This window comes from Halichoeres trimaculatus, unplaced genomic scaffold (assembly GCF_033239565.1).
Source record: "Halichoeres trimaculatus isolate MK-OKI-2021-1 unplaced genomic scaffold, fHalTri1.1 fHalTri1_scaffold_20, whole genome shotgun sequence".
Taxonomy (NCBI): Eukaryota; Metazoa; Chordata; class Actinopteri; order Labriformes; family Labridae; genus Halichoeres; species Halichoeres trimaculatus.
The window spans coordinates 9,787,551-9,838,809 of NW_027437198.1; the positions used below are offsets into that span (position 1 = coordinate 9,787,551).

The 51,259-nt window shown below is 40.6% G+C and overlaps 2 protein-coding genes across 2 annotated transcripts; one reads left to right on the top strand and one right to left on the bottom strand.

The window, feature by feature from the left end:
• Nucleotides 1-3,826: 3,826 nt before the first annotated feature.
• LOC141809748 (uncharacterized) lies at nt 3,827-30,979 on the bottom strand. The gene is made up of 5 exons (XM_074696925.1): nt 30,347-30,979; nt 11,983-12,276; nt 10,985-11,290; nt 9,612-9,829; nt 3,827-7,480 (listed from the first exon to the last, which is right to left on the bottom strand). The coding sequence occupies exons 1-5, from the start codon at nt 30,738-30,740 to the stop codon at nt 7,235-7,237; spliced, it is 1,458 nt and encodes a 485-aa protein (XP_074553026.1). The 5' UTR covers nt 30,741-30,979; the 3' UTR covers nt 3,827-7,234.
• A 2,316-nt stretch (nt 30,980-33,295) lies between these two features.
• On the top strand, nt 33,296-47,691 carry prf1.3 (perforin 1.3). Its single transcript, XM_074696335.1, has 11 exons — nt 33,296-33,355; nt 34,811-34,953; nt 38,200-38,268; nt 44,793-45,057; nt 45,187-45,228; nt 45,330-45,422; nt 45,609-45,745; nt 45,852-46,350; nt 46,920-47,290; nt 47,406-47,468; nt 47,562-47,691. Exons 1-11 carry the CDS (start codon nt 33,296-33,298, stop codon nt 47,689-47,691), a joined length of 1,872 nt encoding a protein of 623 aa, XP_074552436.1.
• The last annotated feature ends 3,568 nt before the right edge of the window (nt 47,692-51,259 follow it).

Below are 51,259 nucleotides of genomic sequence, written 5' to 3' on the forward strand. Positions count from 1 at the left end.
TAATTATAATGTTTTTTCTACATGTCAGCCTCTTTATATTAATATATTTCACCTAAACAGCACTCCCTGTCATAATTAATAATAATATTGATTGATAGGACTGATATAATGCTCAAAAATGTTTGACATGTTGTGCAAGACAGGTAATGGAGGGAGTCAAGGTAAAAGTGGTAGGTTTTGAGTTGGTTTTTAAACAAAGTAAGTGAGCCAGGATTATGGATGTTAGGAGGGAGAAAATTCAAGCGGGTTGGAGATGTGATGGCAAAAGCTCTGTCCACTTGCGTGGTTTCAGTGGCAGGGGTCAGGAGATTGGCATCTGATCTAAGTGGTGTGGGGAGTGGTGTTTCAGAAGGTTAGTCAGGTATGAGAGGGTAGGAGCCATTGAGAGCTTTTTAGGTGATGAGGAGGATGTTGAAGTTGGATATTTAAATTCTGATGTAAAACCTGAAATTGATTCTAATATTTAATTGATTCTTGTGCAAAAAATGTGTAATATTTTCAAATTGTTTACCCATAACAGGCAGACATGGCAGATAAGTGGAATCTTGACTTTGATTTTTTTTGCCCCTTTGAAACTCGCCCATTTCTGCACAAAAAATCTCTTTAATGGTTTGTATAATACACATATAAAAAAATGTAACCCCTCCAAAAGTGAAGCCAAAAACACTTGAGGTCTACTGACTTGATTTACCATATTTCACAAAGCCTGTCCTTTATGCTACTGGGGGGCACTTGGGTCAAAGTGTAGTCAAAAAAATCAAAGTATTTCATTTGTTTTCGAATATAGTTCTTGTCAGTAGAGGTCGTTGGCATAATATCAAGTAATGTCCCAAACATTTTTGTCAAGACCCAGTCTCCTGCAAAGACCCAGACTTCATGTTTGTCTTTATATTTGATGGTCACCACATGAATGTCGCTGCAATAAGACTCCTCAGGCCCAACTAGTAGATGTGAACATTTATTGGTTTTATTTGAGTTTCAACACTAAAAAGTACCCGGTCTTTTAGACTTAAACAGGTAATAAAAAAAAAAAAAAAAAAACATCATCCCCATGGCCTTCATCATAACCATAACAACATGGCAGACAGCTGTAACTTGGCGTTTAGACATTCAAACAGTGCTGTGATCAACAAGCAAGGTAACATCCAATCACAACAGTTAACATTTCACCACTTTCAGGTGGGAAAAGTCGACATTGGTCACAGAAGGGTCAAAGGTCATATCAATTCTGAGTTCATCTTAGTTTCCATTTCTGAGCTGAGGGTGAAAACTGTCCCAACTTTTCCCATTGCTCACCTCCAGCATTTTAAAATTTAAGCATTAAATAGGAAACTGTCAGATTTGGTTTCAATAGACTACTGATTTACAAAATAAGGGCACATTTTATCAAAAGTATTGCATCAAATCCAAGCACTGAGATGAATTTTCTTTGACAAACAAGAATATGTATGTGTTCAGAGGTTATACAGGGAGTAGAAATACAGATTAAAAATAAGGGTCTTGTTTCCCTGTCTGTATTAGCACAGTCAGCATAAAATAAAACAAGTTCATCAAAACATCAAAACTTTTAAAAACACTTAAACATCCCTTTCGTCCCATCTTTCCCATGTTTGCATCAAAAAACTGGAGGACCTCAGATTGTTCCCTGAGGAACTCCTGTGTTACTTTATGTTAAGTTTTTACCAGCTGTACTTCAAATCAACCCTCTAAAATTAACGTTTTTATCAAAGATGTCGGTCCCTCTGGGCTCCAAGTGTTACTCGTTTTTTTATTCCCTTCTTTTTCTCTGTTCTGTCTTTCACAGCCTGCAGCTGAACTGAAACATCGTCTTCTCAACAATAACGCCGCTTTTCAGAAAACTGCCAACAAATAAATCACAGGAGTCCAGATGTGATCTGATATGTACACATGAACATTGTCTGAATGCGTCTCAGTCTTTTAAATATCAATGACCTAAAACTGTTATTACATGCCCTCCTTTAAAAACAAAATTTGAAGAGAAATGTATCTGGTAGAGCTTTATTAATGTACAATCTTCAATCAATACTGGTATTTTAAAGTTAAGGCAAAGTTTTATAAGCTTTGGAGTACCACTGTGAAAAGTAATAACAATAAAAAAGGATCTCAGACTTGGGTTTTATTGAAGGGTTGGAGCATTTTTTTCACTTTTTAAGGACTTTCATGAGTCCCTGAAATTAGTAAATATCATTTCTTTTTGTTTACATTGTTTGTGAAAGGCCTCTTCTTCATTTTAAGTCACAGTTTTCCCTTTTCATGTCTCCACTCAGATACATTTCTCTCATCTATGGCTTTGTAAACAAGGTCAGGAAGGGCTGTGGTTTGTCAACAGGTCACATGACTCTGTATGATATTAGCAGAAAACCTCGTAACCACCACATAATGCCAGACTTACACACCTACTTTGGTGCTGATTTCACTTGAGGTGGCGTTACAGGTTGGTATGTGGAGATACAAGGTTGTCTGAGGGATTCATTATGGTACACAGTGCAGTGAGGCAGCCGCTGTCTGGTAAAAACCACGTAAGTGGTGCATTTCAAATCAAGGCTAGAAGAGAGGTTAAAGTCTTATTAATATCAAATCCTTTTCTCAGCTATTTTGTATGAATTTTGCAAATTTGCCACATTTCAGCTTCATATGGCATGAAAAGGCATCTGTATTTCTGGGTGCCCTGACAGGCTGTTCAAAAAACGTTCATACTAGCTCCCAAAAAATGTTCCCCGAACAAAAACATAAAATCAAAACACTTCTGTTGGTTGAAAAGGAAACCAGATATTCTTCAAATATTTTTTTTTGTCTTTAAACCTGAGAAGTTTGTGCGCTCTAAATTTTGTGGTTTTTACTCGACAGCTTTAGGCTCTGAGACGCATCCAAAATAAATCAGAAAAAAGTAAAAAACAATTTATTGTAGTCATATGTCACTGCCGTACATCTACTGAGGTAATGAGGTCTGTGTGGGAAAAAAAAAACATCAGAAATGTTTTACGAGGAAAATGAGGTATGTGACCACGTTTGGAGGCTGAAAGTGCAACAAGTTGGAAAGATGAAGACGCTCAGCGTTTGAAGAGAAGCAGTTATAGTTATTCAGATGATAGCAAAGCAAGAAAGCAAGCTCAAGTTCTTCAAGTAGAGGCGAAACCGAGAACAGTAAATTATCAATCTTAATCATTATGTATTTAGTATTTTACTGAGGAGACCTGGTTTGGGAAATTATACCCACCCCAGCATTTTCTGTTTTTTTTCCCCCCTATTTTTACTTTTTACTTTTTTTTGTTTGTTTTTGTTTGTTTTGTTTTGTTTTTTTTTCTGCCATGGAACATTCACCAGCAGCTGCAAACAGGTTTATACTACCATTTTTCTACATTTAACCAAAGTCTGCCTGTTCAGCAGAGTTTTAGCTTCATATTGCTTAACATTTTTGTTCAAACAGGTAAAAACAGATTCGGCATCCAGCTAGAAAAAAGTTGCTTATTTACAAAGCTTAAAAACAATTGATGGTGCTGAAGCATGGCAGAGCTGAGACTACATCAGTACATTTAAGTCATCAGGATACATCAGTGATATATTTATATATTTACCTGATCCTTCACCATCCATCCATCCCTCCATCCATCGCACACTGTCGTACTAAGTGCTACGGATGACATGTTGTACTACAGAGACATTAAACAGAAACAGATGGATGAAGAGGAATGATTCAAATAAAGAGCAGAGTCTGGTTGGTATCAGGAGGTTTGATTGATAATATTTCCTCTTAGATTTATAACTTAAAGAGGAGTCATCCCTCTTCAATCTTCCTTTAAATTCACGTGTTTCAAATTTCATCAATAACGGACGTGCATTTGTATTGACACTCCAGTTTATCTTTGGCATCCCTGACACTAACAATGAATTAACAAGCTCTATGATCAGAAAAAAAAACTGATTAAAAAAATAAATGTTTTAATTTTTATACGGGGTGGCTCAAGGTGCATTTTTTTGTTTAAGGGCTCGGTGTATTGGCAATGGGAAAGTAATTTATACCATAAATCACTTTCGGGCCTAGGCTGATTGACTTGTCAAAAAAGTTGGATAGGCATTTTTTTTCTCAAAATTAGGGCTTTATAAGAGCAATAATCTGGACTTCCTCTTAAGTTATTTTTTCAACCTGAGGCTTTCAAGAACCATGAGACATCCAATAAAATTCCAGTTTAAGCCATGAAGTTTGACTACATGTTTGGTTTATCATTTGGTGTTTTTATTTATTTTGAAAGAATTCATTACCTCTTTGTTTCGCAGCTTTACTCAGAAAGTCTGCCACATAGAAGGTTTTAAGGGGTAAAAAAGTACGATATTTAGTTGCATAATAGTCCAAAAAATATTTTTTTTAAACCTATAGAAAAATTATTTCTTTTCCCTTTACAATAAACTAAACTTTTAATTTATTTTGCAGAAATTTGACCTACAAAGACAATTCTATAACTCTCATTTTTAAATTGGTTAAAAATAGTTTCCACAAAGCATAGATTATATGAACAAGAAAATTAACCACTTCTTTGTTTCCTTGAAAGTTTTTTGCTTGTTAGTTTTCTGCACTTTTCTGCATTTATAAACTCAATCCTTGGTGTTTTTGGACAAAATGTAAAAGAAATTATAAGTTTTTTACAATTTCATTTATGAGTTCAATCAGTTGCTCAATGAAAAACAACTGCCAGGAAAGGAGGGAACCGTTTATGTTTTTCTTGAAAGTAAATCTTTTTTTTTTATTTCAGAAATATATGAATCAAAAATAATAACAATAATAATAAGAAGAAAGTTGGTTTAAAGACTGGGATATTGAGCTTGATATGAATCTCTATGGACAGACTTTTTTTTCATTTTTGAAAGTTTGATAACACTTTAACTGAGTTTCGTGTAATTTCTTTTAGCAAAGAGTGTAGCTGAAAGTGTTTTTTCTTTAAATAAAGAAAAAAAACAAATGGTTCTATAATAAAACTCAAACTAACCTTCTCACAAATTTATATTTTACTCTATGATCTTTATTTTTATTTTGTCCGATTACGACTTAAAACATCTATTTTTTTAATTACAAAATGTTTTTGCTAAAAATTTTCTATGTTGGTTTTTATCAGTTAAAACGCTTTTGAGAGTTGCGTGTAGGACAATTTGTATTTTTTTGCAGTTTTGTATTTTATGAGTTTTTGTACATACTTTCATTGAATGAAAAAAACTTTTCATTTAAGTTCTTTGAGATAATTATGGTTAGTGTTTGCTTCACGTGTATATCTTGTTTATGGAGTCACATTTCTGCCAGGAAAAGGAGAAAAGGTTACAAATATTAACACACCAACTACAATGGTGAGTAAGTTTCCCTTCAAATATTAAAATGTTTAATTTATTTTTTTCATTACTTCTGTCAAGTTGGTCAATATTTTTTATTTGGTTAATAAATGTTATAAAATTATTTTATTTGTAATTATGAATTCATATTTTTTATTTTCCTGGCAGTAATAGGCATCCATACAGATCTGAATAACCACTGTAAACAAGAGAGGATAATTAGCTAAAGCCAGAGAGCAGTGTTTCTAGAAAAATGTAACAAATAAAAATCATTTCCAGCTTGTTTGTTGTCAGGAGGTATATGTGTTTTAACAGGAACCGAACTGGATCAAAGAATGAGGCGCAAATGAAGGAAGGAAGGAAGGTAGGAAGGGAGGAAGGAAGGAAGGAAGGAAGGGTGTAGGGAAAGACAGCAGGAGGCAGAGGAGTAAACCGTTGCAGATTTAACATCTTCCTCCTTCTTCCTTTTTCTCATTTTCATCATCAGTTCAGTCCGAAAAAGTAAAAACTGTACAGCAAAATAAGGATAAAAACTGCAGAGATTCACATTCACTGAGTCCAAACAATCAACGATTTATCTTCTGTTTGTTTGTACAAGAAGTGACACAAAAAATCCTTGAAAAACATTTTCAAAAATCTAAAACATGACGACAAAAATCCACCTGACGATAATCCAAAACTGTTTGATAAAGAAAAAAGTCAGTCGAGAAAAAAAGAGCACTTTAAAAACAAACAAGTAGAAAAATCAAAGGTCACTTTTTGTCCTGTGTGAGCCACCGTACACACTGTACAGATCCACAAAATCATCACCACACACGACAACCAGGAAACGAGGCTCTGACTGTCCTGCTGTTGCTGCGGGGACGAACTTATTGCAAACATTTCTCACCTGCCCAGCTGAAACTCACCTGCAACAGCTGGAGCTCGTTTCCTGTGGGTGGGGACGATTCAACGTATTTTACAGGAGCAGAAGAGGTGGAGGTGGATGTACAGTAGGTTTTATGAGTTCTTTCCCTTCGTCGCATCTGAGCTGACCCCTCTTCACTGAGTGCTGTCAGTTTTCCCGTTATGTGTCAGATTCTCGAATCTTCTTTCCCTGTGACGTCTGAGAGGTCGTCTGGTCCAGATACAGCTTTGAGTATTTCCTAATATCTGAGTGCTTTAAAGCACCCATCCAGGAGCTGAGTGCAGCAGCTGAGCGTGCTGCGTGTAAAGTTACCACAAGCTCAAACTTACGCTCTGTGCCCCATTTCAACTTGAGCTCTGTTTCATCTTTAACTCTTTAGATGGAGCAGGTGGAGGTTGGGAAAGCCAGACAAGCCTCCAAACTCAGCTCAGCTGGTGCACTCGGCTCCTGACTGGTGCAGGAATCTCAGGTGTTCTCGCGCTCTGCTTGACTCGTCTCTTTTGCGTGAAACAAAACACTGACAAAGATCAATGTTTTGCAGAGCCTTCATGATTTAGTGACTTCTGGATTTTAATGTAAGAAAATTAATGTTTCTAATTTTCAAAAATTAAAAAGAACTTCAATAAGAGATTTCTCAGCATCTGCACTACATGGATTTCAATATTCTACATAGTTAAAGAATCTTTGCATGTTGTAAGTTTCCTGTCCTGCTACAAAATAAAAGCCCCTCTCTCTGTTCATAATCAACCTCCATGTTTCAGAGTAAAAGCTTCTATGTGTGTTAGAGTTTTAACTGTTCTATCTTTGTGAGTCGTTTCTGTGTACCGTTTGGTGTTCATCAGATCTTCAGGTGTCAGTAAACTGGGCTCAGAACCAGACAGGTTTCCCTTTCTTGGTTTCTGGTTTCTGGATCCTCTTTGATTCTTCTTAGTGATTTGTTTTTTGTTCTGGACTCTTGAAGCTTCAATGACTTCCTCCTTCCTGTCAGGCTCAGGACCGGTGTCCGGGGTGTTGGGTTCGGATGTGGCTGTGGAGCCGGGTCGCTGAGGAGAACCTCTTACCACAGTCTGAGCAGCGCAGGGCGGAGGTGGAGCCACTGGGAGGAGACGACGGGGAGGAGGTGTCAGCAGCAGCGTTCTCTGCTATGTGGGTCTGACGGTGAGCCTTCAGGAGGGACATCCGGCTGAACCTCCGACCGCACTCTTCACACTCAGACCAAACCCTCCGCCTCTTCTTCTGCAGACAAATAACGCAGGAAGAAAAAACAAATGACATATGAGCACAAGATCACTGCATAACAACATAACGGCACACTATCTTCACTTAACATTTTTTTAAATTCCTTTTTACTTTCCTTCTTCTTCCTCTAATGCATGCAACTTTTTTTGTCTTGCCAAAAAAGAAACAAAAACCAAGAATGCTTTAAATAGACTTCATACAAAAATAAAACTTCTTACAAAATGAAAACATGTATTATTACATTTAAACTTTAAAGAACTATGAAAAGGTCTTCTTAAAGAGTGAAATAAGCCCATTTCTTAAACATTAGTGATTCCATAAAACGCCAGGTGTCTATGATTTCTCAGGGCTGTCCATTCTTAATGTCTTGTTTTTAGGGCTTGGTTTTGCCACTGATTGTCTGAATCAATTCTATTCAGATCCACAAGGTCCCAACTGGATTCGATTTAAGATCTGATTTGATTGGACATCAATTTTTTTAGGAATAATGAAGTTTCAAAACTTGTTATAATTTTCTCAGGGCTTGAAGTGAAAAAAAATTAGTGTCTGAAATCCATCCTTTTTTCAATAACTATGCAAAATTTGCTTTCTCGTGGTTGTTGTTGCTTTTTTTCTCACCCCTGCCACCAGGTTTGTGTTTAACAACACATTTGCTCACAATATCACAGAGAAGATTCACATTTACAAAAAAACTGTTTTTTTCCTGTTGTTTGTCTTATTACTTCTTTAAAGGATAAGTTTGGTTAATACAGCTTTTACATTGTTTATATAATGAAGAAGAACAAAATACTCACCAAGAAGGCTTACCTGATCCAAGCAGTGCTTCGGGAGATATTTAGATCCAAAATCGTGCAGCGGACGTCCGTATAATGGGATCCATCAGGGCATACACAGCGCCGCTCCTAAAACTACATTAATCGTCCAAAAACTCGTGATTTTCATCAATATTCCATCATGGTCTGCTCCAGGTAAGTCCTCTGTTGCAGTCTTTGTCACTTCAGACAGACTACTGTGCATGCGCAGTACTCTCTGGAGAGCTGACTCATTTTTGAGGGGCAAACGTAAACAAAGTCTTCGTCAGTTCAGAGGTCAGTACAGCTACATAGCGCTGTCTGAAGTGACACTACTGCAACAGAGGACTTACCTGGAGCAGACCATGATGGAATATTGATGAAAATCACAAGTTTTTGGACGATTAATGCAGTTTTAGGAGCGGCGCTGTCCATGCCCTGATGGATCCCATTATACGGACGTCCGCTGCACGATTTTGGATCTAAATATCTCCCGAAGCACTGCATGGATCAGGAAAGCCTTCTGGGTGAGTATTTTGTTCTACTTCATTCTGTAATCAATGTAAAAGCTGTATAAAACGAACTTATCCTTTAAAGAACTGATTCTTATGACTTGCTGACAAAACTGGTATCACTTTCTTTAAAACTAAGAGTCAAAAAGCAGCCGTCAGCTCTCAGTGGATCAGTCGGAAGACAGACAGAGAAGTCAAATCTCCTGTTCAGACCTTCAGAATTAAACTGAACACCTTGTAACAAACAACCACCCATCAAAAAACACCAGTGTTTAACACGATGAAGCTTATCGTTTGGCACGAGCACATTAGCTGTAGATCACACGAGCATCAGCTGATGAGGAGGATGATTGACAGCGTGTTCTCATACTCAGACGCCATGTAATCAGGACAAAAACACTGAAACAGGTGGTTTGATGCTGCCTTTCTGTAGTTCTGATCAAATGTAACTAATGTTAAAAAAGTATGTTATGCTAAGCCGGCTGTATACCAAAGTTATGATCTCTTACTGAACTAAAGTCTGCGGTGCCCCGACATAGCAGGGGAGAACGTGAGGGGACGCACTGATCCAGATGCATCTTGGGCTGATCTGTACTTCATAAAGTCTTCAAAAACGAAGGGAATGTTTTCTTTTTAATTCAAAGATCGATCCTTGGACTGAATGAACTGATATCAAATTCTGAAAATGAGAATCAATTTTTTTTTTTTAACCCAGCCCTACTTGTGTTCATACTACCCTAGAATGTAAAAAAAAACGCCCAGGTATAAAAAATTAATAGAGTTACCCTTTTGAGATAAAAATTTGACTCTCAATTCCCCTCTCACCTTCCTCCCTTTGTCTCCTTCCTCCCCCTCTTCTTCCTCTTCCTCCTCTTCTTCCTCCCTGGGCGGTGACGGGCAGATGGGAATAGGTGGTTCTTCCCCGTTGGCCGCTAAAGCAGCCAGCGTTTCCCTGGCAGCTGCGGCGTCTTCGTCATCTTCCTCCAGCAGCTGAGACGGCAGAGTGAGGAGACGATGGAGCATTGAGGCCGAGGAGCGACGGCCTGAAGGGAAAAAATAACGTTAGCGCAGTAAAATTACATTACCAGCTTTAAATCCTTATTTCTAGCATTGAAGCCGCAGGAGAGAGTCTATAACAAAGTCCCATGAGGGGGCACTGAGGTGAACCACATCTAATTTCAACTCAACATATTTTGTCTTATTTAAGGCTTGATTTTTGATTTTTTGTTCAAAGTTATCTGCTTATGCTGTTATAGAATGAAATGAAGTCAATGATGAGGCCTTAGATTTGGGATCATTCAGACTTTAAAATAGTTTTTACAATGTAATCTTGTCCAATCTTTTCACAATTCAAATCTAATAAATAATACACTTTTGAGTTTGTAGTGTTTTATTCGTGACACATTCTGAATGCTCTTATCAGTTATTCATCGATTTAAAAGCTTCATTGACCCTAAAACCTTTAAGATTATAGGGTAGAGTTTAAAGGCAGGTGAGGCGTTCAATGACCCTCTGAGAATGAAAATGAATGAAAATAAATACAACAACTCATTGGTTGTAGACAGAGATGTGTTTTCTTGTTCACAGTGTCCAACAGAGGGCAGCGAAGAGTCTCACACGCTCACACACTCATACACTCATATACACACACACACACACAGGTCAGAGCGTGTGTTTACTAAAGGAACAGAGCTGGTACAGTATATCTGTGTATACACTGAGAGTCTCCCTGTGTGCACTGCACTGCAGCAGGAGTCATTAAGGGCGTGGCTAATGTGGTTAATGTATGTGTGGGTGTGTGTGCAGAAATGTGTGTGTGTGTATGAGCAGTTTGCAGGAACTGAACCCTGTAGTTAAAAAGTAGTGACATAAGGAAAGATTTTTTTTTCATTTCTTAGTGATTTTTAACTTTTTTTAAACACTCAAAAATCCAAAGTGAATTTAAAGCTCTTTGTTCAACATTGTATGTGCACATTTTTATTATTTTTTGTGTAGCTTTCCCTTTTTTGATCTGGATTATCATTTTATTGTTTAATGTATTTATTTGGTAGGTATGAGGTTTCACCGTTTTCAGTATGGTTTATATAAATTTAGCAAAAATAAAATAAAGAAACTTGTCTGTGTTAGGTTATTTGGGGGTTCAGCAGTAGAGCTGAGTCTGGGCTGCACCCATGAAAATTTCTGTTTCTGCCTGTCACCTGTAGGGCTGCGTGGGGGTCCAGGTGAGGGTCCAGGTGACACTGCTCCTCCCCCGCTGTTCTTCTGACCCTCCTCCTCATCAGGTGAGAACACCTCCATGTCCTCCAGAGGTGTCCAGCGTGGATCCTGCTGAGGGGAGGAAGGGGAGGGCTCCAGGGTCACAGTAGGGGCTGGGAGAGGCTGTGGCTGCTGAGCTTCACTTAGACTCCGCCCACTTTCATCGCTGCACCACTTCTGACCAAAGACTTTGTCCAGGATGGGAACCCAGTCCTGTGAGGAGGAGAGGACAGGGGGAGGGTCTGGGTCTAAGGGAGGTGAGAGGAAAGGGAGGAGGATAGAAAAGAAGTAAAGAATAGATATGGAGGATGAAGAGAAAGAGAGGAAAGAACGAGAGGAGGGGAAAAGGGGACGAGAAAGAGGAGGAGATAGTAAATGGGTAGAGGGGGATAGAAAAGACGTTAAAGAAGACAAGAAATAGGAGACATTAGGAAAACAGAAAGGATGGGAAGAAGAAAAGTGAAGCCGTAGAAGGAGATAGGACACAAAGGAGAGTAAGGACAGAGAAACAAGGGGATAGGAGACAAAGGAAAAAGGAGGCAGAAAGTAAACAGAGAAGGAAGGAAGAGAGAAAAGAAGGAAGAGGTAGAAATGGGGGGACACCAAGGATACAAGGAAAGAAAAAGGGAAGAGGAGACAGACAAAAAAATGAAGAAAAGAGGGGAAAAAAGGGGGAAGACACGAGAAAAGAAATAAAAGATGGATGGGAGGAAGGAAGCAGGAGGAAGCCCAGAAAGGGAAAATGATGAGGACGGAGAGAAAAAGGATACAAAGAATGAAGAAATGATTTATGTATAAGAAGGTAAAAAGTAGAGGAAAGGAAGAACAAAGAAAGAAGAAGTAGAAGAAGAGAAGAAATGGGTAGTGAAAAAATAGTTTAACTTTAACTTCACTGTGATGTCACAGCAGGGGGAGGGGCTAAATCATCTTTGTTCCTTACCATCTGTCCTGGTCGTCTTTTTGGACGAAGCGACGTCGGCGAGCTCCTCCCGGGCGTCTTCAGAGTCGCTTGGTGAGATGGAGTCGTTCTCAGAGCCCCTCCTCCTCCCCCCACCAGCTCCCCCTCCTCTCCCCTTCTCCCCCGCCCCTCTATCGAGCCGCTCCTCCAGCACCTGCTGCTCGCACTCCATCTTTGTGATCTCCAGCAGCAGGTCGTCGAAGGAGGCCTCCACGATCTTTGTCAGCTCCCGCACCGCAAAGTCCAAGACCTGTTCCATGACTGACTTCAGCTGGTCTGCAAGGGGGAAGGAAAGACCATCCTCATCATCATCACCACCATCATCATTATCAATCTTAAAGACCATGGCTGTTCTCCAAACCCCCTACCACATACTACATGTGAATGTAGTATGTAGTAGGCACTACATACTACCTACTGCTTTTGCATATAGTATGTAGTAAAACGGTTCTGTTGGGTCTGTTTTGTACTATACTACTGTGGTTTCCAGTTTAAGGAAATGGAGCTACAGATGATGGAGTTGTCTTTGTTAAATGTACAACACAAACTTTAGGTAGATCTCTGCATTTAGTTATTTTGGATAGAAAAACCTTTTCCATATAATTCACGTATGGTTTAAAAGTGAATTAGTGGTTTATATGGGCTTTAATGAATTTGTAGAAGTAAACACCTCTTTAATAACTGGATATAACAAGATTTACTTTGGTTTCACCTCGATCTCACAGACCGTCTTACATTAGTGTTGTTGTATTGTAGTTGTACTTGTAATGCCTAATCATTCCAGTAGATGGCAGTAATTCACCAAAACCTGACACCCACATAGACAAAACAGCATTGGCACTGTGCAGTCTGGTAAACAGGATGCCAGGTAGACTGGTTTGTTTCATACCAAGAAATTTCCTGGATCAGTAGGACATCTGGGGATTTTTGGCATACTTCAGATTCAGCAAGTTTTCGCACACTGCGTACTACACACTAAACTTCAGCCAAAATAGTAGGCACTGCTAGTGTAGTAGGTGGTTTGGAAAACAGCTCATGTCTCAACCAAGCAGAAATCTCCAGAGAGGTGACACCAAAGCTCTAAAGTCTGCAGTTCCTCAAACCTCCACTAGAGGCCGATTCCGAAAAAAAGAGTCATTCTTTATTTACCCCAATGTTAAAATGTAAAACTTAACAAAAGAAATAAACATGTTTACAACCTGGAAGAAATAAACTCATTTCTCTATTCATGACAACTTCCAGGATGAATTTTGGTGATGTACCTCTCCTGTTTGTATCAAACATAGGCTGGGCCTCTAAATGACAGATGGGACAGGGTGAAGGTGGGAAGAAGAGACAAAACACCAAAATAGAAAAGTAAAATGTTTCCACTGACTGTTAAAAAGTCTGGATGCCTGCACAGTGAAATTAGAGAAACAATGAGTGACAGTCTCTATAGCCAAACTTTAACACTAAGGTTTCCCTCCATGCTCAATATACAACATTCTGCAATAACTATTCCTGTATTTGCAATATCTCAAGACAGCAGGAGACACATGGTAAGCTGGAGCTCAACATGCACCTCAAAAGCTCCATCAGGAACACAGAGACTCACAGCTGAGTCATAACACGCCTGTCGTCATGGTTACCACATGTCTGGCCGACATGTAAATAATCCACAGAGTGAGCTGTAATTAAAGGATCCAGGTCAGACGTCAGCACTCTCTCAGGTGAGTTTTCAGACCTTTAGCAGTGAGTCGCAAACAGAAAGTAACACTCATAGTTTATCCTTTGGCTTTTGGTGGCGATGGGGGATGAAGAGCACTAAAGGAATCAGCCCAGTTAGATTCATGCTGATCTTTGAATCCCCACTGTACTCCCAGGATCAGCTGATCCCTTTTACTCTTAACAGAATTTAATCTAATCTGAAAATCACTCATTAACCTGGACAAAGACGTGTTTCTATTGATGTGTTTTATCTCCACAGACTGTGTGTTAAGTGTTGTCTGTGTATGACATGAGGACATTTTTTGTGTTTGTGTGTGTGTGTGTGTGTGTGTGTGTGTGTGTGTGTGTGTGTGTGTGTGTGTGTGTGTGTGTGTGTGGGGGGGGGGGGGGGGGGGGGGGGGGGGGGGGGTCTACAGATGTGTGTCATTGTGTAACCCTGAGTTGTGTATCAGTAAAGATGAACTTTGACCCTCACAGACGAGTCGTTCCATGAGATTGTCATGCCTGAGCTTGTTCTTCTGGAACAAAAATAATAATGATGATGATGATGATGCTTTGTGTGTGTAGTGGTTTGTTGTGTCTACAGTCGAGCCATAAAGCTCAAAGACCATTAATGGCTCCTCCACTGTGTCGGTTCAGCCATGCTGTTGAAGTGCAATAATGTTTTTACAGCAGCAGCTCACCAAACAAATCATTTGTTGATTTTCGGCTTTGTTTTCGTCTTTTCTGCTGCTCCCTAAATAAAAATCACACTTATCCCTTTACTTCTGCTTGGCGTGTCTTTCTGACGCTTCACTCATTAAAATAATTATTAGACACCCATAGAGATAGATTACAGGTTCTTTCCAACCAGAGGAACTACGGTCTACATCTAGCTCGAGGGCCAAAAGCAGAAATTACCCCGGTTGTAACCATTTTAGCCCTATTCAAGAACTTTTGAAACAGGCTTTGATAATGTTAAAAAAAGTTTCCAGTTTGCATCAACCCACAAGATATTTTTTTTTGCCCTGCCAAGTCGCACGCAACATTATATAATGTTGTCATCAGCTTATATAAAGTTTGATGATAGGCAGATAATCCTGTTTTCTGCGGAACTACTTTTGTGTGTCATGATTTTAACAAGTTTTGATCCAGATTAAGTTCAAATGGCCCGCTGTTTCGAAAGTTAGAGTTTGAGAAAATCTACATGAACATGGCAAGCTTTCTGCCCTGAGGTAGATCTCTTTTTTTTTTTTTACCATATTTCTTATACTGGTTTAGAAAACACTTTCACACACGGTTTTAGGGTAAAATACAAAAGTATTGCTGCGTATACATGGGCGGATACCAATTATTAGCTGATATAAAATGCAAACTTTTTAAAACGGCCTCCAGAGTGGGATTTTTCTGAAACGCTGCCGACACCATTGCCGTGTAAACAGTAAGCTGGCGTTTTCAGTGGATACGCTGACATCACACTCCACTTAGTGCAACCAGGTATACAACAGTACAACAGTGCCGTTGTTACGATTGTTGCAGAATACCATGCTGTGCTTGTGTTGCTCAAACTACTGAATCTGCTGACTGTCTTTCAACAAAATGAGCATCTGATGCTCCACTTTTGCTCTTAGTATTCAACAATACACCAGATGACCGGCTCAACTCTACTTTAGTGGAAATCTCCCAAAAGTGGCTTCTGGACAAGACAGCTATTGTGCCAACTACAGGCCTAGCATGCTTACCAGTCCCTCAGAGTTTCCATGCAACGCAGATTTTTTTCACTGTGTTTTAGCGTTTTCAGTTGTAACGTCCCGTAATCGGGGCCTTAGTCTTTCTGTCTCTTTGAGGCTCCCAGCTCCAAACCCCACTTTCTCTCTGACTGGCTAGCTCTCTGGAGACCTTGGTGTTTGAGCCCCGCCCCTCCAGGAAGTCACAAACATAGAGTGTATAATAAATGGACATAGTCTCTGCAACATCACCCATTTGTTTCTTAAACAGAGTTTAGAAGCAAATCAACGACAGGGAGCAGGTTTGGGAAAGGAGGTGGGTTTGGAGCCTCCACACTAACAGCTTTAAGGTGCCCACCCAAGCTTTGCCTCTGATCAGGAGAACTTGCATTCATAATACCTTCTAAACTGCCTAGTTAGAAAAAAAATCATCTCTGGCGTAGTGTTTTTTGTACTGTGAAAACACCCTTTTTGACTTTGTTTTAACGTGGTTTCTCGTACTTCCCGAGCCAGCCTCAAGTGGACACTTGTAAAACTGCAGATTGCCTTACTTTTAAACTGGAGGTTTCCGCTTGGTCAAAAACCAATTGGGGGACCCTTTTTTGATGGCATCAGCTCAACAAGTCTCATGAAGATCTTGTTCTGGTTTCAGAGAAGACTTTTTTTTTCAGTTTATGAACAGATTTAGAGATTTCTGCATCATATGAACAACATTAAGCAGTCTGAAAAATCTGTACAAGTTTACTCCCAGCAGTGTTACTTTATACCCATGTCTAAAACAGAGGAAAACAGAATCCCCTCTCCTTAAGTGAAGTTGAGCTTGTGGAGATCAACTCCAGTTATCTGTTTTCTGTTTTCTATATGTTTAATGATGAATCCATTTTGGGGAGTTGTCCAGACGACATGAAGCTTTGTGGTGATTTGTCAAACTGTCATCATTAGGGTTGCTCTCTTATCCGTTGTGTGTGTGCAGTCAGATGTGTGTTCAGTCAGAACAGAGCTCCTCTGTGTGTTTTTGTCTTCGCTTTGATCTGAATCATCAATCAGTCCCAAACTAATCTGAGTAAAGATCAGAGGACGGAGTTTCCCTCTAGAGAGCTTCATCATCTACTTAATGAGCGTTAATGGAACCAAACGAAGATAAGACTGAGACGGTGTCATCTCACTTTATTACTGTACTCACATTATCTACTGTTATTAATTAATTACTTCTCATAATATGGCCATTATTCCCCCCATTCGCTGCGATCCTTTTAGAGAAATTCTTTTCAGAAATATCTGAATCCATTAGCAGTGGTCTTAAAAAATACAGTAATTAACGCAATAATACACATTTAAGACTTCGGATGACTCCAGAGCTTTGGTGCTGGTCTGGAAACGCCTGGATTGGTTCTTAAAATGTCTCTAAAATCTTCATCAGCTTTTATTAACAGCTGACACTGGTACAAAGAGCTTTTTGTTGGCGTATGAAGTCACATCTCTTTGGAAATCAATTAGTTGGTGGGTATTTTTGAACAGAAGGTCTATTTCTTTTTATATTTTTTTTCTGTGTTTACTGCATTTCAGGAACAGACTTAACTCTTGTATCAGACAATGAAAGTTTCAGACACTTTTTATCCGTGAGGTAAAATTTATCAAGTTTCATGACAGTGTTTCCTGCTCCTATACAGCAGCATAACCTCAGCAAGCTCTGACATTGCAACAGTAAAATAACCATTGGCATTATCGGTAGAGTTGGGAATCACAGGAAGACTCAGGATATGATGTATGATAGGATACAATAATTATACAGCACAACACGATATACGATACTTGGCCCCACAGCAACGATAGACTCACAACATGGTTACTCTGGATTAATCTATTTACAGTGGTGCCTTGACTTATGAGTTTAATTTGCCCGTGACAGAGCTCATAACTCAAATGACTCATATGTCAAATCAATTTTTCCCATCGAAATGAATTGAAATGTCATTAATTTGTTTCAGACTTTCAAAAAACACAGTAACTGTTTTTAAATAAGAAAACTATACTCATAGAAATGTAAAGGAACTAGAGGTGTCCCAGTCCGATGTAAATATCGGATATCAGTCCGATATCAGAAAAAAAAACAAATATCGGTATCGTATCGGAATGCATCTAAAACCTCCGATATCAGCACTCCGATATAAGCAGTCTATTCCAGACTCCGTTCCTGCTGTTTTTATTTGATTTATTTAAGTTTTTTTCTGGGTTTTCTAATATATTCTTTATTTTATTCAATTACTTGTATTTTTTATGTTTAATGTTACAATTTCTGTTACCCATTGGTTAATAATAAATGGGTCAGTTTTCCCTCATACCTACTGTTGCTGATTACTGTTCTTTGTTTGAATAATATCACTTCATCAAGCCTTTTCTAACATGACTTACTACAAAATAAGTTATAAAAGTATGCATGTTTAATGCTGATATCGTATCAGATTAATATCGGTATCGGCCAATACTCAATGATGCAGTATCGGTATCGTATCGGAAGTGAAAATGTAATATCGGGACATCCCTAAAAGGAACTGGAATGTGTTGCAATATGTTTGGTTTTTATTAAGTATTACGTATAGCATTTACCTTGGAGACACTGACTGAGGTGGAGGATAAAGGCTGAACTGAATAACTGAACCTCATTCACTAATTTTTTCTCTTTTCACCATGCTTTCTGCCCTTTCATCCGCAGGTGTTTTTGATAAAACAAGTCCAATGAGCTCTGTTTCAACCTCCCTTTCAGAATGTGTCTACAATGACCTGGGAAAGGGTCATTTAATAGCATTGTTAGATACCAAGTTTCAGCTTTTTCTGGGTGTTTCTTTTAAATTACATTTGAAAGTGTTGCAAAAAAAACTGTGAGCACATATACAAGCACAACACTGCCAAAGTGAATAAGTGAGACACGGGATGCTGTGTTCACTGTGGTGTTCACTGAAACATTCCTATTGTTGGGACACTCAACCTAAGTCAAGGCCACTGTACGGTGAAAGAATCATGTATTGATATATCACAAAGTCAGTTTTACTGAAGTAAAATAAAACTTAACTTGACTGAAGCCATTCTTTAACCAAGCTAAAAGTCTGGGACATTAATTTTTTGCACCTAAAACTTTCAAACACCATGAAATCACAAACACCCATGGTTTGAACTACTGGAATGTGTTCCAATCCATCACATCCCTCAAAGCAACAGCTGATAAACCAAACTAATAAAGCAAAGCTATAAAAACTCAAAAGAACACAAAGAACCATTTGAAAAGATTTACTGCCAACAAAATCATAAAAGCAAAAAGACCAAAACAAAGAAGGAGGTCGGGTACATCCTCAGCTTAAAACTGATCAAAATGTGTTCCAGCAGGATTAGAAACAGGCAGAAGAACTTTAATCATGTGTCATGTTCCTCGCCATATCTTTCATTTAGCAGTTAAAGATGAATCAGCACTGAGGCTCATTGGTTCGTGTGGTGGAGTCGAGGTTTTGCACAGAAACAAATGAACAAAACAAAAGCAGGAAACTGAGACCGGTCTCAGTAACAGGCGTCCAGAATCACGACCACTAACACGTCTGATAAAGACAAACACACTGAGGGGAGTTCCCCACGGTGGAGGGAAAACAGCTGACTGCTCTGGTTTCCTGACAGTCATTACCCAGGGGCGAAGAACAACACAATAAACCTTTCTGTTCGTGTAATTCCTGAAATTAACTGATTACCAAATAAAAAAGAACAATTCCCCGAAAATAAAAAAACAGAGAAGACATTTTTTAAAGAAACAAGAGGCTCTCAGTTTCTACGGCACATTTTGTGAGGTGGTGGAGGAAATACCAGTTTGAAAACTTTCCACTAAAGTACCGAAAAAGTCTTGCATTCTGTATTCAAAGGAAAGCAAGACTCAGTTTTCCATATTTTTGAGTCTAAATGACGAAAAAATACTTGAACGTCTGGATAGAGTTTTGAGCCTGCAGCAGTGAGACAGGTTTTCATGGCTGCAACACAATCCCTTATGGATCAGAGAGTGTCCACTGCACGTTCTTGTTTATGTCAGACTGAAATGAATATTTAAAGACTCTAACACCACAGAGAGGATCCTTACTGACATGGGCTTTATTGTTAAGAATGGGCTATTTAAGCACTATTTGGTCTTTTTCAGCTCTGAACACAGGAGTTGCTGGTCTGGTTTGTGGGGGGTTGGACCGATTATCAGCCGGGCTGATTATTAGCCAACATACGCTCTGTTCGCTTGATTAACAGACATGTCTGAAAGCATGGGAAGCATGTTGAGGTGAAGGCTGATAAGGTTTTAGCGTAACCTTAGCCCATTGGTCCGCTTTCTCCTTCTCTGGCTCTAGATACCCAACAGACTGTGGAAACGGGGAGAACAACCCTGGGAACTCCCTGCACATTTTGTTTTGGTTTGAATTTTAAAAGATAAGTGACAGAAAAAATAACATTTAAGTTACATTGACATTTTGAAAAGTTGTATTTACTGCAGAAAAATTTTGGAAGCAGTTTATTTTTTTAAGTTTTCATTTAGCATTTTAATACATGCTGCTGAGCCTGGGAGCTGTTTAATGTACATGCCTTAAGGGATTTAAAGTTGGGTGTTGGAGTTTGTATTATTCAAAATATTGGCGCCAATATTTTAACTTTTACTGCAAACGAGTATTGGCTCCAAATATCGGTTATTGTCCTCTTGGACTACTAATAATTGGTATCAGCCCTGAAAAGAGAAAAAAAACAATGGTCTATCTCTAGTTTTGGTTTTAAAATTGTCCAAACTGGGGGATCAATAGTTTTCACCTCACAGGAATAGAAATCAAAATGTTCATAAACTGACTGTAAATTCATCTCTGAGATTTGACGTATTAAAGAACAGTAGGAGACTTTCCCTGTGAGCCACAGTGCATCAGACCGTCTGGTTTGGGGGAAGGGTGACCCCACTGTTATATGATGTTTCAGGGTCGGGGCTCTTGCTCCATGTCTCCATATGTCTACATGTATGTCCATATGGTCATATGAACACATACAGGATGGGAGGAGCCACAGGGTGTCTGTGAGCACATTAATGATATATAGGTTATATGAAGAGGCCCACTCTCACTCACACGCAATTTCATTCAACTACCCGTCCCCCCCCCGCCCGCTCCAGTGGACAAATCTGATGTTTAAAGCCTGCGTGTAACAAGAAGGTCATCGAAAGTTCAAAGTGCCGAGGTTTTATCTGGTTTAACATTTATACCAAGAGGAAAACACCGGGGCAGAGAAATGAAGTAAGTCCCAGAAACTGCAGTTTCTCAACTGTCCACTTGAGACTGTCCCCAAAACTTAGTCAGTTCACTTGTTTCCCATCCCGCTATGTTTTGTGCTTTCTTTTAACAACGGTAACTATTAAAAAGAAGCAAAGAGAAGGGACATACTTGGATTTCCAATCAAAGAAATATTGTGGATGCAGGAAACAGAATGTTGTGTCAACTAGGGATGCATAATATATCTGTATCAATATCTGTATTGGCCAATGTCAGCCATTTTTTCAACATATTGGGGATGTGTAAAAGTGGGCTGATGTTTACTCATTAGCCATTTTCAGAGCATCTTGAACGATCTTTCAAGACCCAAATAATCTTGTTTTCTATGACTACGTAAACACCAAAACTACCTCAGAAGAGTGGACTCTCTTCTTTTATGTCCCCTCTTCCTGATTTTTAACCAAATAACAGACAAAACGTACTTTTTTGATCACATTCATCTTGGGCGCTCCATCCTTTGATCCTTTCCATGGTCATCTTTTCTCACGATCACGCCGCTCTTTCTCTGAACTACCTCGACACATCATCTCAGATTATTCTTGATGTTGTTGTTGTTGTTGTTTTTTTTATCAATTTTGATATCTATAAATATTAGTTATCAGCCATAACAGTGATATTGATATCCGATATAGGTATTGGCCAAAATTTTCATATCGGTGCATCCCTAGTTTCAACACAGTATGAGGTACACCCTAGGCTACGTCAGTAGGCTCCGACAAAGGGCTATGTAGGACTATGCTTAGGCTAAAAGGTTGTTTGAAAATATTAGTATGAACCAGGCTTTGACCAAATGTCAAGAAGGGGTGAAATGAATTAGCTAAGAAGTCAAACCTCTAACCCGCCCTCAAACTAAATTATCAACTTTTGTTTGAGCAAAATCCGCTGGTGTTAGCTTCTCTACTGGTTTGTTTTTCAGACCTTAGTTAACAGAATACCTTTGGGTTCAAAGTCAAAGCCTCGTGGTGCTCATTCTTTGGTAATTAAATTTATTTCATGCTTTAAATTGTCACTGAAAAAACTTGATCATCAAACAATTATAAAAACCTACAACAGCCCTTCAGCCTTAAACTGCACGTCAGCTGTAATGAGCTTAAGTTTGAGGCTGGATTACAGTTGATGGACTCCTGCAGCTTTTTTGTGGGGGGGGGTCTGTGTTCACGCTTAGATCTCTGTGGGGGCTCATTTAATAACTTACACTAACAGAACCACTCCAGCGTTTCTTTTTCACCTCCTCCTCTTCCTCCTTCATCCTTTGTTTTTCTCCACAGTGGGAAAATCAGGGTGGAAGCTTGGCCTGCTTTTTCCAACCCCACACAGAACGGCGACCTTTGACCTAAGGGTGTTGAGGCTGGGGCCTAATTATCTCACTGTGTGTTTTTGAGTTAGTCCTACAAACGCTCTGCTGCTTCTGTCAACTCTGCTTAAATGATTCTTTGGTTAACTGCCACGAAAACATAAACACCAACACTTCAACACTTGGGGCTGAACGAGCCAGTCGGCCGCCTCTCAGAAAGAAATGCACAGGCCTAGAATTAGATTGAAGCAGTTAAAGAAACAAATAGCTAACTAGCACAACCATGCCCTCTTAGACACTAGGGAGCTGTAAATCTGCAGCAGTCGTCCTCTCTGGAACGCTCTCAGTGAAAAGACTAAGAATAAATCACGTCCCTGGGAAACAGGAGGGCCTGTTATCACCCGAAGACAGTCTCGTGTGCTGAGAGGCAACACTACTAACCATGTATGGGACTTCTAGTGATACACCCCCACTCCAACAACCATGTCTGCAACACCGAATCTCCCTTGCATGACCCACAGATGACCCTTGATCTACATACAGCAGGGCAAAGACAGACACTTACCTCAGACAGGGACTCCCGGCTCAGACTGCCGCAGACTTTTTCTCCTGCTCTCAAATCTATATATTCAATTCTCATAACCACTTTTATCATTTTTATACAAAGTCAAGCCTGAAACTATTCATACCCCTGGTAAATTTTCACTTTAAGTAAATTTAATTCAACTAGAAATGATTTTTTGTTCACCCATAGGCTTCATCTCTAAGATGATGTACATGAAGCTTCATTGTGGGGGAAAAAATCTCAGCTTTTATTCACATTTAAACAAAAATGGCATGTCCAAAATTATTCATACCCTTCCCAATAATCAATAGAATAGCCTTGATTGGCTATTACACTGATCAAACATTTACCATAATTGCTGACCAGCTTTTTGCATGTCTCCACTGGTATTTTTGCCCATTCATTTTTAGCAATGGGCTCCGACTCTTACAGTTTGGAGGCTCTCCTTATCATTAACCTGATCTTTAGCTCCATCCACAGATTCTGAATTGGATTCAAATCTGGACTCTGGCTGGGCCACTGCAAGCGTAAAGGTTTTTGTCCGCCAACCATTTCCGCACCACTTTTGCCGTTTGTTTTGAGTCATTGTCATGCCGAAATGTCCACTGTTGACCAGGGCCAAGTTTCTCTGCTGACTGTCGGGTGGGGTTGTTGTTGAGAATTCTGATGTATTGCTTCTTTTTCATGGTGCCGTTTTCTGTGATTATGTTCCCTGGTCCACTGGCTGAAAAACACCCCCAGAGCACAAGGTTCCCACCGCCATGTTTGACAGTGAGGATGGTGTTCTTTGGGATGAAGGCTTCTCTTTTTTTACGCCAAATGAAGGCTCCATCATTGTGGCCAAACAATTCAATTTTTGTTCACCACAGATAAACATTTGCAAAGGCCAAGCGGGCTTTTGTGTGCCTTGTCTGGAGAAGTGGTCTGCGTCCGTGGAACCCAGCAGTGTGCAGTGTCTGTTGGACTGTCTGCCTTGAGATGTTGCCACCAGCACGGCCCAGATTCACTACGACGGCCTTGGTGGTGATCCTTGGATTCTTTTTCACCTCCCTAGCAATCCTCCTGGCCAGCACAGGTGTCACTTTTGGCTTCTGACCACACCCCTTGAGATTTTCCACAGTGCTGCTACTGGAACTTCAAAACATTTTGAGATGGCTTTATGGTCCTTTCCTGATTTGTGAGCAGCCAAAAAGCACAGCCACAGATCCTTACTAAGCCCCTCGTCTAGAGCTACAGTTTTTCACCTGCTGAGTTGATTAAAACAGCTCTTCCCAATGTATCAGGGCAATGAGAATGCTTTAAAACAGCTTGGACTATTTGGAATGGTACAGAACTTTGGACAGTACTGTGAATTCCCAAAGACTATGGCAGTTTGCAAAGGGTACGAATAATTTTGGATGTTCCACTTCTTGTTCAAATGTAAATGAAAGCTAAGAAATACTTTTTTCCACACTGATGCCTCATCAGTTGCTAGGCGCTACTTCAGTTGCTAGGCGCTACCCAAGTAGCTGCCTGTTGCAGCAGCTCTCTCGTCTTTGTCCGTTTCTTGTAATTTCTTCGTCTCTTTTTCGTCATCTTTGTATTTGGAGTGGATCATCACTTTGTATGGTTCATTGTCGGTCACGGACACCAAACTTTTTGTGGCTTCGGCGGTATTTTTTACTACTTTTCTCCTGTGTTTGTCTGGAGATCCTACATGTAACCATGGCTGCATTGTTTACATGCGAAATTAGCTGTTAGCAGCCTGTAGCATGTCAATGCTAACTAGTGTAGGGCTTGATGATTTCCCTCGAGCTGAGGAGGAGGAGGTGAGGACGACGTGCTGGTTCTCGGATGTGAGCTGGGAGGTGACGACGTGGACCTGTCCTTCTATCCATTGTTGTTGGGAAGGTGGGTTCTAGCCCCGGGGGATGGACGAGCTAGCTGTGCTAACCCAGCGGCATCGTGCTGTTCACGGACGTGGCTGACGGAGCTGACATCGGACGCCGCTACACATCGGAGGAGCTTCGCCTGCTGTGAGCAGACAGGATCCAGGAGACAGGGACTGAACAGACTTCTGGGGAGGCTCAGTCCTGGACCCTGTGGAGGTGGAGACTGGCTGGGCTGGAGAGTGGTGGACGAGTGGTGGACGGGATGTCGTCATCTGATTTCTTATGGACCTTTTTGCACTTTCTATACTCTTTCTTACTTTTGTTTTCTTAAATGCTGCGGTGACTCCTGAATTTCCCCTCGGGGATAAATAAAGTATTTTCTATTCTATTCTATTCTATGCAGACTGTCTTATTATCTTTTGGGAGAACCCTCTGTCATTTCCCACCAAAAAATACTTGCTGGTTGAATCAAAGTGACTTTAAGTGACACACACACACACACACACACATATATATATATATATATATATATATATATATATATTTTTTTTTTTTTTTTTTTTGGTGAATTTCAATTTTGTCTTTTTTTGGCGAGTGGCTAACCTTACAAGAGCTAGCACCACCAGCCTTTTGTCCTTTGTGTCCAAGTGTCAACACAGACAGCATATGATGTTAACGAGTCTGATCAGTCCCAGTCCCAAGTGGGCAATAACTTTGTGGTGCATAAACATTTTCTGGCCCCAGGCCATCAGGTCAGAGGTTAAGCCGGACCCTAAAAGTTCACAACTATCATTACGCCTCTGTGCTTTCATATAGTGCCATGTCACAGCAGGATGTTTACGCCTGTTAATCCTTGTTTATACTATTTAACGCACAGGGGCACAACAGTGAGATAAAGTCATTCTGCCTCTAATCCTTCCTTGGAGGAAGTACCATGGCGGGATGGAAGGAAGAAGGTGGTAATGTGTTGTAAGAGCAGGTAGGGCAGAACAACACTGTTTGTACTCGGATATCTGAGTGTCTGTGTGTGTGTGTGTGTGTGTGTGTGTGTGTGTGTGTGTGTGTGTGTGTTTGTGTGTGTGTGTGTGTGTGTGTGTGTGTGATGTTTCTGCTGCATGCACAATGCATCCAGATTCCTCAGCAGGTCTGGGATTGGTGCAGACTAAACCTGACAATGAAGCATTTGGAGTCTAATAAAACGCCATTAAAACTGAAGAGTTTGCTGATCTAAATCAAAACAGACTCGTTCGTTTTCTTTTTCCTCGATCTGAGGGATTTACTCAACCCTGGGATTTATACTGTTCCATTTATGTATCTTCTATTTTCCTCTCCTCTTTTAAATCCTGTCTTCATGCCTCTTTTATGCATTTCACAATGCCTCATTGTGTTATGTAACAGCTTGAAGGTGTTAAACTCGTAAACTTGTCTTTTGTGGACGTCTGTTTGTGTTTAATTCTGTTATTCTACAACACGAGCTGATGTTCTTTTCTTTGTTTGATAGAAATAAATCTGTCTCAGGTCGGGACCTGGTTCGCTATCTCTGCTGTGATGTCACAATCTGACAATCTGCCCTGAGCCCCTTTGCGGTCCTGATCGTGGCGTGTCATGGCAGTGGCCTGGTTTTATATGAGATGAAGAGAGAGGGGGCGGGGGGGAGAGGAAGGTTTGCGTGTCAGCAGTGCGTTTGCGTTCGAGTGCGCAAATGTGTGCATGCATGCATGAGAGGCGTCCTTTCTCACGTGTCTTTGCATGTGGAGAAGTGTCTGTTTGTTTGGGTGTGTTTTTTCAATGCATGGTGCAGCAGGACAAACAAACAAACACACAAACACACACAGCACATACATACACACACACACACACACACACACACACACACACACACACACACACACACACACACACAGCTGGACGCTACTGACATGGTTTGTGGTGGATGACGTTAGTCCTGTTGTGAGACATCTGCCTCATCTGGATCAGCTCTGGTCTGTCCTGATTTTCTCCTGCAGCTCGTCAAAGAAGCTGCATCAATCAATCAGTTGAAGAGCTCATTATTAATGTGTTACCAGTCCACCCTTTTGATTAAATACCCTTTCAAATGTGTCTGACTCACCTGTTTGTCTGTTTTATGTCACCAAAAACTAAATATCTTTGTGCTTTGGATGGTTGACCTGACTTAATCTGAGGATTTTTCCTTCATTAAAATCTGGAGACAAAAAATAAATTATGAAAGCAGCATTAACAGGAGTCTGTTCGACAAAAAAGTGCATTTTACTGTAGGGATGCATTGATCGAACTTTTCTGGTTCCAATACTGATGCCCATATCTGGGCTTTGGGTATCAACCAATACAGATACCAATCCAATACCCGTGTTGGAAAATAACCTGCATGCCCTACTGTGGGATAAGACTGGTAATGTTTAGGTAAGAGGCAATAAAATGAGTATATGGAGTTACTGAAATTAATGATTATTTAAATTGTAGAATATTTAAATATTTTCCACCAGTTTGGTTAAAACTATGTTTCAGAATATGCAGAAATTTATAATATTTGTAATGTTTTAGACCCTGTAGACTGGTAATGCAGCAAAAAAAAGAAAGTGCATCAGAGGTAACATTTCAAATCAAGTATCCAGGAGCGCTGGTTAAAAAAAAAACAACAACAAAAAAAAAAACAGAGAGAGCTGGTTGCCTGGATCGGCGCCACGGATCGTCCCCTTTCCACTGATATCGACCCAACTTTGAGGGGCACTGACACACCGGTACCAGGATCAGTATCAGTGCATCCCTAATATACTGTTTTAAGTCCCCCGGTACAGATTATTAACCAGTCTGTGAGGCTGCAACACAATCGTGTAATCAAGAGCTAAGATTCAGTTATCCAGTTCAGCCTTTCTCCTCCATCTCCATCAGCATCTTCAAGTCATTTGATCTCCAAGGTGAATGCTGTACAATACTTAATAAAACCAGTTTATTGCAGTTTATTCTATTGTATTGTGTTCCATACAATATTCATCGTTTGTAAATACATTTTTCTGGTTTAAAACATGAAAAATGCAACATTTTTGGGGGGAGGCCGGAATGGATTTATGGCATTTCAATTTATTTCAATGGGGAAAATTGTTTCGACATATGAGTAATATAAGTTTTCTGATTCATCATGGAATGGATTAAACTTGTAAAGACTAGACTCATCATGACACATCTTTTTTTATTAAATCACAAGCACAATCGCAATCGGAATATTGTCCACCTAATCGCAAATCGCACCTTTTCCCCAAATCGTGCAGCACTAGTGTAAACACACATGACACCGACGAATGGGAAGAAGCAATGATGGTTGTTTTCAGCCTCTAAAATTTTGAAAAAAACGATTAAGGAAAAAGTCATGGAGACAGCGGGGAAATGGGCTATATTAATAACAATGTGAGTTGGAGATGAGTTAACTCTTCACGAGTATTACAGATAGATTTCTTACTTCGTCTTCAGTCAGTCAGCTGAGTCAGCTCGCGTCTTGATTAGCTTTGCTCCGCTTCACATGACATTACACATAGTGTGTGCTCGGCTCCTCTCGGAGCGCCCCACAAACTACAGGATTTTTAGTTGCAAGAATTTAACAGGTTCATTATCCATGATCTCTCAATCGGCGAGCTCTGACTGGACAAAATCACTTTTAACACACCCCACACAACTGGAAAATCACACACAATGTCATTTGCGGACATCAAACTATAGATATCACCCGCCAAATTCACCAACTACTCAGACTTTCAGTTGGGCGGCAGCAAGGACAGTCTGCACCTATCAATGAAACATCATGAACTTTAAGGTTTAGCCATTATGACCTGTTTCACTGCTGAAGGCTAAAGAAATGTACTCCAAATCTAAAACATGTCCTTCAAATCATTACAAAAATTAAAATGTTAAATTTTGTGTTCATGCACCAGATAAAGTGAACAGTCCTCCTGTCATTGGTTTGTGCTACTGCATGATACTTGATATTTCCTGAATAGCTTTCTGATTGTTTTGTGTAAATGACCTTGCCACAAATTCTCTCTTCTGTACCTCCTCCTCCGTGCTGCTTTGCATCACTAAGCGAGCGATGGTGCAGTGAAAAAAAAAAAGAAAGACAAGACGGCAGTTAATAGTTTATATCTTCTTCGACAGGAGCAGATAAATGATGGAAAGTGACCACAGGAGTCCCTTCAGCGCCCAACATCCGGTGCATGTAAACACTTTTTGAATCAAAGTTGTTGATTTATCTTGCAGAGCTTGCATCTCATGCTGCTCCTGATTATTAAACAAAGTTATTGATTTTAAAGATGGATTGATCCATTTCACAGACTGTGGAAAGGTATTGCGCAAAACCAACAGAAAAAACATTAAAAGGCTGATGAGTTTATTTGGTTTCAAAGTTACAGTGCTCCAATAGACCCAGTACCATTGAGTGTATAGAAAAACAGGATTAATGTAATCCTGCTGTAGACTTTTCTGTCCTCGCATAGATTTTGCTGCCCTCTTCGAGACTTTCCTGTCCTCTTGTAGATATTTCTGTCTTACTGTAGACTTTACCCTCCTTTCTGGATAGTTAAAAGATCCAGACATCAATACTGCCTCTACAAATGACTGCATTTCTTGTAGAAAGCAGCTATATTTGGGGTTCAGTTTTGCACGCTGAGAGGAAGTGGCCACAATTTAACAACCTTAATATGAATTAGGGACGGGTACATACGTGTTTACTTAAGGCATAACCCTACGTGAATAAGAGGGAGCTTATCTAGGATGGGATGATTTCATTGGAAGTAGGACATTTAACACTCACCAGAATCAGCAGGTTTCATTTCTTTCAAACTGCTCATTGAAATCTGTACCGTAGTGTTATCAAGATTGAATAACCTGTTGGAAATTTTTCCTAAGCATGTCATCTCTAGTTTAAACGTGAAAAACAAAGTACTCTTCCACCTAAATTAGGCCTGAGGCTTAACCTCAGCCTTAATTAAATCTTTGATGCACAACAACAATCGCAACCTTCCTGGAGGCATTTTCAGCTTTTACAGTCGAGTTGAGGCAATCAAGTGCTTCTAATTCTCGCCCATAAAAAGACTGGAGGACACAAGCTGACAGTGTGAATATTCACCATCTGAGCTACATCTTTGTCCTCTGCTTTCCCGCCTCTGCCCCTTTTCTCTCCAATGAAACGCTGATTTAAACCTCGCTGGGGTCCGCCTCAACGTCCGTCCACAATCCTGTCCACCACAAGGCCGTCTCTCAGACTCTGTTGCTTCTTTGTCCTGGTTCCTTCTTCACATCCACCACCACCACACTACCAAAGCACCCCCTCCCATCTACCCCTGTGCAGGCTGTAAATCTTCACTGTGATCTGTACGCTTCTGGAATAAAGGTTTGCTTTATTTTCATGTCAGTGTGGTGTTTTCCAGCCTGCATGCCTAAATGAGCCACTTCCCTCTTGAACCTGTTCTGACAAAACGCTTCACAGTGAGTACATGTGATGTGACATGACACCCACACATGGCTGCTGGTTCTCCATTATAACCATTATACCCTGCCTCTGCTCCATTGTGCACCAATTAAAGCCCAATTAAAAGTTGTCCTCACCCACCAGACCCTGCTCCTGGTGGTGCTGCAGATTTTTCTCCAGACTGAGACTTCTTTGTGTAGCCCAACATGTAAAGAAGCTCATGAATCTTGTTTTCTCACCTGCAGGCCTCACTTTCTCTGCAGTTTACTCATAAAGCCTAAAAACGGCCTGCACAGTTACGCAATCCCGCGTGCTGTTGGAGGCAGAGACAGAGGGAGGAGTGCCCGACAACTGCTCACCAAGTGTGAATATGAGTGTGTGTTGTATAACGGCTGCTCACCCACGACTCGTCCTCTCTGCTCCAGGCGGCGTGTGTCGGTGGGTATGCCGGGCTCGGTGCCCTGCCCTCCGGGGGCGTGTTGCTGCCTCGTCTGCTGCTTCTGCTCGGGCTTTGTTCTGTCCGCCCGCTCGTCCCCTGCTGCCTTGGTTTTACCAGCCGCCGGTGAGCCTCCGTTGTCCGCGGGGCTGCTGTTGGTTCGACCCCGGTTCTCCCTCGACTGCAGCTGGAGCCGGAGCCGGTGGTTTTCCTGCTCCTTGACGGCAGTCTCCAGCAACAACGTGTTCAAGCTGGAGCCCACCGTTTTGCTTATTTCCTGCACAGCGAGCTGAACGACCTGCTCCAGCACGGACTCCAGCTGGCCCTGGAAAAACGAAATGTACACGGCCCCGTTCATATTTTCGCCCCCTCCGATAAGAGGGCTCTCTCATTCTTCTGTACTCGAGCCCCCGACCCACCCCCCTGCCCTGTCTCCCCGACCGAAAGCTGGATTAAAGTCGTCCCAGGGTCCCACGGATCCTCCAGCGGGTGTTCGGCTTGGTTCCTCCGGCTGCTGCTCTCTCCGCCTCGGCTTCTCAGCGCGTGTTCAGCCCCCTCGGAGGTGCCGGAAAGACACGAGTAGAGGCGCAGCAGTAATTTCCCGCCCACATGTCTTGGCCCACGCGCGCCGTGCACGCTCGCGCCCTTGTAGTCAGCCACGCCATTTTGGCTTTCAGAAAATAACATCAGCCAGCACGAGAACCGTGTTATTATCCGAAATACCTGCAAATCACACACCTAAACAGTAGGGTACTGTAATAAAAACAACTACTCTGAAGCAGCACACTCTTGGCCTCCAGCTTTACTTATATACATGGAAGATAACGAAATTATCACAGAATTTTACCTGTGCTTACTACTTTAGATTAACCAAGCAGTAACCCCTGGTTTAAAGACTATGTGGAAGTGCTAATAACTGAAGCTCTTCAAGATGCTGCTTGAGGCTGAAGCCCAACTCTTCCCCTCATCCAAACCCAAAGGAAGCTACATTGAGTTCAGTATTTACAATACACCCCCTGTTTATCTGTTATTTTATTTTTCCTATCAAGTTTTAAATAGTGAATTTGGTGCACAGGTCATGAATGAATGACTTTTACGTGAAGTGTCCACCCCTGCCTTCAGTCTGTCCCACAGGTTTGCATTGTAAATGAGGTGAAGCCTTTCCTCATTGCTCCTGAATGGCACATAGTAACTAACTCTTATGTAACCTCAAAATAAGAACAATAACTGCCCCAGAACCAAGGGTCTGGTTTCAGTTTATCTTTTTTTATTCAAAGGTGAAGTCAAATTAGATTCAAGTGCACACCTAACACTGTAACTTAGCAACATCTGCATGTTGTGCCTTAGGATCACTGGCACATGTCTGTGTACTGTGCCCCACCATATCAACATGCATTATTACAGCCTACTTCACTCTAATTACACACTGCAGAGTAATTACTGCCTGACAAACCAAAATCCCACCCACTTCCTGTTCTCTTCCACTTACACTTTGTAGTTTTAAACAGAGCACAAAACATATGATACGCTTTCATGAACTACAGCTCCCAGAGCTCTTCAGGGTTCTTCTACTTCCAAATGATACCATCATCAATCACAGGTGTGGAAAACTGTTAACGTGAGAAAAGATGCTCTTAGCTTGTAACTGATCATGAAGAAAAGGTCAAATTACAGCAAGAAGCCTGTCACTGACAACTTGATTTACAAAATGTGCTGCAAAATGTGCCAACTTAAAAGTCCAAACAGATAACAATACTGACATAGCCTAAACTAATAAAATGAAAAACAGTACTCTTACGTGAAAACAAAGTAGTAAATATAAAAGCCAAAAAAATCACAATAAAAGACTTGAAGAACACTGCAGCTTTGAAAACATAAAAACACAGGTTACGTTAATTCATTGGTCGAATATTTGGCCAAAAGTTCTGGCACATGCAGGGAAATCTGTTTAGTAAAAGATTATGTAAGCAAGTTTTTACAACCCCTGAAATACAAGGACATGGGTGAAAGAAACACTGAACAAACAAGCAAAAAATGTGACTTGTATCTTAAACCATACCAGTTTTCAGCCTGTTGGAATCTGTCCTGATTCGTTCACCAGTGACTTCATCAACACCACTGACTATATCTGAATAGCTAGTGATATCACCATCTAAGCCAAATGCCCACACGGTGCCAAAAAATCAATTTGGATACATAAAACACAGTGTTCAGGAACTTTTGGCGACTAATCCTACCATTATGATCCTCTTGGAATGCTAGTAACAAGTTCACATATAGGTCCATAAATTGAGTTGTGAGCCATTCAGGTCCCCATTAACCAAAATATGAGCGTGTTTGTTTTGGCGCATTGATTCATAGGCCAACCTTAGGGCAACCTAGTCAAACTTCTTATACTAGAACACGCCAATTTACTGTATGTTGCGCTGTTAAATAGCTGCATGAAAAGAATCAATATGTTACTTCTGATCAACAAAGAAAGAAATAATAAACCTTAAAAATCTAAAGGGAATAAATCCACAGGGCCCATTATTCACAACAAATCGTACAGAAATTTAACAATGATCCAGAAATGTCATGACTTAAAGAACTGCAGTGGGCACATTACCAAGGGTTTTGTACATCTAAGGTTAAAACAGGTAATGATGTTTGAATCATATAAAGTTAACATTTTCATCACTAAATATTCAGAAACTTTCATAAAATAGATGTAGTAACCAGGCTGTCATCATTGGTAATCGTTTTACTGCGATGTTTGTTTTGTTTCTGGCAGTAAAATCCTGACTCATCTCCCTTTAATTCAGCATTACATCACTGACAACACCACAGCGTGTCAGCAGCAGGAAGGGAGGGGGAAGCTCCTCTGCTTTGTGTCCGCAGAGGGAGCAGCTCTCCCGGCTCTGATTGAGCAGCATGCCGCAGCAGAGGGACACTCCCCCTAATAAATTGCGCGCGTTTACCCCGGGCGTTACGGTAACAGCACAACTCTTGGCAGTGTCAGAGGGGGGCGGGGTCGGCATCATGGTCGAGCACCTCAGCGTCTTTGTTGAGAGGAGCAGAAGAAGAAGGAGAGCCGGTAACACGCCCCCTTCACCGCGGTCTCGGCTGTCTCTGTGCCCGCCTGAGTGCAGCCGTGAAGCGGCTTGAGCTGCAGCGGGGGCTCGCTGACTGGCTGGAGGTCTGCTGCTGCTGTTTTTTTAGGTTTCCGTGAGCAGGCCTGTGGTGTGAAAGTAACATGTGAATGTAGCGCTGTTATGTCATCACAGTGTGTTTACAGAACATGTTCACGCAGACAGACTCGGAGCAGAGGGGGAAGTGGTTCAGATCATTTCCCTCCGATTTCTTTTGCTTCGCACGAATTTATGACTTCAGCCTGTTTCGATCATCACTTTGTTTGCACACAGAGACTTTGAAACGCACGAATGCTCAAACTCTCTGCAGAGTTTAATAATTCAATTTGATCTTAATGAGCTTTGAAGGCTCATAAGGAGCATTTAATAAAGTTAATTAAGCCTTTAATCCTTTTAATCATGCCTGTTAGAGCAGACTGAGAGGAGAAAATCCACATTTATTTGTCTGTTTGAAATACTTCAGATCTGATGCAGTTTGTTGACTTTTTGAGAAAATCTTCCACGTTGTCTGAGGTTTTATGTTTTACAATAAAAGGGGTTAGCTCCTGAGAGTTTAATTTCTATGCTCACCTTTTAGTTAAAGCTTTATTCTGAAGTTATATCAAAAACTGTTCAACCAAATCTGCCACCAAGAATGGATGAGAGGGAAAAATGTTTCTACTCCAAAGGATCCATGATAGCAACAACATTTTGGATTCTGGGTAAGAATCTCAAACAAATTATTGTTCTTACTTATCAATATGACTAACTCCAAAAAAAAAAAAAAAAAAGAAAGAAATAGTACAAACCACTTGCAAATTCAAAGAAAACTTTTTTTCCAAAGCTGAACTTTTGGACTAAAATCTGAGACTTAAAGTTAAAATAGTTTTTCAAGAGCATTATACTAATTTGAGTTGGTCTATGAATTTGTTAAACAAGCAACAAATGAATTGTGAAAAATTATAAGAAAACCTTTTTCCTAACATAAAGAAAACATGTTTATGCTTTTAGTGTTCTTAACTACATTATTTAAAATCCGTCATAGAAATGAAAAGCTTCAAATTAGCCAACATGATGCATCAAAATCAAACCTTTTTGTGATTTTGTGTTTTGTTTTTTCAGTTCAGAAACTTATATTTTCCTGGCAGTGAAGGACTTTCGTACATGCCTGCATTTAAAGCGTTTGTCTTCACTTTCCGGAGGATTCTGTCAGGTTTCTTTGAATCTTTTTTCCTTTTTTTACATATAACTTTATACTTCTACACTCTGAGTTCACTGTTTTTGAATGTGCATGTTAATCCCTCTGTTTTTCCTGCAGCTCTTCCTCACAAGGATCGTTAAACTCTTCCTCCTTGAAGCCAAGCTGCAGACTCAGGTTGGAGGATTTTTGGCTGACGTGGAGCAAGTCGGCCCTCTTCCTGCAGCAGAGGGGCCCGCCGTGGTTTGTATGAGCCCGTATAGGTCCGTATATACGGCCCTCTGCTGTGGCTAATCCTATAGGCTGCTCCTACAGAGATTTTATTGTCTCTGCTTGGATCCCAGCCCTTCCTTAGGAGCGCTTGTTTTTAAGAGTCGGGTGGACGGGCTCAGAAATGATCCAAAGGAAAAACACACAACGCCTGCAGGGGAAGTTTTAAATGTGGAGGATGAAGGAGAGGCTGGAGGCTGAGTCTCTGAGGAGAGTTTGGGTTTGTTTTCAGTGATGATGAAGGTTTGTTGGTTTAATAAATGCTGCTCTGACTCACTGAAGGTTTGTTACAGAATCCAAATAAACAGGGCTTATTTCTGAGGGACTTGGTCACCAACTCTCTGTATGTCAGCGACTGACTGATTCACATTTGCTCCAATACTATTCTCAATATTTGAGTTTTTTTATTTAAATATATTAACTTATGCTAATTTCACTTTATTTCACCCTTTTCTTCACTTTATTGACCTCAGTTTGAACAGATTCATACAATTTGTAATAATCCAACTATATCTGATAAAACTGTGTTAAAACCATTTCTCACCCCTGAATCCATCAGCCATTGTCTGGGGATGATCTGTCCTCTGGGAGGGCCCTCTCCGTGTTTCTGGTGTATCCAGGATTTGCCGATAAACGACTTCCATCCGAGACTTCCTTCTCTGTGCCCTGCATTGTTTTCAGCCCATTTAACAACGTGAGGAGTTTATGTGTTTACAGATACAAAGTGAACCCCTTTAGATATGTCTGAAAAGAGACAGTTGCTGTTTCTTGCTTTGTCACATCACCTTTCGGAATGTTATTCAACTGTTTCTGGTGAGTCGTAGTTTCGCTGTTAATGGGAAGTTTACTTAATAAGAATATGAAAGAAGTCAACACCTGCAGTGACACGAAGCAGAAAGTGACCTGCACTCCGCAGTTGGTGTTTTATGTTTGTGGGTGAGTCCAAACATCAGTCACAGGTGGGAATGTGTGAACATGTACCTGAGAAGCAGAGACGCTAAAAACAGAATCATGTGGGAAACTCTGCTTTGAAATCTTCTTATTGATCTCGTCTTATTGCTCGCTTTCTCCACCTCCTCCACCACCTCCTCCTCAAGCTTCAAACCGAGTCTTCTGCTTTCAGGATCAACATTTGCACTTTAGGTGAAATTGCACATTGAGAGAGGCTGTGAACACAAAACCTGGAGAACATTTTTGCTTTTTGGAGATTCTTGTTGATCTGCTGAGTGTTTGATAAAACTCTATTGAGTTTCTGTAAACGGTTTTCTACTTGGACAGATTAAGGTCTGAAATTATATTTAAGGTCTGCAGCTGCTCATGACTTTCAGTTCTGGTTTCAATGAGAGGAGGTTTTACTTTTAGGTGCAGACTTTAACGCTGTCGAGACTTTACATCCATATGTTGTACAGTCAACAGTAAAGCAGACATCCATGTGCCCAGCAAAAAATACATCACTTGGCAGGCTTTATCTGCAGACAAAAGCAATTTAAACTGTGTAAATATCCAGGTTTAGCTGGACCCACCCTGAAGTTTTCGCTTTGTAAAGGTGTGTAGTGTTAAGTCAGTCATGGTTGAACATGCAGCATTTCACAACAATGAAGCAATATCCTGCAGTCTGTTCTAGTTTTTCGTGCAGAGGGATCTACACCTAAAATGTTAGAGACAACGTTCTCATGTTAGTGTTTCCTTCATCAATTAAATTATACAACTTTTGATTGCATAGCTTAAAGCTCACTTTTTATCTCAGATAATGTTCTCTGTGCCAGGCTGAGAACATGTTTATCTCATCTGTCAAGTTTGACATTTTAACATGGCTCTCTATGAGTTTTGACTCACTTTTGGGAGCTTCCTCAAGTGGAAACTCCTGGAACTGCACTCTCTGGGACTTCAAGCATTAGCTCTATTGGTTTTGTTTGTTTGTTTTTTTGTTGCTACTAGGCACCACCCTGTTGCGGCTGCCTATTGTGGCAGTCTATTGTGGCAGCTCTCTCTTCTTGTAATTTTTTATCTCTTTTTTGTCATCTTTGCATTTGGAGTGGTTCATTTGTTGGTCATGGACACCAAATTGGTTATGTTTCCAGTGATAATTATTAGTTTACTAGTATCTACTAGTAGTAAATAGTACTAGTTTTACTCCTGTGTTTGTCTGGAGATCCTACATGTAACCATCACTGTGCTGTTTTCCTGTGAAATCAGCTGTTAGCAGCCTGTAGCATGTCAATGCTAACTGGTTTAAGGCCTGATGTCTTCCCACAAGGTGAGGAGAAAGAAGTGAGGACGACGTGCTGGTTCTCAGGTGTGAGCTAAGAAGTGACGACATGGACCTGTCCTTCCACCCATCGTTATTGGGAACGTAAGATCTATCTCCAATAAAATGGACGAGCTAGCTGTGCTAACCCAGCTACAGAGGGAATACTAGAAGGCAGAGTAGCATCATGCTATTCACAGACATGGATAACAGAGCTAACATCAGACACCAACGCCACATTGGAAGAACTTCACCTGCTGTGAGCAGACAGGATCCAGGAGACAGAGACTGAACAGACTGCTGAAGAAGCTCAGTCCTGGACCCTGTGGAGGTGGAGGCTGGCTGAACTGGACAATGATGGACAAGCTGTCAATATCTATTTTCTTATGGAGCTTTTTGCACTTTCTATAGACTTTCTTACTTTTGTTTTCTTGAATGCTGCTGTGACTCCTGAATTTCCCCTTAGGGATAAATAAAGTATTATCTATTGTATTTACTATTTTTCCAACACCATAGCTTTTCTCTTGAGTAAGCAGCAGGCAGGACTTCAAAGTCCAAAAACAGGTAGCCCCAAGGCCAACAGGCAGAAACAGGTTCCATGCCGTGTGAAAAAAGCAGGTGCCATAAATAATGGCAAGAACCACACACTCTCAAACTTTACTCTACGAGCTGTCAAGGAGACAAAGAGAGCAGAGCTGAGTGGCTGAGTGTGCTGGATGAGTCATATTGGAAGAGCTGCAGGTGAGAAGTGGGCGGAGTCAGGCAGGTAACAATGGGAGTGATGTGACGTGGGAACAGGTGTGTTGAAAGAGGAACGTGGATTACAGGGGGGACTTTGACAGAGAGATTTAACACTTTTGGAATATGATGAGAATAAAGTCTCCATTTTTAATGTGATGAGAAAGGTGTGGGAGGAATTTGTGGAAGCAGTGATAGATTTAATTCACACAGGTGTAAACTGTTGACTCATTGCTCTCTTTCACACCTGCAGCAGCATGCCGGACCTGGCTCAGATAGATAGCCAGAGGGAGGAAGGCATGGAGTGCTGCCTGAAGAATTGGTTAAGTTGTTGGAGTTGTTGGGAAAGCCTCTGATTATAAAGTATGGTGGCCAGTAGGTGTCAAATGATTTGCAAAAGCAACAAAACAAATGCAAATGCAACAAGTTAATGCAAAAGCCACGACACAAAGTTAGAAGGACAGTTTTCCTAACAGACACAGAAAAGATGTGAAAGAAAGAAAATGATTGTTTTCTTTTATAACTTAAGCTATGATAAAAATAGCTCTAAAGCTAGCGTAAATAAAGAAATATAAGTAAATATCACAAGGTAATACCCCTATGAAGCTATATTCATCAGATATGAAGTTGGTGATTTACTTACTTTTACAACTTTTCTGTGTCCATTTGGATAACTAACCTCTTTTAACTTCTAGTGGCTGTACTTTTGTTGTGTTGTAGCACTTGCATTTGTGTTGTGGCTTTTGCATTCATGTTTTAGCTCTTACTTTCATGTTGTAGCTTATGCAAATTGTCTGACACCCACTGGCCACCTCATTGAAGTGACAATAAGTCATTAAAATAAGATAAACGGGAGTTATATCTTTTAATACTGTGATTTTATTCACCTATTTACATGACTTTACCTGGAAGGGTAAAACCTGTTTCTCTCTGGATGTAGTCATCATGAAGTGCAGATTTTTCATCTTGTAGTACAATTTCATTATCTTCTTCTTTCTTCATTGTGACCTAAATACTCTGTCATAGTGTAAGTTGTAGTACCAAGTTGTGGCTTCAACTCATAAGTTGTAGTAAAATTTTTGCTTACATTGATAAACTTTATTTTCTGCTTCTTTTTATGCTCACACCACTTTTTGTCTGTTTTCAGTGACTGAAACTGTCTTCCTGACTCCCCTCAGACTCTGCTCATGCATGTGCGTCTGTATGTTATCCTGCACACAGAGCACTTTGAGGAAGTCCTCCTATGGATTCTATACAGCGTTAGCATGTAAGTGACGTGCCCAGGCGGCTACAGGCGCTGCTGACTCATGCTGAAGAAGAAGAAGAAGTCATCTGACAGTTTGTGGTTCAGGTGAACTCCCCCCACTCCCCCACCACCTGCAGACCAGGCGAGCGTGTCTGTACCTGCCCCTCTCCATTTCTCTGTCTGTGTCTGCGTCACCTGCAGAAACATTAACGTGACGAGGCATTCAAAGACACATAAAGTTACATAACAGGTGAATGGAAGGCATCTGTCACAGCTGGACTGTCAGGAAGCTCTGCATTACACGCCAACAGAGGAGGAAATTGTGTTTATGAATTATTTACAGCGGGTCAGCTGCTCGCCTCTGTCCCTGACATGAGAAGAATAATATTTGGATTCTGACCTCCTTCCTCCCTCTCTGACAGCGTGTCCAGCTCCAGATGTTTGTGATGAAACCAGGAAAAGAGCATCAGTGCCCCTCTTTGTATTTATTTTACAGAAAGTCAACTTTAACATTTATCAGATACTTTAAAAATATTATTTACAGCTTAAGATATGTAACGTATAACATCCACTCACAAAAGACATGAGAAATGTACAAAATCCTGATGTTTAATGAGAATTAAACTTAACTACTGGGTTACTCTTTAGCCACAAATCCTGTGTCCTTTGTACAGGATCCCAAACTGAGTTATTGCAATAAATAAATAAATAAATAAATAAAGTCTGAAAGGGTGTGATAAAGAGGAGGGACAGATTAGGAGATTTTGTGGACTTTGCCTCAAGGAAGAAAAGATTTACATGAATAACTGAGGAATCATGGAGACAAAAAAAAAAGAAACTGCTGACGTTTCACAGATTTCTAACCATGCAAAAGTAAAGGCCACAGCTTAACATTCCCGATGCAACTTATTTTTTCACATGCAACAGAAAAAAACTACTGTGCAATTAAAAAGAAAGTTAAAGTCACAAATAAATGATTCTATTTGCACTTTCTATTAACTCAGGAATATTTTTTATTTAAGTTTTGTTTTTGTAACTCGCCGTGCACAGACGCTGTTCTCTGTACTTTTTGAATTAAAGTAGATGCTAAAACATTTTAATACCCCAGCTAGAAACTGCACTTGTGTGTGTGTGTGTGTGTGTGTGTGTGTGTGTGTGTGTGTGTGTGTGTGTGTGTGTGTGTGTGTGTGTGTGTGTGTGTGTGTGTGTAACTACACAAGTGTTATCACCGAGTCATCATTTAATCTCATAATGTCGCTGCAGAGACAAACAGAGCCATCACTGCCATCTGTGATAACCTACAAAAGTGTGTTTGTGCCTCTGTGTGTGTGTGTGTGTGTGTGTGTGTGTGTGTGTGTGTGTGTGTGTGTGTGTGTGTGTGTGTGTGTGTGTGTGTGTGTCCGTGAGTGAAACCAAGAAAGGAAAAAAAAGATCCTCTGACCTCAAGCACAAATCCTGCACACTTCCGCACTAAACGTCTTGTAAAACACACACACACACACACACACACACACACACACACACACACACACACACACACACACACACACACACACACACACACACACACACACACACACGCAGAATCTCTCCTCCTGCCCTTCAACCTCAGCCCAAGGTGAAACTGATATGCTGCAGTGTGTCTGTCGACCTGCAGGGGGAGCTAGAGACAAAGAGAGGGAGCTCTCAGAGCAGGAAGTGTGGACATACAGGAGGACAGAGGAAGAAAGATCAGAGAAAGAATAAAATCAGATTATATCTCAAAGGAAATGAGTTTAGAGGATGAGAGATTAGGTGTTATTTTCAATCTTTATCGGTTGTTTGATATTTGTCATGTCTAGCGTTTTTGCCCTTTGAGCCAATTTAGTCTTAAGTCATTAAGTAGATAACAAACTTTTGGGGAAAAAAAATATAAACATCAGTATAGATTGATAATATGATGATGTCTTGTACTTTTACAGACACTTCTGCTGTGTTAGAATATCTGTCATAAAACAGTTACATATGCTGATATTCAGTATGACAGCACATCTCTCAGTGTGATATTTCCACTCTTCAGTCAGGAGAGACAGCAGCTTAAACAAGTAGAAGCAATGTTAATCTAAAAGGTTGGGTGACATCGGATTTATCAAATTGCATAGGCGCCAAATTCACTCAAAGCTTGGTATCAGTTTCTTTGGCGCTTGAGCTCTGCAATGAGTTGAAGGTAACCTGGAGATGATTGGAGAAGTCGTCTATTGTTGATGAAGCTGTAATGTTAGCATGATGACACTGTTTTATCTTCCTGTCCTTCATATGATGTCACAGGAAGCCAGCTGTCCAGGGTACGACGCCTACTCTTCTTGTTGTCAAGGGCCACTCAAGTGGCCACTCGTTGGACAGCTGTCTTTTCCTCATCCATTTTTTCTACTTTCTTCTTCTCTTTTTAGTCGTCTTTGATTTGGAGTCTGTCATTACATTGCTTGACACCAAACTGGTCATGTCTGCATTTGTGGTTTTACTACCTATGCCCCTGTGTTTGTCCATGGGTCCTATGTGTAGCTATGGTCACATTGTTTCCACACAAGATCAACTGTTAGCAGCCTGTAGCATGTCGATGCTAACTAGTGCTGGGCCCAATGTTCCCTGCAAGCTGATAACGTGCTTGTCCTGCAGTGCGAGCTGAAAAGATCTGTCATTGACCTGTTTTTACATCCATCGTGATGTGGAACCTAAGATCTATCTCCGATAAGAAGGATGAGCTAGTGGTTCTAACCCAGCATCAGAGGGTTTACTAGAGGGCAGAGCAGCATCATGCTATTCACAGATACATAGTTCAGAGAGCTAACACCGGACATGAAAGCCACATTGGAAGGATTTTTACTTTCAAAGAGAGCAAGACAGAACAGACTGGCAAAGAAAGCCAGCTCAGTTCTGGGCTGCCCTCTGGACCCTCTGGACCCTGTAGACTCTCTGGACCCTCTGGACCCTCTGGACCCTGCGGCTTAGCTGTTGTCTCTGATGGACAACATGTCTCACCCCTTTCAGAACACTTTTATACCTTCATGTTATGCTTGAAATAAACATAGTTTTTCTAAGTTACTTTTACTGTATTATTCTATTTGATACACTCATTATAATGTTTTACACTTCATACTTTCTTGTTTGCTGCTGTAACTCTGTAGATTTCCTCGTTGTGGGACGAATAAAGGAATATCTTATCTGAGCTGCACTGTCACAGAAAAACAACTGATTCCCTGCCCTCCGGCTGCTGTGTGTGTTGATTTTCAGCTCCTTTGAGTAGTAGTATACATCTATCTGTAAGTTACAAATCAGTGATACACATGTATCAATAAAATCAGACAACTGGAGCGCTGCCAACTGTTATTTAATCTAGATCTAGAATGTTGGACGAAGTAGGAAACAAAAGAGGAAACAAAGCCGAGGAGAAGGAAACACAGTCTGATGTATTGTTGCTGTAAAGTGAACTGTTTGGTCTAGACATTTAATGCTGTGTGTATTCAGCAGTGTGTATGTGTGTGTTTGTGTGTGCTGACGAAGTAGTCAGTGCAGCAGCAGGATGGCAACCAGAGAGGGTCAAAACACCCTGTGGCTGTTTTTGTGGACATTGGGTCACTATGGGTCAAAAACATCTATTTAGTTTAATTGATTTATTGAATATCACATAACTTCATGTCCAAGAAATATATCAACGATAAAAACAAGTAATGATGTGTAGTAAGCTGGTTATTGAAGCAAAGAGGTTTCTGTTGACTCTTATTTTGTGGCAGCTGACTGACATCTCAATGAATGCAGCTTTTGATGATTTTACCAACTTTTTTTTTTTTTTAATCAAATTGATATTCTTAAGCTGCTTTTTGTTTTGCTGACGGATCAGTTAAGTTCATTTAACAACAGACTAAAGTGCAGTTTTTCCAAACAATAATCTTGCGTGTGTGTGTGTGTGTGTGTGTGTGTGTGTGTGTGTGTGTGTGTGTGTGTGTGTGTGTGTGTGTGTGAGTGTGTGTGAGAGACAGAGACAGAGACTCAGGTGGGGGTGTGTATTGTAAGCATTGCAACATTGACAGCAACTTTTTTGCTGAGTTTGAAGTTAATTTTCCTCACAACACACACAGCAGCTTCCTGCAAAACACATACACACACACACACACGCGCACGCGCACACACACACACACACACACACACACACACACACACACACACACACACACACACACACACACACACACGTACAGTATGTACATTAGAAGTCACATGAACTTGTAAGAGGAACCACCCAATGTTTAACAAGCATTAGCACTGACGGTTGTTTCTCTACTCAGCTGTTTCTCTACATTTATCAAAGTTTCTTTGATATTTAAAACACAACATTATTACATCTTAATCCTAAATGAATTAATTAATGTCTTTTTTTAAAAAGAAAATATGAAGAGTTTTCTCTGAATGTGAAAGCCCCCCTTGACAAAGTGTTATCCTTCATCTCTTTACTGACTTTGTCTCTGTGTAAAATTTGGTGTTTTTGGCAAAATTGACACCCTGAAATGTTTTAACAGTCAAACATAACACTTGAATATGTTATTTGTGGACAATGCCAAAAAGTTTTGATCCTTTTGCCTGTCCTCTCCTCTTTAAGAACGAGGCAAAAGGATCAACAATGAGTGATGAACATCAGAGCGTTTTGAGGTGTGATCACACTCAGAGGCTGAGAAACGTCTCAATAACTGTTTCAGAAATTTGCCACAGGAACCAGAAGAGCTCACACAGCAGAGAGCTGATCTACAGTTCAACACCAGACGTCCTCACTGTGCTCTCCAACATCATCATCCTCTCTCTAGCGGTAGGTTAATTTTTTTTAAATGTTATAATTCAGCTTTGTTTTCAAAATATACTACAACATATTAAGAGAATAAAAAATTAAAGTGTTGCTTTTTGAGATTTAATGACTCAATGATTTAATTTATTCTTAATAATAGTATTATTCTTTAAAATTTGGAAAAACTATGCAACATACTCAGATTATTATGAGTTGAAAATTAAATGTCACACTTTTAGATTTCTTTATTTAAATGTGGGGTCAGTTTTCTGGACTTGGAGAAAGACAGACAAAAAAAAAAAAAGAAATAATTGCTTTGAGTTAAATTTCCTTTTATTTCGCGTACAGTTTGACACAACAAGACAGAATCACAAAAAAAATTGTTGTGGAGTCGTATTACTGAAACAAAATGAGCCAAGAATCTGTGAGGTTATATATCCCATCCAAAAGCAAAACAGCCTGATATTTAACCTAAAGTGTCATTATGTTGATACAAAATACAAATGTTGTACAGATAAATGAATAAACAAAAAAAGAATGAAATAGAAAAAAAGTTATTTTAATAATTGTGACAAATTGAAAGGAAAGTTTTAAATAAAAACTTAGTACTTGTGCAAAAATGACAATTGAAAAAAATTAAAAAAGTTACTAAAAAGTAATTAAAATATTTAAATGTAATGTGCTTTAAAAATTAAAAGACAAAAATACCTCAGGGGAGCAGCTAATGATCTGTGAATTATTCTGAGGTTGAATTTAACACCTGTCCCATCTTCTCCTATTTATGCAGTTCTGCGATGTTCTTCTCTCCTCGTCGCCTCCTCTTCCTCCTCCTCTTCCTCCTCATCTTCCTCCCTCACTCTTATGGCTGTCAGACCAGCCACTTCACTGAGTGTCAGAACGCTCCGTTTGTCCCCGGTCACAACCTCGCCGGCGAGGGTTTTGATGTGGTTCGGTTGAAGACGACTGGAGCCAGCGTGGTCGACGTGAAGAACTACATGGTGGGAGGAAACGAGGGGAACTGCACCATGTGCCACAACCGCCTCATGAACCAGGTCTGAACACTGAGAAACGAAGGATGACACGTCTCTACTCTCTTGTGCAAAATGAAGCCAAATCCCACTGTGAAAGTTTCATATCTTTGATGCCCGAGTTTAAATCTTCTGTTTCTTTTCATCAAACAGTCCCAGAAGCTTCCTGTGTCCGTGTTGGACTGGAGGATCAAGGTGAGTGATGGAATTGAAATGTGTGAAGAACTTGTAAAAACTGCATCCAGGAAACCCAGCTTTTTCCACCATGTATTACCCATCATGCTCTCTGCTCTCAGGTGCACTGCCGGCGTAGTCTGAGCAGTAAGATCTTTGAGTCGAGTCAGTCAGTGATGAAGGAGACGAGTAAGTCTCTTGGACGGAGCTGGAAGGTAGGAAACTTTTCAAACCATCAAAATTCAACATGCTTCAGTCAAAAGTTGCTTTTGGTTTGTTTGGCTGTGATTTCCTGATTTATTTTGTGGATCTTCTGTTTCCTACCTCTCTGTGTTAGTTTGGAGTCATCCTCTGGCTCTTTTTTCATATATTTCCTTTGTACTTGTTGTGGTGTCTCTCAGGTGGGTCTTAGTTTACCTGGAATTGGTGGGTTTGCTGTTGGAGGGTCACACTCCACCTCCTCAAGTTTCGCAGAGAGTCGCAGCAGAAAAGACAAGTTCTCCTTCACCACTCACGACTTTCAGTGCAAATACTACACGTGAGTACAAAGAGAGACCTGTACACTTACTTCTCAGACTGAAAGCTACTCTTTTCTTAAAATCTACCAGAAAAGGGAAAATGAGATTCTCCTTCTTCGTCAACAGCTTCCGTCTTCACTCCCGCCCTGCTCTGAGCAAAGAGTTTGAAGTTTCTCTGAAGAACCTCCCCTCCACCCACCACCACTTGAACACTTCCGCTTTTAAGCAGTTCATCAGCGTCTACGGCACCCACTTCATCCGCAGGGTCCAACTGGGAGGTCGAGTGAACTCCATCACTGCCATTCGGACCTGTGAGGCTGCTATAAGTCAGCTGTCCACTCGCACCGTCAGCAACTGTCTGAGTGTGGAAGCCAGGGCTACGATCAAGGGCATTTCTGCCGGCGCGGAAACAAAGTTCTGCCGCTCAAAGGGCAAGAGCCTCAAGACCGGATCAACTTTCAGCCAGGCCTTCTCAGACCGGACCACTGAGATTCTTGGAGGGGACGGGGATGTTGGAGACATCTTGTTTGCCCCCAACAGTGCAGCGGGGTACAAGAAGTGGCTCAAGTCCCTGAAGGCAGTCCCAGGTGTGGTTTCCTACCAGATCAGCCCGCTGCACCAATTGGTGAGAAAATGGAATCCATTTTTTCTTTTCCCCTTTTTCAAGGGTCTGTCTGGGTTGAAATCCTTCCTGGGAGTTCTTCAAATTTGGTGCAAAACAAGATAAGAACCTTAAGAAAAAGTTTTATTGACCAAAACTTAGAGGGCTTGGTGTGGTTGCTGGTCAAAGTTGGACTCCTAAAAAACATTTTTGCCTTTACAGGGGTCAATTTGATCCACTTCAAATTTTCAAAGTTGTTTCCAAAAGACCTCAATGAAGGAGGTTATTTTATTGTTTACAAACCTGAAAAGCATTTCTGCTGCAGCTCAGAATTTGATATCACACCATGAAACTGGGCATCACTGACTGTAACTCTACCAAAAAGGGTCCAATTCAACCTAGACTTTACATGCTGGAGTCCCACTCTGAACACATCTACATGGTTATGTATCACTTTTGTCATAGCATTGTTTTACCAGGTGGAGGCCATTGGCCACACTCTAATCCTAAGCCACAAAGTGGACATGTTTGGCTTGTGGCTTGTCAGTTGCTTGGTTTGCATTCATGTGAAACTCCTCTCCTCCATTCTGTAGGTGACGGACAACCCTGTCCTCCAGACCAGCCTACGTGACGCCATCAGCCACTACATCCGCACCAGTGCCAAGCCTCTCCGCTGCCCAGCCGGCTGCAAGGTCGGCAGCCAGAACCGGAACTGTGCTTGTCACTGCAAGGGACACCGGATGGTCAATGCTGAATGCTGCCCTTCTGAGAATGGCGTAGCCCGGATGAACGTGACCGTGGTCCGAGCTTCAGGTCTTTGGGGAGATTACTTCTCCAAGACGGATGGATACGTGAAGGTTTTCTATGGTAATGAAGGAGCAGTGACACCAGTTATCTGGAACAACGACTTCCCTACCTGGAACTACCTCATTCGTTTTGAAACTGTCAACCTACGATTTAGACGGTGAGTGAACCTTAGCTCTTCTGATGTAACGCTGCATTGCTAACATTTGTGAACAGGTGGCTTTTAAAGAATCAATACATTTGCTGACGACATACCTATCTCTATGTTCTTACAGGTCAATTCGCTTTGAGGTCTGGGACCGGGACAACCGCTGGAACGACGACCTGCTGGGCAGAGTGTACGTCCTCCCCACATCAGGAGTCACCAACAAGAGGCTCAAGCTGAAACATGGCTCGCTTTATGTTCGTATCTCTGCACTGTGTGCTCCCAGCCTGCAGGGGTCGCTGTGTGAGCAGTACGCCCCCTCTCCGACTTATGGGGACGTGATGGGATACCCTAAGGAGGACAGGGAGGATCACTGGGGGTCCGGGAGGTCGGATCATGACAGCACCATACTTTGAGAGTCTCTTTTAATCCAGTAAATCATCTGTTTTCCTTTTTAATTTTATTTTAGATGGCTGAGGAGTAAAAGGTTGTTTTTTTCCATCAATCTTTCAGTGTTGTTGTTTTCCGTAATATTCTGTAAACTCACAGCTAAACCAATAAAAGAAATCTTTAAAGGGTGCAACTGCAGATTTATTAATTTCAAGATAAAACATGCTTTTGTAGTTTATGCATCAAGATATGAAAATAAAACTGTTCATGCATCAAACCAAAAGTTTAGTATGAGGCTGTCATTATATTTACAGAGTGAGTTAGGAGACAAAAGTGTTCCTGTCAGTAGCAGACCAACAGAGCGCATTTAGCAGCTCTGTGCTCAAACTGTAACAGTTAAAACACACTGCTGACTGTGTAACACTCTCACACACACAAAGCAGTTTTACACTGCTGATGCTGGCAGATGTTAAAGAAGCCAAACATCTATTTTTATAGAAGCTGCACTGTCAGAGAGGTCAGTGAAGAAATAAGGCCATCACAGACTAAACATTTTATTTTGAAGGAATACTCAAAGGTTTTTTAAACCTTTATTCAGAAACAATATGTGCAAAATGTAATTCAAATTTGTTTTTTGTTTTGCTTCCCTTAAAGTTTGTTTAATTATCTTTTACCTTTTGCCATATTCTTTTAAGTTCATTATCATATTTAATTTTCAATGTTGCATTTTCTTTCTCTTTTGTTCCAGTTTTCTTTTACAGAGGTTTTCATAGAGGTCACATTTTAAATAGGAAATCACAGAGCTCTAAATTTGTGCTGTGGCTATTATTTTAAGGGAATACTTTTAAGCTTGTTAGTTAGTTTGTTTTTATTTTATATAATTTTTTGTTTTACTTTTTTTCTCTTTTAAAGGAATACTTTTAAGCTTGTTAGTTTGTTTTTATTTTATTTTATTTTGTGTTTTACATTTTTTTCTCTTTTAAGGGAATACTTTTACGCTTGTTAGTTGGTTTGTTTTTATTTTATTTCATTTTTTGTTTTACTTTTTTTTCTCATTCACTGTTATGTTTTCAATTTTGATGTTGCATTTTTTCTGTTGTTATTCTTTTTTCTCTTTCTTTCTTTTTCTTTCTTTTTTTTTCTTTTCTCAAATTCTCTTTAATTTGTTTTGTTTTCTGATTCACTGACGTGTTTTGCTCTCCAGGGCCACCATAAGGAGGAGAGTGGATGCATGAGGAGGAGTGATGCCTGAAGAAAGAGGCCACACTTTAACTGTCCTTTGCACATGATGGAGAGTCTAGGTTGATGACATGATAAAGTCCCAAAGTTACAGAAACACATGAGATAGTAAAGCAGAATTTAATAAGATTTTAAAGATTTTTCAAATCACACCGACATTTTTATTTACGTTGGTTAAATATTGTTAAAATATTCAGTATTTATCAGTATCAGTTCGTTGCATTACAAACACCATTTGAACTCTGTACTGACATCTAGTGGTGAGACAGTAGATTGCAAATGAAATACACGTATGTGTCAACTGCTGCCCTCGTTCTCCTCTTGCAGGCATGTAGCGACGCTTTGAGGAGCCGGTGTGTGACACATTCCCCGCTCATAGTGTAGATATTGATGGATGAAGAAATGATTAAATAAGTTTACGCAGTTTCCTCTGAGGGATCAATAAAGTATTTCTGATTCTGATGATTTCCTTGTTTTCTGGTGACTATGGATAAATTAAAAAAAATCCAAGTATGGCTTATTGTCTTTTTCTAGCTAATGGTTTGTTTATCTAAACCTGGCATAGCCTACCTTTTTTCTTACCACATTACATTAAAAAAATAAAAGATGCATTAAATGGAAGCTAAGTGAAATTTTTAGTGAACAACCTGCTGATTCATGATCATTTGCTGTTTAATGCGTCTTTCTCCAGTTCATCGAATGTATTAATTCCCAACCGAGATCTTATTTCTGTACAAGTTTATGTTTGCAAGACGACAGCTCAAGGTTTTCCGTCACCTCTGTGTCCCCCGTCAGTTTGTCCTATCTGCGCTCTGATTGGCTGACGCAGCTGTGACTCATAAATCAGCTCTGAGTCGTTTTATTGACCTGCAGCTATCAGCTGATTTACATGTTGACTCCTGCAACGTGTCGATACTGAATCAGGAGGGAGCATCTGGAAAAGGCAAGGAGGAGGAGGAGGAAGGGTTTGGTTGGGGGGGTACAGAGGCCTTAGAGGGACACTTCACCCATAAGAGAAAGGACAAGGGAGAATCAGAGAACACAAAATCCCTGTGGGCATGTCTGTCCATTTATTTTTAAGTTAATGTATGAATAAAGATCATTGACTGCATGAGAATGAAAAATTATGTTTTTTAAGTTAACTCAGCATAAAGTATTCTCTTATCTTGTCCAGCTGTCCCTGTTGATTTAAACATTAATAATGAGTTAAAGTAATTCTTCTTTCAGAGCTGATCTCTGTCAGGTTTTACCCCGATTTGAAATATCTACATGAGGGCATAAAAAAGGAAATGTATCTAATAAAAGGTTCGAAACGAGACATTTGTTCCCTGATAATAATTCAGACCGTCCAGCGTCCTGTTGAGCCGACAAGGACAGAGCAGACGTGGTGAATTATTGATGAAACAAGAGCTCTGATTTCCTTTAAGATGGGTTCAAAGAGCCGCTCCTCCTACCCGGGAGTCAAACGTCTGTCCACTCTGCTCAACCTGAATATGAATGAAGACATTAAGATTACCCTTTTTTCCTTTGGGCAAAAACATTTAGATAGTGAGAGGAAGAGAAGAGGAGAGAGGATGGAGAAGAGAAGAGGAGAGAGGATGAAGAAGAACAGGGGATTTCCTCTGGGCGTCCAGCCAGCCTGCAGCCGCCTCAGAGTTCATCTCCGCCATTAAAACTCCATTTTAAAGTCTCAGGACTCATTTTAACAACAGCTGGCCTAATATATCACTGCTAAACACACACACACACACACACACACACACACACACACACACACACACACACACACACACACACACACACACACACACACACACATGCACAGAATCTCCACACAGAAAAAATCTCTTACCTTCAGGAAGTTGTTAGGAGTTTTCAGATCAAAAGCATTTTTCTTGTGAGCAGCTTTCTATCTGGAAACTAACTTGGGGTTTAAGTCCGGCTGGAACTTAGCCCCAATAAGATCTGGACCTACATCCCAACCTGGACCTGGAGCTGAAGGTGGGCATAGACCCTGACACTGTACCTGGTGTGATGATGTAAAGCTGGTCTGAACTATGATCCACATCTAGCCTGGATGCTCCACTGGAACCAGGCCACATCATAGCTGGAGGGACATGGCCCTGTATGTTAGAGTACCAAACTCCAGTAGATGGCGCTGTTCTGACTCATAATATTAAATTTTAAAAAAAGCTAATACCTTAATTTCCTTCTTGTTGTCTAACAGGAAAAAAATGAGGTCTTCGAATTACTCGCGGCCCTTCTTGGTGACGGTGCTGTTTAGGAGCAACCTTCAGGAGTTTTAGTCTGAAAGGTCAAAAACATTTTGGCTTCATTTTCTACAAACTGACACCG

Excerpts from the sequence above, each read along its gene's own strand:
- LOC141809748 (XM_074696925.1), bottom strand. The coding sequence starts at position 30,740 with ATGAACGGGGCCGTGTACATTTCGTTTTTCCAGGGCCAGCTGGAGTCC. Across the intron at positions 12,277-30,346 it reads GCAGAGAGGACGAGTCGTGG|ACCAGCTGAAGTCAGTCATG; the intron begins GTGAGCAGCCGT and ends TCCCCCTTGCAG. Across the intron at positions 9,830-10,984 it reads ACCCCCACGCAGCCCTACAG|GCCGTCGCTCCTCGGCCTCA; the intron begins GTGACAGGCAGA and ends TTTTCCCTTCAG.
- prf1.3 (XM_074696335.1), top strand. The coding sequence starts at position 33,296 with ATGCCGCAGCAGAGGGACACTCCCCCTAATAAATTGCGCGCGTTTACC. Across the intron at positions 33,356-34,810 it reads CGTTTACCCCGGGCGTTACG|CTCTTCCTCACAAGGATCGT; the intron begins GTAACAGCACAA and ends TTTTTCCTGCAG. Across the intron at positions 45,229-45,329 it reads TGTTGGACTGGAGGATCAAG|GTGCACTGCCGGCGTAGTCT; the intron begins GTGAGTGATGGA and ends CTCTGCTCTCAG.